Source organism: Pinus tabuliformis, chromosome X, assembly GCF_031772625.1.
Source record: "Pinus tabuliformis cultivar Carrire ecotype Pingquan chromosome X, CPIR1, whole genome shotgun sequence".
NCBI lineage: Eukaryota > Viridiplantae > Streptophyta > Pinopsida > Pinales > Pinaceae > Pinus > Pinus tabuliformis.
Window position 1 is genome coordinate 1,007,401,188 of NC_142308.1, and position 72,089 is coordinate 1,007,473,276.

Consider the following 72,089-nt stretch of genomic DNA (forward strand, 5'->3'; position numbering starts at 1 on the left):
AAACCCTTTATCTCTAGACAATACTAGAGAGCCTGGCCTATATCCGTAGGCATTATTTTTTCATCGTAAGTAGTATTATGATTTAGAAAGTGCCAAGGGGCACTCTGATTGCAATCAGCAAAATGTTAGGAGACAATGATTTGAAAAGTAACTAGGGTTATCTGAATGATTATGGGAAAAATCTTGAGTAACTGAATTGGGATAATAACAGAATCAGGGTGAAAATGTTGATGTTTAATATATCATGGGAACTCTGGCTTCTGATTAGTACCCTCAAAATCAAAATCTTCTAGAAAGTTTGGCTAACAATTTGTATCAACGTTTTATGGATACAGGGATCCCGATCTGGTTAAAAGAATTGGAGCTGCCATAACTCTGGAAGTTCGATCTACTGGCATTCAATACACATTTTCTCCATGTGTTGCTGTAAGACTCTGGCATGGAAGTGCTCGATGGAAGTTCATTCAAAAATGAGAGTCAAGTTTTCACTATTTAGAATGTCTTGTTTGATGCGAGCAGGTTTGCAGGATCTTTACAAAGGGGGTGTCGTATGTGGCTGGACAGTAAGTTTCAAACTTTTTGTTTTATCCCTACTTAGAACATAAATTTCTTTGATCAATCAATTGTACCACAGTTTTCTATATAATTGGACATTAAGCTGCAAACCTTTTGCTTTATCCATGCTTAGAATATGAATTTCTTTGATCAATCAATTGTACCACAGTTTCCTGAAATAGTTTTCTAACCATGTGATTTATTGATGTTTGTCAGGTCAAATATTGTAGCGTGTGCTAAGCACTTTGTGGGCGATGGTGGAACAACCCAGGGTGTCGATGAGAATAACACTGTCAGCAATTATAAACAATTAGTCAACATCCACATGACCCCCTATTTCAATGCCATTGCCAAAGGAGTCTCCACCGTTATGGTTTCTTACTCTAGTTGGAATGGACAGAAGATGCACGCTAACCGTTTTCTCATTTCTCATGTTCTAAAAAAGCAACTTAGCTAATAGAATTCCCAAATCTATTTTATATCGTATTGCATATTGTAGATTAGTAGATTGATCTAAAATTTAATTTTCATTACTGGTTAAAATCATGTACATACTTTTATGACAAATCAACTTTCCTCAGAAGCATCAGTTAGTTAAAAAACAAATGGAAGCCATTAGAATTCTCTGTTTTTCAAATATCGGACTAAATCAGATTTGGGCGTCTTAATGTATTTGAATTCTATTTCCTGTGCTTCAAAAGATTTGTAGGCTCCAGGCTGTGATATATATCTAGTGCTTTAAGCAAAGACCGGTTTTCAGTATACCTGGCCTCGTTTCTCTGGTTTGAAGCGATGCAATTGGGAGTGGAGTCCCATTAATATTCTATAATTGCACTTCAAATCTAAACTCCTAATGAATTCTGAGTGCAGGCATTGAGGGTGTCTTCAGTCTCATATATCACTGCGTGGTTCATTATATTATTTTCAAATGTTTGTTAGGATCCCCATTCAGCTTAATAACAACGAATGTAAACACATAATTTAGGAAATTTTAAGGTGTAAATTTCAGTCTTAAATTAATTTTGTATTTTCTAAAATGATTTGACTAGGATAAAAATATTTTACATTAAAAATTTCCAAATCTTTTTAAAAGCTATATAAAATCCTTAAGAATTCTAATTTTTTTAAAAACTACATGATCAAACATGTTATTATTAGTATTTTAAAAATTAATATTCATAAATTTGGAATTAACTTATATCTATGCTAATAGACTTGCCAGCTTGAAGCATTGGCTTCTTTGAAAGCTGAAATTCAAAGCCTTTCACACATTCATATGATTCCTTAACCAGAAAACCAAATCCAGGTATTTGGCAATGTATCTACCATATACTTTTCATTTCAATGGCTTGTTAACATACTTGCTATAGGGGTGCAGAGCGGGGTATAGAAAATATAATTGGATCCTGCTATAAGGGTGCAGGGTGGGTTATAGAAAATATGATTGGATCCTAATGTGGTTTTCCTATTTCATAACCATAGAAGGCAAAAACTATAAAGACACTTGTATCTGGTTGATGTATAGAAATTGCATCAGATACATGAATTGTCAGCACTGTGTGCATATATTTGCAGGGCAATGATAAAGGCACTCAGTACAGATCTGGCATATATTACTATTCAGCTGATCAAGAAAGAGCTGCACGGGAATCAATGGAAAGGCACCAAAGGCCACTGCATAAAGAGATCGTGAGAGAGATCCTGCCAGCGAAGAAGTTTTACAGAGCAGAAGAGTATCATCAACAATACCTGGAAAAGAGATCAGCTGGTGCCAAACAATCTGGGGCCAAAGGATGCAATGATCCAATTCGATGTTATGGTTGAATAGTGACTCGATCAAATTAACTGGACTTCTTTCAAAATTAAAGTATTTGTATCTTCTTGTTTAGTTCAGCTAGATATTACAACAGAGTGTTGTATAGGGGAATAGGGGAGTATTATGGCGGTGGAAATTTTGCGTCATGCCTCAACCATCCATCTTGGATAGTGTCATCCGATTTCAAGCTCTTAAAGATGATTTTGATTTCAAGCTAGTAAAGCTCAGGGCTCAAGTATAACTCTATACTTATCTTTATTTGTAATCCTGCTGTCAAAATAAGTTTAGCTTATCTAGTTAGCTATGTTGTTAAATGTCATTTGGATTTTAGTTGAAAGAAACAGAGGAAGAGATGAATTGTTTCTATTCTCTGCATATTTATTGATATAATTTGATTCTCTTCAAAAGAAACTTTATGAACAATGATAGTTAATAGTTCATAACTTTAGGACTATTATCTTCTCTCAGGAAATATGGTTTCTAAGAAAGAGTACAATGTACTTATATTCTACTCTTGTACAGAAGGAATTCCTATTAGACATTGGAAGACTGTTTGTGGGATATGGAGTTAGACTTACTTGTTTTACTGTATGTTTTTGAACTTGATTAAGTATGCCATTAGAAGACTATTTGTGGGATATGGAATTGGACTGTTTTCATTTTTTGGATGCAAGAATTGACAGTATTTTCTCTTAGCATCATGCCCTTGGGCAGGGACTTGTTACTCGCAACCCATCTTGTTAAAATATCAATCCACAGTCCAAGCGTATTTTACCAAAAAGGGTAAAACATAAACAAGACAAGAGACATGACTGCATGGTGAATAGAACAAGAAATAGGACTCAAGGTTTCTGGCGAATTATAAGCGTAAATCACCTAAGTGACGGCGTACATTACCACTATAAAATTGAGTTTTGGAGATACAAAACCTAGTTTACTAGAAATAGGAAACATAAACATAACTAGAAACAAAACAAAACTAGAACCGTGACTATAGAATTTTAACGGATAAGCAACTTGAACCCACCCATCTCCCTGAATATATCATGCACTTAAAGACTGGTGGTGTTGTAGAAGTGTAATCCCAACAGAGGAATGGAAATGATAATAGGAACAAGAACTGAATGGAAAAGAGGTATACTAGTCACGCCTCTACTGACATTGATCTGAACAATGTTGCATGTCATTAAATGGGCATGTAGCACAGGATAGAGAAGTCCATCGGTCAGGGGTAGACCTAATCTTCCATTCATTTCCCATCGTAGTTTTAACAAAAATTTACTTGGGAATATCGACATCCAACCTAAACCGTTCTATTGAATGACATGCAAGCTATTAGTTATTTCAAAAGTGAAAAACTCTACATAAGCCACCAATAAGGCATTGGTTCACTAGTGAGGTCAGCAGAGTTTAACCCAACCACCAGGCTTTACTATCACTGTTGTCCATGCCACCTAAATGGCATAACAGAAAAGCACCGGGCGATTTTGGTAGAAAAATTACCATCCAGACTTATCACCTAAACCAACGGAAGTCACTCATGGGCAAGTTTCTTGCATTAATTCTTATAATTAAACAATAAAAATAAAATGTAGTTACCTACCTCTTGAGTGGGTTTAGTATCCTCTGGAAACCTCTCCTCTGGCACAGAGCCTCGATCCTGCTTGTCTTAGCTCACATCCATTTCCTCGGCATCTGATTTCATTGCTCCGGAACTCTCGGAACCCTGTGGTACAAGCAAATCTGAGGCCTTTTTTGTGTCTCTGACATTTATAGGGACGACTGGATCATCACAATCCACCTGTGGCAGAGCATCTAGATGGTGACCTCCTACATTCTTGGGACATTTTATTTCCTCGTCTTAATCAACGCATTTTTGCTCTCTTTTCTGCTTAATTTCTTCACTGATTTCAGGGTCGGAAAGACACCTATCGCTTCTTTGGCACATAACACATACCTTCGGCTCCATCTTCCTCTGCGGAATCTTGTACATACAGCCTCTTGAGTGCCTCTTGCACTTGTCTAGAAGTATTTTAAAGTTGCAAAGAGTGATGGAGGCTTGGGGATGGGCCATCGCACAGGAGTGTGGGGAACCTTGTGCAGATCCCTTCGTAGAATGAAACCACCACGATTGGAGGCACCTAGAATCCAATTTCTTGTATTCAACCAAATGTATCAAATCAAACCTGCGACAACATGGCCGCGACCTTCCTCTTTCTTCCCTGGAAAAACCCTGCAACGTGAGGGAAATGAATAAATTTTGATCTTTGAGAAACATAATGGGATGATATGGCGACCTTCCTCCCTGGAACGCGAGGGAAATGAAAAATTTTGATATTTGAAAAACCCTGGAACGCGAGGGAAATGAACAAGTTTTGATATTTGAAAAGCATAAATGCCGTGAAACCTTGAACGGAACTTAAATGAAATGCTATTGTGTTTTTCAATTGGAATTAAATGAAATGTGTAAGTGTTTTTTTTTTGGCTTAATGGGGAGGTATTGCTTATGGTACTGAATGGAAAAATTATTTGAGGGGATTTTAGTTGAATTGGAATTAAATGAAATGTGTAAATGTTTTTTTTGGTTTAATGGGGAGGTATTGTTTAGGGTAAAGAATTTTATGTAGGAAAAATTATTTGAGGGGATTTTGGTTGATTTTTTAATGTAATCATGTTACATTAAAGGTGAATTATGGTGACATAAAAACAAGTTGTGTGTGGTCAAAAAGTGCAATGAAGTCGTAATATTATAAGATTAATGATTATTTCTAATAAAATGTTTGGTTTAGTAAGGTTAACTAATCTATGGAGATGCTCCAATATTAGATAAGAAATTGTAGATAGAACAGAAATCAAATGGAAATAAGGAATTTGTCTAGAGAAGATCAGATGGAAGAATCCGAGAGGAATTTCCATGGCGGTCTAACCCTAGGGTTTTTTCTGGTGCGAAGATGGGTTTTCACCTACACCCGGGAGCGATAACAGCGTGAGAGAATGGTCACAACGCTAGCAAACAAGGGTCAATACACCTGGTTTATATTTATCTGCGGCGGTTTGGCAACTTATGGTCTCGCGGGTTTTCTCGGTCAACTAGTAAGGGGATCAAACAGTGGAGGTGAACATTTTGTTCGGTTGGGCCAATGTCTCTCGGAGGGTGTTGTGCACAGCATCACATGGGGATAGTATAACAGAGTACATGTGAACATCATTTTATATCGATGAGGAACTTGTGGATTATTCTTCTCATTCTATGGAGGCTTCCCAAATTTGGGTTGAGGGGCCACATCAACACCAAACTGGGGTTTCACCGGCGATACACCATGAACTGGAAATCCAGGTCAACGCATTTACGTCAGAGATGGATGATGTGAAGGTTTCCCTAAATTCCCTAGGGTTTTCCCACCCGGGCTCGATGGTAAATCCAAACTTTCTTCAACTGCAGGAGGACCAGGCTCAACCGGTCCTGAATATCCCATCACCATCGGAGTTACAGTATTGGGAACTCGAACAACAAGGTCTCGCAACAAATGTACAGGGGGCGTCTTATGTGGTGGTTGAGGGCACGAGCGTTCATGGAACTAATACATATGGCGTCGTAAATACTGGGAATAATGTACCATGCTCATCAGGAGCAGACCCCCAAGGCTAGCAGCCTGCTCATGTGGCTCGCACTTCAGGACGTTTTGATGGCATCACTCGTCAGGAACCTTGTATTGAGGATACTAGAGCAGCGGATTCGAATGAGTAGGAGTCAGTAGAGGACGAACAACACCCAATAGACCACGCATAGAGAACGGGGGGGAAGAAAAAAACAAAATGCACCAAGGTGCATGAGAAGGGACGTCTATTGGTATTCGGAGAAGGTATTAGTATGGCCCAACAAGCTAGACAACTTCAAATTGTATGTCCCTTTCCGAAAGGGGCTTCCTCCTAACAGCCATCTAAGAACTCTAACCACAATTGGAGGGATCTTAAGGACAGAAGGGGATCTAAAAATTCAACTAGACAAGGAAGAGACAACCCACAACATCCTAATACATTGAACAATAAATCTTAATGCATTCAGAGCATATTATTTTGGATTAAATATTCCTCTACACATTTCACTATAGAAGTAGATATGTCCCTCTAAAGTTGATCTAGTGTCTACTAGTAGATCTGTGCTTAAGGTTGATTGCTACCTTGTTCCATGAATTAGGATAAACTTTGGGTCCTCTTTTAGTAGACACTCAAGCAACTTTGGAGGGACATATCTGCTTCTATAATGAAATGCATAGAGGAATCTTTAATCCAAAACAATATAATCCAAATGCATTAGAATTTATTTCTTAATGCATTTATCTATGTTCAATATCATCTTTCTATTCATCGTGGTACTCACAACTTTGAGCCCAAGAACTAGCATGAGGATAGGGGATATCGGTTGAGCCATATATAGGGGATATTGACCTACAATGTGGATAGCATAGGAGGAAGACATCTAGCGATTAGGTCAATTTTGAATAATGGTTTTGGCATATGACCATTATTAGCTTAGTGAGAATAAATTAGATGATGTGGGAAATGTGTGGGTTAACCCAATTCATTGTGTGCACTAATAAGTCTTGATTGTGGTTTGATGATTTGTCATCATGGTTAAGTAGAGATCTATGCTTAAACACAATTGTGGAGCTCAATGCTAGTGTATGAATTATGGTGCATGTACTAAAATAACTCTGGATAGAGAGATAGAAAGAGGGAGTGAGAGGGATAAAGATATGTATAGAGGGAGAGAGAGAGAGAGATAAAGATATAAAGAGAGAGTGGGCATGAAAGAGTAGTAGATAAAGAAAGAAGCAGAGGAAGAGATAGAGAGGGAGGAAGGGAGAAGGAGAGAGGGAGTGAGGGAGAGAGAGGGAGAGGGAGGTAGCGAGAGATCTAGAGAGTGGGAAAGCGTGGAGAGAGAGGGAGAGTGAGAAGGATACGGTTCTCAGATATATTTGAGGTCATTAGGTCATATCAGATATATCATATTCTTTGGGCCACTCACATAAGTGTATCTTCCATCTTTGTTTGGCCTCCAATACCTCCATTACACAACAATACCCTTTTCCAAAAGATTCGAGAGAGAATGACCATAGGTAGAAATATCACCAGTCATCCAACCCGTGAAAGGTATATTTTTAATAACATTAAAATTAAAATTAAAATTAAAAATTAAATGCTCGAATAAACTTTGAACCAAAGCCTTATTAATTCCAGCACAATACCCCTTTCCAACCCGAGAGAGAATAAGCCTGGGAAGAAATATCACCATAGTCATCCAACCTGTGAAGGATAGGTTTTTAATAACATTAAACTATAAAAAACTAAATTAATTGCTTGGATGAACTTTGAACGGAAGTGTTACTAATTGCAGCTAGTGAACGCTTAATATCTTTTCATCAGTGAAGATCACAAAGTCTTAAAGAAACCACGAAAACAAACTCAAAGGCTTCTATAGATCGCTTAATTGACTTTTTCTCAGTCTGGGACATTGAAGCTTCATTACTATTGTTCAAGTCGTTGGGATTCAACCATAGCTTTGAGCTAGCCTCCTTCTCCCCTATCTGTCGATCTTTATTTCGCTGGATTTGTCCACAATTTCACTGTCAAACCCTTAGCGTTAGGGTTTTTACTAAATATATTTTCTTTCAATCCTGAGCTTTACTAGGCTTGTTAAGCTGGAGTGGGTATGCAAAGACCAACAAATTATTAGATTTAGTCACAGGTCGTTGTTCCCGGACCCCGTCTTGTTCGAGGTATCCAGTGATGTTTTTTCCTATGGGAGGAAGAGGGCAGCCGCAACAGGGGGCTAGTAGCAATAATACTCATCGCAGTAATAGCAATCACAATGCGAAGGTGCATTAGTCCTGGGGATTTCATGGACCAGGCAATCGGTCCATCGGGCAGACATCCTCAAATATGGGGAGTGAGTGCATGGCCTAGATAGGGAAAAAATAGGACATTGCTACTAGTTAATGAGTTTCTTGTCACCCCTTTATGTCTTCATAGTCCTTGTCATGGAGCCACAGTAGCTCACAGGACCACTCACTTTTTATGTCCTCTGGTTATTCCTAATAACACTTGATTCTAGGTTTTCCTTGTTATCATCAATCTTTAGGAGTCTCATAGTTAAATTTGTATGGCATGGCCCCATCATGGCACACCATATGGTACCTCAACTCCTCCATGAGTTCATGTACGAGAATCCTTTTCTTGTGTCCAAAATAGGCACACATTGACATGATTGTTTTGATTGAGTTGTGATTGTACCTTGTACATAGAAGTGTGTGTGTTGTTTTGTATCCTTTTGGTTTGATGTGTGATGCAAGAACTTTTCTACTATATAATTTTTGACAAGTGAGTCCCTGATGCTACCATCCAACAGGACGAGTACGTCATCCACGAACAGCAGGTGTGTGAGGTAACACTCATCCGTGATCTTGAGCCCACTGAGAGATCCTTCCCTTTTTGCAAAAATGATTAAGCGACTCAGGCCTTCCATAACCATGAGGAATAATAGGGGAGATAGGGGGCAGCCTTGTCGGAGTCCCCTTTCGGAATGAAAAAAATGTGAGGCAGATCCATTTATAAGAATATTGTAGAGGGTGTGGTGATACATGCCATGATCCAGTTGATGAGAGGGAGAGGGAAGCCCAGATGTATGAGCAGCATTTTAATATATAGCCAGCTGACCCGATCGAAGGCTTTAGAGAGGTCAATCTTTAGGAGAATACATTTGAGGTGCTTGGACCAGATGGAATGAAGAGCTTCCTGGGCGGATCCAATGGCTTCATGGATCTGTCTATTCTCAAGGAAGGCAAATTGCTGGGGTGCAATGTGTTTAGACAGAATGGGTTTGAGCCGGTTTGCAATGATCTTGGATATAATCTTGTAAAGGACATTACACAAGGATATGGGGCGAAAGTCATCAAACGAGGATGGGGAGTCAGTTTTAGGGATAAGGGCAATGAACGTAGAGTTTATAGCATGATATAGACACCCAGATGTTCTGCTTTCCTCTACCACCCTGAGTAGGTCCTGTCCCAGCAAGTCAAAAAAGGCTAAATAGAATTCAATAGTCCAACCATCCGGCCCAAGGCTCTTGTCTTTTTTGAACCATTTTAAAGTGCTCTCCAGTTCCTCCATAGTGACAGGAGCCGTAAGATCAGCCGAGTCCTCCTCGTTTACAAATCTAGGGAAATGATTAGCCACATTAATGATCTCTGCCAAATTTGTGCCTGGTGTGCTTCTGTAAATGCTTCTGAAATGAGATGTTCCAAGCTGGGAGAGCTTGTTGAAGGAGTCTGCGAGGCCCCCTTCTGGTAGAGGGAGATTCCAAATAGTATTTGCCACTTTCCTTCCCTTTGCATAATTATGAAAGAACCTTGAGTTTTCATCCCCTGCTTTCAGCCAGATTGCTCTACTTCTCAATCTAAGAGATTCTTCCCTTAGTCTGAAAATATTTGTCTTCTGGTTTTCCAGCTCAATCAATCGGGCCTTGTCTGCTCTAGTGTTAAATCCCAAATTCCGTTCATCTAAGAGAGAGCTTAACTCTGCTTCAATATGTGTGAGCTGGGCAGTATCCTTGATGTTTTTCTCCTTGGCCCAGATAATGACTAGATGCTTCGAATCAGCTCTGTAAGGTTTTTACAAAACCCCTTCGCCAGTGATGCTTCTTTGTCGATAGAGTGTGCCTTCCAGAAATCTGTGACCAATTTCATGAAGTCTTGGTCCTGTAGCCACGAATGGTTGAATTTGAATGGGGCTTTAGGCTTTCGATGAGGGCCAAGAATCTCCAACAGTATTGGGGAGTGATCAGATATACCCCCCGATCCAACCCATTGTTTATAGTGATGTAAATGATGAAGCAGGGGGCCTTTCAGTAGAAATTTGTCCAGTCTGCGAGCCAAAGCTGCTGCGCCCACCCTTCTGTTCCTCCAAGTAGGCATGGGTTTCTGCATAGGGACATCAATAAAGTCTGTCTGTTCCAAGGTATTTTTCATGAACTCGGTGATGGCATCCACCTGAGCCAAAGAACCCCAGGGTTCGCTGAAGCCCAAGGAAAAATTTAGATCTCCCCCCAGGATGCTGTGGTCAGATGCCATTAAAGTAAGATTTAGGAGGTGCCTCCAAAACGACTCTCTCTGGTGGCAAGGGCCATATATATTCACAATTCAGAGGGCTTGACCGAGTTCCATAGAGAAAATATCCATTCCCAAGAATCCATTTCCACCCCAGGAGGCATCAACCCTGATGTTCCTAGGGTTATATTCGAGCGCCAGTCCCCCAGATCGCCCGATAGCATCAATTGCCAAAAACTTCCATTTTGGTGCCAGAGAATGTAAGGATTGAGAGATAGCCTCGGCCGAACCAAGAGTCTCTTGGAGGAGAATAATATCAGGCTGTTCAACCTCAAAGAGTCTCTGAAGGGCTAGTTTTTTGGGGGCACTAGCCAGACCCCGACAGTTGAAAGATAAGCTTTTCATGGGGGAACCCTTCGAGGGGTTAAGGGTGCTCTAAGGACCCCTTCAAGAGTGGATTGTCGACCAGATGCGACCTCCGCCCCAGCTCGCCTGATAGCTTTTGACAGATCAGATTTCCTACCTCTGGAGGACAGAGGTCCCATTCCCAGGGAAACAATACCCAAGCCGACCTGAGGTCCAGCGGCATCCGCATTGTGAGTGCGGGGACGCAGAGAATAAGGGTGGGAGGTGGACTGCTTGGGGGAAGACAGCGAGGAGGATGAGGATGAGGCTGGCAGAGTTGGAGGGGCAGTGGAGGCTATCATGGGGGGGGACGATATAGTGCAGTGAGCCATGGTGCACGATGCATTTGATATAACCAAAGAAGAGGAGATACCAAATGAAAAGGAGGAAGGGTTAAGAGCGGTACCCGAGACCTGAGCGGCTGCTGCTGCGGCCCGAGCCCTAGTCAATGGAGGCGAAGACGAACCGAGCCCCTTCGTCCCTGCTTTTATTGGGGTAGCATGTGCTGTTGCGATCCCCTGTGATGGGCGAGGAATGACAGGGGAAGCTCCTCTAGAAGGTATATGAACATATTCCTTTCAGATGTCGAAAATTCCATGAGCATGGGCACCTATTTAGAAACTGCCCTCTCAGCAAAATAGAGAACAAAAGTAAGGCGAACACAAAGAAAGATACTAAAGGCTTTCACAAAGTGGTTCATAAAGGAAAAGGGGGCAGGAGGGGGCTAAAGCAGCAGCAGATAGAAGGACCACAGACTAATCTAAATAGGTTCCAAGTTCTCGAAGAAGAAGAAGAGATAAGAAAGATAAATCAGGTAATGGAAAGAAGCCCAAGGGAAAAGGAGAAAGAGGAAGACACAGCTCAAACACAGGATAGTATCAAATAGAAAGAGACTATGATGAGCGATGCAGAACCAAAGATGGACCAAGAAATGACCCAGAGTGAGATGGAAATGGAAGATCATGAACTACAAGAGATTCTTGACAGGGAACACCTAGATCTGGAAGGATTCTTGAAACAGGGGACCATGAGTGGGGTAGACTTTTTACCGCCAGAAGATTTTAATAGGGTACAACAGCTGTTCCTATGGAAAACTCAGGCTATAGGGTTGGATAGACAAGGAAAAAGTGAAAGGCAGGGCAATGAAGGTGTGAAAACCATGAAAAACACACCAAGATTAGCTCCCAGAATTTCAGGAAAGAAAAGAGGCAGGAAAAAGCAGAACGAGTTATTAATGGAATGTGGAAAGCTAATGATAGATTCAGGTAAGATGAAAGGTCTAACCAGCTACTCCTTTACAAATCTTTAATAATGAAGTTTACATCTTGGATAGGTGCACTTTTCAATTTTCCAACTTCTCCTTAGCATCATTGCCATCCAATATCACGTTTAGCATATTCACCTTCACATTACACTGTTTCTTGTAGAAAAATAAGGACACTTGTAGCAGTTTGCAACCCGACTTCTAAGCTTGCCCAAATTCACACGAAACACATGATTTTCGTTAATTCTCTATACATACTTACTGTCTCGATACTCGACACTTAACATACATACGAGCTTGTAGATTGAAGCCCTAATTTCTCAATACCCGATATGTTGAAAGGCCAATGGTTGAGCTATCAAGCCACTGGGCCCTCAGGAAGAGGCTAGAGAGTGTCATTGATACTAATTAGTTGATATCTTAACATCCAAACGCCCAACATCCACGTTGTCACTATATGGTTACCACCTATACAACACCTCGGTGCCAAGTCAACCTTCCATTGCCATGTCAACATGCCATATCACTTGCCACATTGGTATGCCATGTCATCTAGACCCACATTGGTGCCACATCATAATGAGACGTTAGCATGTCAAATCAACTGCCACACAATTGACATGCGATATCCCCGGGTCCACATCCACTCATCACATCATTACTCTATCGTTATCAAGGTTTCTTGTTGGTGACTAGTGTCCTACTTACTGATGTCTACTACTCAATATTGTGACATTTTGATAGGTCGATAACGAACAACTAATACATTGCATTCGTGTTGGTTGACCTTGAGGTGTCCTTAATACAGTTAGCCTGACATTTGACCTCTTGATGGACTATAGTCCCCAACCATCAAGTGAGAGTCCTTGAACCCTCTATCTCCATGAGCTAATAGATAATGTAGGATAATATGTTAATATCGAGGACATCTAACCTAGACTAGGTTAGTTGGGGCTTTTTGCACAATTAGGTGATGAGGAGCACTATTTGCCAGCATTATAAACCATAGGTATATAAATGTTGTATGGGTGTTAATGTGAGGATTTGCCCAACAAGGATGACTTTTGTTGGGGCCTTGGACATCATCTAAGAAGAAACACCATTATCATCTTAAGGCCTATGAATGGTTTATAAAATGCAAATGTATGTTTATATAATTTATAGGATGCACAGGTTAGTTAATATTATATGGTTTGTATTAATAAAATAAATGGACAAATTAATAGAACTGCTGGCAAATCAACATTTAAAAAATTATTATGATGAAGACTTTTCAAACAATTTTATGGGAAAATTCAATTAATAGAACTGTTGGCAAATGAACCTTTAAAAAAATATTATGAAATAGACTTTTCAAACATTTCTGTGAGAAAATTTAAAATTTTGTGGGAAAATTTGGGCTTGGCGCCAATCGGCTGTTCGTTTCTCCTTGTCTCGAAGTCCCACCGCCTGAACATTCTCTTCCAACGATTGATTAAGGTGTGGCTGTCAGGGTTCACACCCAGTGGAAAGCTTATTTTCTGAACCAGCTGTCTTATATTATTATATGATATTTGGCAAGGTGGGCTCTATAATATCTGGTATTCAACGATTTGGAAAACTTTTGAGCAGACAGATCAGTGTGCTTTGAGGAGCAATAGCCAAGACAGGTTTACCAGCTCTGCATTTACTACTATTTTTTCTGTGAGGCCGATCTTCCATAGTTTTTGCCCAAAACAGGTATGTGTTTTAGCTTTCTCTTTGTTTTCTTAAAAAATAGCTCCTTGAAGATAGGGTGTAGAAACTGCAGGCAAAATTAGAGACAGGGACCATAGCAGCTTCCTCCCACTCCAGCGAGAATCATCACATCCCGTCGTATACCCTACCGGATTCCCAGTCGTTGCAGATTTCGTCATAACCTGTCATCTCAGGGTTAAAATTATATTAAAACACCCGGGACTATTGGACTTCAAAAAAATCATAAAAATTTTGTTCTTGGCACTTCTGCACTTGCTAAGACAGCGATGAAGGAGAAAATACTGGTTGTGGCTGAGCAGTATACGGATATCTACACCAAAACCCAAAACTGGTTGAATCTAGCCGATCTTGCATTGCAAGACCTTGATAGGGGTATACCGATTTTATCAATAGGATGCATATGTTTGTGTAGTTTTTTTATTGTCTTAATCATATGACGAAAACCAGAGTACAAGAATATGGGTTTCAATGCTTTGCAACCGTTGAGTTCTTGAGGCTCGGTTGCAACTTGGAGAACTAGGAATATTTTGAGAAGAGTATATATATTCTTTTCAATCCATGTCCTTGCCTTGCAGGACATTGAGGGGTATATAGATTCTTCTCAATGGAAAACAGTTGCCGTTTGTGTGGTTGTTTATGATCTTGCCATTTATTCACGTTTTTTTGTAATATGTAAAAAGTTGCAACCTCATTAAATGACATTTACACAGCTAGAATACACCAGTGCTACCTCTAGAGAGATAAAATCAGCTGCGTTCATCTGATTCCTCAGTGCTCAAGATACTGGCCCATTGTATAAACATAATCGAAGGGAATATCCTTCGCTTTGACAAGTGAAATAGCTAGTAAACTCAAGGCAGCAATATCAAGATGAGTCCATATGTGCTACATTATTAGATTAACTTGGTAAACTGATATCCTGTTGCCTGTTCAGATTGTTGGGGCTACCTTTAGATTCTTTCTTTTTGATTGTACAGACTTTAAACACATACCCAACCCATTTCCTTGTAAGCGTTACTAAGCATAGGATGATAATATGGGGCATTTTCTTGGATCGGATTCCAGCTTAGTTATTTCCTCTGCTTTTGGGCATATGTAAAGTTAAGTGCATTTTAATGGAATGTGATTGCTTGTTTCTGTGTTAAGATATCTGCAAATTTCCTTGCTGACACTTTCACATCAATGTAAGAGAAGTCCTTATAATCAAATGGGTATTTATCCCAGGAGTTTATTCTTGCACATTCTCACACTTTCAAGGCTTGCATATGTGCCATAAATCATAGACAAGTACCTAGACTTGGAAGAAAACTCAAAGTTAGAACCTCTTTTGACAGCGTATAGGTCCTCCTCATAAGACAGTTGTAGAGACTTCTCCCTTCAATGCGGTTGGGCTTTAAGACTACCGCTAAGACGCGCTAGGTCTCCTTACTTGAACAACACCTAAAACACATCCTTTAGGACTGTGTATTTAGTCTATTTCTTATTGTGGATTAGGGGTTCATTTAGGCTCCCTTTGACTGCCTCTTAGATGTGAATAGAAGACTGCAGCTAGGGCTCTTTTGGAGCTTCCTTTGACAGCGCATGGAAGCCTCCTTGCTGTGATGAAGAGCCTTCTTTTGGGACATCGAAGGAGCCTCTCTTCACTGTGATTTAATCCCTTTAGGATAGCATATAAGGCTTGCGGCTAGGGCATGTTGTACAGCAACTAGGGCTCCTCCAAGGCTGTCCTAAAGGGCTCTTTAGATGAATCCTACACCTCTTGACAAGACTGTCCTATTGTGCCACTGCTGCACTATGTCATGGCTGTCCCGTTGTGCCACTACTGCACTATGTCATGGTTGTCTCATTGTGCTTTGCCATACCATAACAACACCATGAATTTGCCACACTAAATACTAGTTGTCCCATGTTGTACCATTGTACCATTGCTGTCCCGTTGTGCACTATATGCCATTGACCATTGTTGTCTCATTTTTGTAACATATGCTGCACCATACTGCACCAAGTTGCCTTTGCTGTCCCATTGCTGTATCATTGCAGCACCATGTAGCATTGTTGTCCCACTGCTGCAACAAACTTCTTGCTATCCATACTGCTGCACCATTGTTGCAGCATACATTTTGTTGTCCATTCTGCTGCACCATTGCTGCATCATACATCTTGTTGTCCATACTGTTGCACCACTGTTGCACCATACATCTTGCTGTCATCGATAATACTACTATGGTCCCTAACCCCATTTCCCTGCTCATTAATCAGATGAGAGGTACTTCCAATGAGTCTCAGATTGCATGGGTAGGATGCCTCGATAGGGGAATTGATCATCTATCCTACAGGAGAACTAATCATCCTGGCTCACAGGAGAATGAATCATCCTATCCCAAAGTCACCTTGGGGTATTACAAGGGAAGGCTAAGCTATTCATCTTGTACACAGTGCACCATTAGGGGAGGGTGAGTTGCCCTATGGTCGTGTGTTGCTCCAGTAAGTACCCCAAACCCCTTAGATCTCCCAGAGCTCAATGCATGCAACATGCAGGACCCTTATACGAAGGTCTCTCAACGACTCCAGGTTGTTCGGGAAAGTCACAAATTTGACCTTTCCCCTGGGCTTTGACAAAATGTTTGCAACCTGTACATCAGTCTCAATGCGATGGAGCCTCCTCGCTCATCGACTTACCATATTCTAGATAAGTTAGTATTTGATGTCTATCTACTGGAGCAATCATCGAATACAGGATTTCTCAACAATCGAATCCCCCCTGGTTGTCACAGAGGATCACAGTGTTATTCATCATTTGTACAAACAACGCACTGAAGAGCTTCCACAACCAGGCAACGTCACACAAGATCATACTCGTAGCTATGTATTCGGTCTCGGCGGTGCTTATAGCAATCGACTTCTGCTTCTTGCTCATCCATGATATCGAAGCAGAATCCAAAGAGAACTAGCACTGAGAAGTTCTCTAGTGATCCTCCCCATAGCCTGCCCAGTCAACATTCGAATAATCATGCAGCTTCATATTTCAGGCAGTGAATCTCAATCCATGAGAGATTGTGCTCCGAAGATATCTCAAAAGGTTCTTGGCACCAATCTAGTGAGGCTCAACCAAATATGAGCTCACCATGCTAACTATAAAACATATATACGGACAAAAGTTCACCAAGAACATCAATGCAAATGAGTTTATGAAACTTAGAGGCATTTCCCAAATCTGGTCTAGCATCATCACAATATAACTTCTGAAAGTTAAGATCCTCGAGGTAGTCACGGTCTTGCAGTTTACCATTCCACATCCGGAATCCAACTCTCTCTTACTTTTGCAAGTGAGAGGGTCTGCACCTATCAGAAATAGGTCGTTCTTTGAAGGTGTCGGTATGAGAGGTCTATCATCCACAATCTTCAAACAATGGTTTGGATTGGCTTCACTCTTAGTGAATCTCAGCTTCATCTGACAATTATCAATCCTCTCATATCAAACCCGGGGTGATTTGCTTCAAGCCATAGAGGGCAGCGTATTTGATGCAGAGGCCCAGAGAGGCCAGCGTATTTGACGCAGAGGCCTAGAGAGCTAACGCAGGGCCTCCTGGGGTTGACACAGGCCTAGATAGGCTGACGCAGGGCCAACGCTGGGCAAGGAGAGGCTGACGCAATCCAGATTGGGCAGACGCTGGGGTTTTAGTGCAATTTTGTGCTAAGGAGTTGCCAGAATGATTATCTGAGGTTTCAGCCAGGAGATCTGTGAGAAACTGTGAGGTATTACTGCTAAGGAAATTCTCTGTTGGGTAGGCCAGTTTTGACACCCAGATTGTACTCTTATATTGCTTAGTAAAAAAATCCCTCAGATAGCTGCACCGGTTTTCCCGCATTGGGTTTTTCCGGGGACATTGGTCCAAAAATAACGGTGTCATATGGTGTGTTTGTTTCTGTTTCTTTTAGTAGCCTTTTAGTAGCCTTTTGTGTTGTAAAAAACACCTCTTATACTCCCTTTTTCTTCAACTAGCCTTTTGATAGTAATATATACGAAGGTCTCTCAACGACTCCAGGTTGTTCGGGAAAGTCACAGATTTGACCTTTCCCCTGGGCTTTGACAAAATGTTTGCAACCTGTACATCAGTCTCAATACGATGGAGCCTCCTCGCTCATCGACTTACCATATTCTATATAAGTTAGTATCTGATGTCTATCTACTGGAGCAATCATCGAATACAGGATTTCTCAACAATCGAATCCCCCCTGGTTGTCATAGAGGATCACAGTGGTATTCATCATGTGTACAAACAACACACTGAAGAGCTTCCACAACCAGGCAGCGTCACAAGATCATACTCGTAGCTATGTATTCGGTCTCGGCTGTGCTTAAAGCAATCGACTTCTGCTTCTTGCTCATCCATGATATCGAAGCAAAATCCAAGGAGAACTAGCACTGAGAAGTTCTTTGGTGATCCTCCCCATTGCCTGCCCAGTCAACATTCGAATAATCATGCAGCTTCATATTTCAGGCAGTGAATCTCAATCCATGAGAGATTGTGCTCCGAAGATATCTCAAAAGATTCTTGGCACCAATCTAGTGAGGCTCAACCAAATATGAGCTCACCATGCTAACTATAAAACATATATACGGACGAAAGTTCACAAAGAACATCAATGCAAATGAGTTTATGAAACTTAGAGGCATTTCCCAAATCTGGTCCGACATCACAATATAACTTCTGAAAGTTAATATCCTCGAGGTAGTCATGATCTTGCAGTTTACCATTCCACATTCAGAATCCAACTCTCTCTTACTTTTGCAAGTGAGAGGGTCTGCACCTATCAGAAATAGGTCGTTCTTAGAAGGTGTCGGTATGAGAGGTCTATCATCCACAATCTTCAAACAATGGTTTGAATTGGCTTCACTCTTAGTGAATCTCAGCTTCATCTGACAATTATCAATCCTCTCATATCAAACCCGCAGTGATTTGCTTCAAGCCATAGAGGGCAGCGTATTTGACGCAGAGGCCCAGAGAGGCCAGCGTATTTGACGCAGAGGCCTAGAGAGCTAATGCAGGGCCTCCTGGGGCTGACACAGGCCTAGATAGGCTGACGCAGGGCCAACGCTGGGCAAGGAGAGGCTGACGCAGTGCAGATTGGGCAGACGCTGGGGTTTCAGTGCAATTTTGTGCTGAGGAGCTGCCGGAATGATTATCTGAGGTTTCAGCCAGGAGATCTGTGAGAAACTGTGAGGTATTACTGCTAAGGAAATTCTCTGTTGGGTAGGCCAGTTTTGACACCCAGATTGTACTCTTATATTGCTTAGTAAAAAAAACCCTCAGATAGCTGCACTGGTTTTCCCGCATTGGGTTTTTTCGGGTACATTGGTCCAAAAATAACGGTGTCATATGGTGTGTTTGTTTCTGTTTCTTTTAGTAGCCTTTTAGTAGCCTTTTGTGTTGTAAAAAACACCTCTTATACTCCCTTTTTCTTCAACTAGCCTTTTGATAGTAATATAATATGTGGCAAACCTGGTGTCACAAGGCCCGAGCAACTCTCTAGATGCATTATTCTTGTACAAGCTCAATGTGAGTTGATGGTTAAATATGAAGTGAGAAATTTTTTCCCCCTCCGAACTGTCTCATTAATCCATGGAAACTTTGCCAAGTCATGTAACAATAAGTCAAGACAATGAGCAACACAAGGTGTCCAATATATTTTTCTGTATTTATCCATGATCATTTTTCCTGCTCCGACACAATTTGAAGCACTAGACCACATTTTCTTCTCCAACCTCAAGAATAGCTTCCTCTAAAATCTTGAAAATAAATTCAGAGGTCTTCTTATTCCCTGATGCATCAACTACTTTAAAAAAAAGTACCCCTTTAGGGCAATAAACCAACACATTAATAAGAGGTCTATGATTCATATCTGACCAACCATCTGATAAAAGTGTGCACCCTGTTTCCTTCCAAGAGTCTTTGATCTTCTGCAAATTGTTTGTAACCCTTTCTTTTGACCTCTTCAAAAGAGTGGTCCTTATAGTCTCAGAACTAGGAGGGACATATCCTTTACCAAAACTTGCCATCATCTTACACGCATTGATTAAGTAAGGGCTTCTTGCCACATTAAATGGAATTGCAGATTCAAAAAACATATCAGCTACAGCATCATCAACTTCTTGTTTCTACATGGGCTTTCAAAGAGAATTTAATGTAGCTGTCCCACTTGATTTACCGATCTTTGACTGAGATGAACTCCCAACACCAACCGTGAATTTTTTCCTTTTTTAGATGATTGCAATGTAGAATATTAATATATGTCCAAAGTTTTGAGTCGTTAGCTCAGATTCTATAACTATAAGTTATTATATGATGGACTAGAGGGTCGACGATACCTGTGTTACGTGTAACGTGTTCTAGTCGTGCACACTACAGTCAACGTTGAAGCTCGAACGAAGGTGCAACAAATCACGATTCACACTGCACAGCCTACGGCTATAGCTTATAGGCTCACATGGTAGTGGGCACGGGCTCAAGCAGCCGCGTAATCAGCGACTAGCAGTGACTGAACTTGCAAGGTGCCTGCATGCCGCTGCAGGACTACATCGATCTCCTCAAGGCTCACACTGCACAGCGCAATAAAATGCACAACAATATGCCAATACAAATGCACTCCTGCTATGCCAATACAAACACTCTGCTAACTCAATACTCTATTCACTCGACCGACTGGCACAGCTTGTGCCAAATCCTTAGAGCGCCATTGTTTATAAAGAAAAAATTGGCGGGAATCGTTGTAGAAAAGCAGTATGCGGCCCATGGTTTTTCACGTAAACAGGCAAATAAAACTGTAAAAAAAAAGTGGCAAACCCTAAGTCGAACCTAAAAAAAAATCGATCAAATTCGCGTTCAGGTTCGTGTTCGGATGAGGTTCAAATTTGATTAGGTTCGCCTTTTGGGTTCAAATTTCAGGTTCGGTGAACTTGAACGAATTTCAATTTTTTTTTTTGAGGTTCGCCGAATTTCAAACCTGAACCTTCAAATTCAGCGAACCTTGTGACATAGCCTGCTACATGAGGGGAATGGTCCCTTTGTAAGATTTTCCTTCGGTACATCTCAGACATGTACCTTCATGCTCCTTTTGTATTCAGGCATCCCAGTCACCATCTGACTCACATCGAGTAAGGCCCCACAATAAGTAGACCTTTGGTGCTATAGATGAGATGTGTCAACTAACATGGTCCCCGATGGACCATCCTGCAACTTGGTACAAATTGCCAATGCTGAACCCATGAGTAAAAGCATCTTTGAAAATTCTATTTTCAAACACGTACCTTCCCATCGATGAATGCCACCCTGAAACCTTTGACTTCCGTTGCCGAAATGGACACCAGGTTCTTCTTGCGATCAGGTACATAAAAGAGATTCTGTAAATGAATTGAGTTACCCTCATTCAATTGAGGGGTAACATTTCCTACACCCTTTTCGGGATAGGTGGCATCGACTCCAAATATAATCCCACGATTGTTTCTTACCAAATTCAAGAGAGCACCCTTCTATTCGATGAAGTGCCTTGAAGCACTATAATCAATAAGCTAGCTTCCCACAGAATCTGAAGGAGAGGGCCAATACAAGATAACGCTTCTTTATCTTATCAGAAACAACATTTGATTCTTCATACCTGGGGTTCCTTGCTTTCTTTGAAGAGTCAGTCGTTTCCTTGATGACCTTCATTATCTTTCATTCCTTCGATCATTGAAGATGTCCTTGGAATGATTGTTATCTTCATCAATAGATGTGTCCTTGCCATTTGTACATTCCTTCGCATAATGGCCGAACTTATTGTAATCTGCCTTTCCTTTCACCCTGAGATCCAGACTTCCCATTGAAGTGATATGTAGGTAGGCCATCAGAAGCTTCCGCTGCGCCATTTTGATGATATGCTCTGCTTCGACTTTACCCTTGGCGAATTTGAAGAGGGATGAGGAATCCATGGATCCTTTTGTCCTTTCCCAACTGCCTTCACTGATTGCTATTTCACTCATGACTGCGTATGGGATAAGGGATTTTCCTTTTATGACTGCATATAGGATAAGGGCTTTTCCTTTCATGATAGCAAGGGCATTCCATGTGTAGAGCACTTCTTCTAGGACGATGTTGAGGTGCCATCTCCATTAGGCAGCGTAGCGACTAGGTTTAGGGCATCTCTTCTCCTTAGACTTGCGGCCAGGGTTTCTGCCTTCATTTCCATGGCTGCATATTACTACTTCTTCATAGGGCAGCATTTAGGGCTTCTCCATAGGGCAACATTAGGGCTTCCTTCACCGTGCTAGATCTCCCTTTCCTCCCGCATCTAGGGCTTCTTCATTAGTGCAGTGTAGAGCCTAGGGCACTCCCTCTAGACTAGTGCTATAATTGGTCACTTTTGATGATGGTTATCCTCTTGAGCGTTCATTCTCCACACTAGCAAATGCATATATTGGATTAAGTATAGAGAAGGAGGATGATGGGTGAGACAACAATGGTAATACACAAATTCTAATGATTATGGCATCGAGGAGGACTACTGATAGTCATCGGCTATGAGAATCTTCCATCTATGGTTCTAGTGTCCATGCTATTTTGTATTTTCCATTGGCATTCCAATCTGTAGTAGCATTGAATCAATATCTATGTTGTATGTTTTCTACATTCTGATTTTTATGACTTAATGAGAAGACCACAGTTTGTGGTTCTAACTTCTTGTGTTTGCCATTTGATCATCATTGATGTAGTACTAGTAAGTACTAGTTGTATGATTGAATTTGTATCATGTAGATGTTCTAGTTTCTAAATTCTAAAATAATTGAAATCCTTATTGTCATGTTTTTAGAGTCGATGTGTCTTGTCTCACATATGAGAGATGAAACACTTGGTATTACCTTAGATTGGGTATTTATTTGGTATTTTCCACTGTAAATGGGTTGTTATTTGGTTGCTTGAAACTGTTCATGTACTGTAGGTGTAGAATTTCTTTGCTAACAAAATTCATAGTTGATTTGCCTCCCAAACAAATTATTGTTTGTGTGTGGATTTTTTGATTTGTTGATCTTATATGTCTTGCCATAATATTACAAGTGTCCACAATGAATGAAACTCTGTGATTTCTTGTTGGGGTTGCACATTCTCTAAGCATGCTCCTATTTGGATCGCAGGAAAATCAAGGTTATGGTCTTGAATACCAACATGATTGGACCAAGAACCAGTAATGTATGTCTAACAATAGACCTTAGGCATCACAAAGGACACACTTCGAGTCATATGATGGTCTGATAATTGATGTCAAAGAATTTTTAAACTCCAGTATCAGTTGTAGTTGCTTTAGTTTCTTAAATAGTTTCTTCTCCTGTGATTGGGTGCATAGTTATACTTATCTATTGATCTGATTTTGTCAAAAATTGGGTTCAAAAACTATCTTGAATTCATGTCTGGAGGGATATAAAGATAGTGGTCACTGCAAAAGGTAAGTTATTAATGGTAGTTGTTGCCCATATTTCAGAAATTTTGATATAAATCCTGAGAGAAGCTTTGTATCCTAAATTGAGTGGGGCTTTAGGATTGAGAGACTTGGGGTTCCTAAACAAAGCATTGGGAGAGAAATTATGTTGGGATTGACTTCGGGTTAGAGATGAACTCTAGAAACAAATATGGGATATGAAATATGGCCACTCTTCTCAATTGAAAAATTTGCAAGCAACCAAGCATCCTCTAAGATCTTCCATATGAAATTTGCCACAGGCCAACTAGACCTTAATTCAAAGTCATGTTTTTTGAGAGACCTGGAATGGTCACACTAGTGACTACATTATTCTCAAAAGATTCTTGGCAATAGATGCCACAATTGAGGGATTGTTAATCCTAGAGATTTAATAACATTTACTTCAAAGCATCAGGGTCTTACTGTAGAAGAATTTTAGAAACGGATTCAATCCCCTATGCTATGGAAGGAATGGAAAACAATTGAAGATTGGCAATCACATCCATCTTTCTCTCCCTGGCCTATTTTAGCTCATGAGCTTCAAAAATGAAAAATATCCAATATCACATATTTCATTAAAATTGGAAATATTTTATTACAAGGACATCACTAGAATTGAGTTTTTTGGTTATTTTGAAATTCTAGATCCACTGTTTAATTCCAAATTTAATGAAATATGTGTTCAATGCTCAAGATGAAGACAAACTCTGGTGAGGTTCTCAAACCAAAGGGATATTTACTCTCAAGGAATCCTACTCTCTTGTAGTTGGTCATCAAGACATCCACTAGGATCCAATTTGGAAGAAAATCTAGATGAATGGTGTTTTCCCATGGTCCTCAATTTCTTTGGCTAGTTGGATAACATAAGATCCTCACATGGGATCAAATCAGGAAAAATGGATTTTAGGGCCCCTGACTTTGTACTTTATGTTGGAATTATGAATATTCTATGGAGCATATATTGAATGTATGTCCTTCCATTGAACATATTTGGATGCATAGTTGACTGCCTTTTGGATCCTTGTACTGTAACCTCAACAGTTTTTTATACTTGTACTCCCTCATAGATCCAGCATATTCAATAGTCCAGTTCAAAATAGAGAGTGGATTATTTCCCGTAGTTTTGTCATGTCAATGCTTTGGAAAGAAAGGAAAAAGTTAAAAACCAAATATTTAAGCAAAAGAAAGAAAGGACAAAGTCATGTTCTACATCAAAGTGCAACATGGGGGTTACATTACTCCTACTCAAACTCACAATGAAATGCTGAGGTGCCAAGTGTATTACCATGAAATTCTATAGCTCCCTTACTTTCAGTGTCTGTGAAAATAGGATTAGTTTAATGAACTGTATTTCTGTGACCTCAAAAGTGTTTTCAGGATTTAAATTATCAGCAAGGAAAGTGTGATCTTCACCATACTTTTCATATGGTTGATTTTCTTCCCCTACCTTTGCATGTTGTATATGTACTTGTATGTTTCTTTGGTAGAGATTTCTCCTCCATGAGAAAGACCGCCCCAAGAATGCCTATATGCCCTATTAGACAGAGCAATATCTGCATGATAGAGATGAGATCTGTAATTTGTTGATCTTATATGTCTTGCCATAATATTACAAGTGTCCACAATGAATGAAAATCTGTGATTTCTTGTTGGGGTTGCACATTCTCTAAGCACGCTCCTATTTGGATCGCAGGAAAATCAAGGTTATGGTCTTGAATACCAACATGATTGGACCAAGAACCAGTAATGTATGTCTAACGATAGACCTTAGGCATCACAAAGGACACACCTCCAGTCATATGATGGTCTAATAATTGATGTCAAAGAATTTTTAAACTCGAGTATCAGTTGTAGTTGCTTTAGTTTTTTAAATAGTTTCTTCTCCTCTGATTGGGTGCATAGTTATACTTATCTATTGATCTGATTTTGTCAAAATTTGGGTTCAAAAACTATCTTGAATTCATGTCTGGAGGGATATAAAGATAGTGGTCACTGCAAAAGGTAAGTTATTAATGGTATTTGTTGCCCATATTTCAGAAATTTTGATATAAATCCTGAGAGAAGCTTTGTATCCTAAATTGAGTGGGGCTTTAGAGACTTGGGGATCCTAAACAAAGCATTGGAAGAGAAATTATGTTGGGATTGACTTCGGTTAGAGATGAACTCTAGAAACAAATATGGGATATGAAATATGGCCACTCTTCTCAATTGAAAAAGTTGCAAGCAACCAAGCATCCTCTAAGATCTTCCATATGAAATTTGCCACAGGCCAACTAGACCTTAATTCAAAGTCATGTTTTTTGAGAGACCTGGAATGGTCACACTAGTGACTACATTATTCTCAAAATATTCTTGGCAATAGATGCCACAATTGAGGGATTGTTAATCCTAGAGATTTAATAACATTTACTTCAAAGCATCAGGGTCTTACTGTAGAAGAATTTTAGAAACTGATTCAATCCCCTATGCTATGGAAGGAATGGAAAACAGTTGAAGATTGGCAATCACATCCATCTTTCTCTCCCTGGCCTATTTTAGCTCATGAGCTTCAAAAATGAAAAATATCCAATGCTCAGGATGAAGACAAACTCTGGTGAGGTTCTCAAACCAAAGGGATGTTTACTCTCAAGGAATCCTACTCTCTTATAGTTGGTCATCAAGACATCCACTAGGATCCCATTTGGAAGAAAATCTAGATGAATGGTGTTTTCCCATGGTCCTCAATTCCTTTGGCTAGTTGGAAGGCGTAAGATCCTCACATGGGATCAAATCAGGAAAAATGGATTTTAGGGCCCCTGACTTTGTACTTTATGTTGGAATTATGAATATTCTATGGAGCATATATTGAATGTATGTCCTTCCATTGAACATATTTGGATGCATAGTTGACTGCCTTTTGGATCCTTGTACTGTAACTTCAACAGTTTTTTATACTTGTACTCCCTCATAGATCCAGCATATTCAATAGTCCAATTCAAAATAGAGAGTGGATTATTTCCCGTAGTTTTGTCATGTCAATGCTTTGGAAAGAAAGGAAAAACCAAATATTTAAGCAAAAGAAAGAAAGGACAAAGTCATGGTCTACATCAAAGTGCAACATGGGGGTTACGTTATTCCTACTCAAACTCACAATGAAATGCTGAGGTGCCAGGTGTATTACCATGAAAGTCTACAGCTCCCTTACTTTCAGTGTCTGTGAAAATAGGATTAGTTTAATGAACTATATTTCTGTGACCTCAAAAGTGTTTTCAGGATTTAAATTATCAGCAAGGAAAGCGTGATCTTCACCATACTTTTCATATGGTTGATTTTCTTCCCCTACCTTTGCATGTTGTATATGTACTTGTATGTTTCTTTGGTAGAGATTTCTCCTCCATGAGAAAGACCGCCCCAAGAATGCCTATCTGCCCTCTTAGACAGAGCAATATCTGCATGATAGAGATGAGATCTGTAATTTTCCGATTTGACATTGAGCTCCATCAGAAGAGCCAAATTTTCAGCATGTGGCCAACTGGAAGAGGAGGAAATGACAGATTGTTGGCAGCCAATATTAGCAAGAGTGAACAGCTCATGCCTGTGAAGAAACTGGATGATTGGGGGAGGAAGAATGTGATTCCCAGCCAATCCAATGATTACTAAAATGGCTTACAACTTCCTGTAGGATGTCTTTCTGAGTAGTTAGTATTATATTGTCCATATTTCTAATATACCAGATTGTTTCGGAATTTTTTCTTTTGGAAGTTATCTTATGAAAGTACTTAGTATTATTATCTCCCCTAGAAACCCGCGTCATTTTTATTTTTTGTCTCCATTCCTCTGCCTGATAATTTAGAGAGCTCCAATATTGTATTTTTGCTTTGTTCAGATAGGAAATTAGGCCTTGTAGGGTCCATCAATTCTGAAATCTCTTTATCTATAATAAAAAACTCTCGAGAGAGTGTCTTCTTGCACTTGATGATGCATGTCTTAACCTTTGACTTTAGCCTATGCAATTTTTGAGTGACCTGATACATCATTTTATTTTTCATTATCCCTAAAGGCCTCATCCAAGATATCTTAATCAGGTCCACTAAATATTTATCTTGTAGCCATACTTGATTGAACTTGAATGGTAATTCCTTGGCTTCTTGTTCACCATTCCATTCCAAAAATATTGCATTATGATCGGAAACTAAAATTCCTTGGTGCAGAAGCAGATGCAGCTCAGTTGCTTGAAAGCACAAGTGGATGTAGAAGGATCGAGTTTTGTACATATCCTATGGGGAATGAGCCTGCCAAATCAAACAATAATCTAAGAGAAACGGTTCAGGAGGATGATGAAGTAAGAGATGGTGAAGGGGGTTTGGGAGGAGAAACAATGCAACTTGAAGATGAAGAACAAGCTCCAATGGAATGGGTGAGGACAGACTTAGCTGGTGAAAATCAAGGGGAAACATTAAACACCAGGACTGGTGCTGAACCAAAAAGATTACCTGATACATATAACAGTGGCCAGCATTTGGTGAGAACATCCCATCCTATTGGAAACTTGTTAAATGGGGAGAGGCAGAGTCAATCTCCTGTCAGTCAGCAGCATAGAGATGAGATAGATGCTAGAAACAAGAGAGATAAGCATTCGATAGTAACAATTGATCTATTAGCATCAGAGGTTGCTGGTAGTTGGGCATTCAGTACAGCTGGTTCAGTTCATGGCGACAATGAATCTCTTCGGAGTGATGACAGACAGCCAGGGACAGGAAGGATCAGTGATGAAGGAATTAATCAAGATTTTGATGCTAGTCAGATTGCAGCAGTAGGTGAGAATATTAGGTCCAGGCAAGATCTACTATTAAGTAGATTGAAGTGTCAACACACAGTGCCTGAAGATGCAGTGGCAGGAAGTCAAAATTCTCCACCTCCCAAGTTAGCTTCTCGGCAAAGCTATGAGCACCAAGCTTTGAATGAGATGCTTGATATTGTTGCCCCTGATTTCAGGCAGCTTCATGGACTTAGAAGAAATAACGATAATGCCCCTGACACTAAAGAAGATATTGAAGGGGAAGAAGATGATAAAAATCATGATGATGACGACACTGAGGAGGGTTCAGAAGAACCAGAATCTGAATAGGAAACTGTCTTTCTATTAACTCTGGATGTGTCTAAACACATGCCAAATGATTCTCCTGTCATGGCAGTGCAATTGTTCTTTGGTAAGCCATGCCATCACTTGGTGTTTTTATGACTGCCATACCTAATGGGTTGAAAGTTTGACTACTATAGTTTGGTTGAAGCAATGATCCATGGATGGTAATGCCCATTAGATGTATAAGTGTGCTAAGCTTTTGCTTGGAAGGTGCTTAGAAATCTTTTGGCTCTCTGAACATTGCGATCTCTTGTATGACTGTAGATGAGTTCCTATTTATTGACTGTTATTCTACATAAGCAGAGTACACTTTGGCACTTTGGTGCATAAGCACCTTGAATCTGCCTCTGTAATATTAATTATAAAATTCTAGCAGACAATAACAGTTGGAACTCCAACCTAGAAGGCCAATAGTTGGAACTGTCACAGATTGGTTTTGCACTCCTGTAACTATACTAAACCCAGAGAGATAGTGACTGGAGTCTGAAATTTTGACAGAATGGAAGCCAAAAGAAACATGATTCTGAGAACTTCATTTTTTTACGATTTAGAATTTAATTCTTGATTGCCTCCTGATCTTGCTTGAGTCATTAAATATGATATGTTTCCATTGCATAAGCAAGCCTACAATGTCTTCAGTGCACCTGACAGTGTTGTCATTTGGGTAAAGCACAAACCTTCTGTAGTACTATCTTGTGTGTGGAGGAAAAACTATTAAAATATTATGAGATTGCTCTAATGGATGTTGGGAATTAATTACAAGTGAACCCACTGGCTGATTATCTCTTTATTAATGGCATTGGAGTGCTAGTTTTTGTTTGAATATGTACACTGTTCCTTTCCTCAGGGACATTTAATTTGTTGTTGTTGTTGAATATAATTACATTTTATGTCAATGCTTGGGTAATGTAGAGGAAGAAGTAAAGTGAGTATGTTTTGTGTTAATGTTGGAGAGTATATTTCCTTTTATCTGAGTCTTAAGGAAGAGTGCTGGACTACAATGCATTCAAGAGTAGTTTTGATGGTTGGCAAACATGAGCTAGGGCAAGTGTTGTTTCGAAGGGGAATGCTGATTGAGAGCCTTGTTGTTTAATTGAATAGCTGCTCATTCAATTGTTAAAGGAACATTGAGGTGCCAGGAATGTTTTGGACGAAACCATCTTCATTAATAGTTGGAAACCGAAGAAATAGGAATCAGGTTGACTAGAAAATTACAGAATCTGCATTCTCTCAGACAGAAATGATTTTCTTAAGGAGTTCATTTTGCATATAAGATTGAGAACAAGAAAGTATGGGACCAACATAAACGTTAATACTAGTATATTGTCTATAAGTCCTCTTAATACTAGAAACTCTTGGATATTAGGTAGCCCATTGGTATTTCCTTGAGCATGTTATGATGTTTACCAAGCATTCGTAAATTCAACCCTAACCTAAGAAAGCTAAGTCCCTGCATTAAACTAATCTCTCAGAATAATAAGAACTCCACCGAACGTCTTTAAAGTCAAGCATATCAAAGAAACATTTGAGTCTTAAACCATCAAGTGCACTAAAAGCAGTGCAATGTGAATGTAGAATGTAAGGCATTTATGTAGAAGCAGTGGACCTCTTCTGCTGAAAAGAGATGCCAAGTCACTATATGGATTGAGATGATAACCTTAAACACATTTCATTCATCCACATCCAAAACTTAAATCTAGGATATGTGAACTGAGAATTCAGCATGTCAGGACTAAATTACTTCACACATCTGAAACATATGAAACATGACAAATAATTCTAGTGAAAGTGAAAAAAGGATATATTTGAGGAGGTTTTGCCAACTATTGGCAAAACCAATCTGTGAGGAGGTGCTCCAAATTTCTAGGAAAACATCATATATTTATGATGATATACCATTGCTTAGTAAATTGATGCAAACAAATAACAGTTTTTTTTTTGTTGTTCTGGGCAAACGAATATATGCATTTACTGAGAACCAATTACAACTAACAACCAAAGATACTACTTGAATCTGAAATCTTCCACCTTTGCTTGCTAAGCAACTATTTATCTGTTGATATTTCTTCATCCTTTTTCATTCTCACTCATCTTGTTCTTCATTTCTGTGCATGATCCTTCTTTTCTGCTCACTTTGTCATCTTAATTGCTCCATCTTAGTCATATTAAGCTTCTCTTCTCATTATTCGCCAAGTTTCCCCGTCCATATGGCCTATCTTGGGAATCTATTTCTTGAGTATTAATTCCTAGAGTCGACATATTGTTATCCTTTCTACTACTATTGTTTATAGGAACTTATTCTAGCGTAGGCACCTACACTTCATTTGGCAGCTCCCAAGGGGCATGTTCTTTCTTGGGAAAAATATGATTCTGATTTATGCCTATAGCCTTACCATACATTTTGATGTCATCCCAACCAAGTATACGTAGGAATTTCGCTATTAGATGTATGGTATTATGGCATCCCAAACATCTAAAAGGGATTCCCCAGTAATCCACTCGTTTTATGATAGATTGTGTACTCTGATAGATATCAAGGGTAGCCGAGAGACCTTTTATGGAATCTAGTTCAATGAAAAACCATGCTACTCATTTTTCTAGAAGGCCAGCACTCCCTTCATCGACATAATAGAATTTTCCTATCTTGTTGGAAATTTCCATGATTTCCTTCTTGGTCCATAGTTCTAAAGGAAGGCTAGGGAGTTTAACCCATATGTATTTTCGCTGGGGATCTTCTTTAATAGGATTAAATCCGACTGTCTAATTCTACAAGCATAAAAATCCCCTACCTTTCACACATGAGATTGATCCAATCCTATCTGCATCTTCCACTGTCATGAAGTGGAATCCAAACCAACTATTGAGGAGCATGCTTACCTTCGGTCTATTTCCAACAATACAGAACCAACATTTCTGCACCCATTCTTTCATTTGTCCACTAGACATCCTAATGTGTTCCCAGTGGCCCACCAATACCTTATGCTTCATCTTTACCACATTATCCCAATATATATCAATACCCATAATGAGTTTTTGTATCTGTTCCTGGTTCTTGATCAATTTCTTTTACGTTTGTGTATTTTTTTTTGGATCGGGTTCCATTTGAAGATTCCTTTCCAAGATATGTATCTGAGTCCTCATGTTGGGATGTTTTCAACAGGCCAATGGATGTGGGAACTTGATTTGGTCTTCCCAATCTCTCTGCAAATTCATTTTCTATGACTATCGATACTTCTATAATTTTCATGTCGTCATAAATCTATTCCATAGAAAAAGATTGACCAACCATGTCAATATTGACTATTAGAACTGCATTACTTTTTAAGAGGGGCTTCAATCGAACCAACACATTGTTTTTATTGATCGACTTCAATTTTAGGGTTTAGAAAGGAGGAGCGGCATCCAATCCTATAAGTCGAGGAGAAACGATAAGGTCTCAAAGGGCAGCTGGGCCAACAAACCATCACTCAACTCGTAGGCTAAAGCCTTGCTGAACTACCCATTGAACCTCATTGTCGTATATCATTGACGAGAGCTGAGAAGAGCCCATACACCGGTCACTGCCAAGCAGTCAAGAGCCCATCAGTCCCACAAGGTGCCTGTCAGCCGAGAGAACCTAAGTCACAGGAGGTGCCGATAGACACATGAAGGAGGTGCTGAGAGACAGGAAGGAGGCAGCCAACGTATTGGTCAGCACAATGCTACTACATATGGGTGAAAATAAAATCCAAATAAAATGTGAAAGTGTGACCGATTTTATTTGTACTATAGAACAAAGGCTAGTGGGTTAATCTCCTAAAAAAAGGTGTTAACATAGTCTGTCGAAAGGTACATTTTTCTTCAGGATAACCCCTAGATTGCTATCTTTTTATGAGGAAGAAAAAACATGGAAAATGTTTGGTTAGGTAGGAATAAAACTTGTCAATTTGGTCTAGCTTAAGTGATTAAAAGAGAAGGTTGTTAGGCTCTCCACCATTTCATGGATTGATATAGTGATGAGACAAAAGAAGCTCTCTCTTGAGACCTGACTAGGTGATTCATAACAGTTGTGGTGTCGGTGCCTTAACTTACCCAGGAAATGCCAAAACTCTATTGATGCACAAAATTTATTACTGAATCTACCTCAGAGTATGCCATAGTCACTGAATATGACATGCATGGTTTTACCAAGGAGGCCCTAAACTTTTGAACAATGAAACTTTACATTGGTATCTTGGCAGTAGCTGCATTGGTCTTATTAGCATTACACCACTTTTAATATGAGTCTTCACAATAGAGAATCACCATTACACTTTGTTGATTTGTGTTAAAAAGAAAAATAACACACAATACATTTCTTTTGGCATGCAATGTTGTTGTTGGTAGTTTTCTTGTATGTGTGCCACATGTAAAGCTAACATGCGTTAAATTTCTTTCACCTTGCAATATTTTTATTGGAAGTGTGCTTGTGTTTGGGCTAGAAACTATGCTAGATTTCTTTTTCTTTGCAATATTGTTGTTGTCAATTTGGTTGTTTATGATAAAAGGAAATCTAGCAAGTGTTAGATTTCCTTCACCTTGGCAATGTTATTGGAAATGTTGTGCTTTTGTTTGGGCTAGAAGTTGTGCTAGATTTCGTTTGCTATGCAATATTGTTGTTTTCAATTTGGTTTTTTATTATAGAAGGAAATCTAACACGTGTTAGATTTCCTTCACCTTGGTGACGTGCTTTTGTTTGTGCTAGAAGTAAATCAAGCGTATGCTAGATATCTTTCACATTGCAATGTTGTTTTTGGCAATGTGATTGTGTTTGTGCTAGAATAAACTTTAGAATGTGTAAGATTTCTTTTACTTTGAAATGCTTTTGTGAGTAATATGCTTCTATTTACGTTAGAAGGAAATTTAGCATGTGGTGGATTTCTTTCGCCTTGCAATATTCTTATTGACAATGTGCTTGTTTGTCCTAGAAGGAAATCTAGCACGTGCTAGATTTATTTGACCATGTAATGTTGCTTCTAGAAATATGCTTATGTTTGTAGTAGAAGGAATGATATTGATTGTTAGCTTTCATTTGAGGAAACAATGTTTCATTACATACAATATTACTACCATGCTATTTTAATTTTTGCATCTATGTTACTTTTTCGTAAGTTGTGTGTTTCTATGAAAATATAATGTCACACTTAACACGGTTCAACCTTTTAATTACAAGCTACGATTTAATTGTTGTTACAGAATTGATACAAGCTACAATGGAAAATATAATTTTGGCAAAAGGGGACTATGTTGATCTCTTTATTAATGATCAAGTCATTGGGCTAGGAAGGGTCGAATCTGCAGAGTCTGGAACTTATTATGTTGGAGAAAGGGTTAACGCTGGTTATGTTACAATTTTGATAATTGATGTAACTCAACCACATTTGATTGATGAGGATGTTAATGAAGGGGACATACATCCATGGAAGATCATGGATTTGAGACACAACATAGGTAAATCAAAATATTGAAGCATGTGTTATATATTATTGATAGCATAATAAATGTTTTTTTTTTAGTAAATAATAACCTTATTTACATTTGTTTATAGCTGCAAATGTTTCTTCCACATTTTCTATTGGAGCCAAGGTAGATCTTCCGCAACATGGAGTGAAGGTGGGCAAGGGCTCCATATTCAATACAGAGCTTGGGCATAAAGTGCATGGAAAGATGGTAAAGAAAGGATGCATAGTGGTTAAAATCGAGAAGGTGTTAAAACATAACGCTCCTCTACCACATCCAACAGGATTTGAGCATACACTTGGGGGTGCATTAGAATCTTATGAAATTTGGCCAGAATCAGATTTGGAGCCTCACTGTCATGATCATGCCAAAAATATTCCCCAAGATAGGGTTACATTCATATGTACAAAGGTTTCTCTTACACATGAATGCATGGGAACAAGCATGTGCATTGCCAAAGGAATGCTAGTTAATGTCGGCAAGGATGACATTGTTGAGGGTGAAACACTAGGTGAAATGGATTTTGGTGTTATTCTAGAAGAGATAGATGGAACTTGTGAGATATGTAGAATTGGGGATAAGTCTATACATTGTTTGGTTAGATGGCCAATAAATAAGTTGGTGGACAACAAAGGTGTGATATTAAGGGTTAAGGAAAAGTTCAAGGAGCCACCCAAGGAAATGGTGATATGGGATGTTATAGAGGACAGAAATCCCTTAAACAATTGGGATGGGTTCTTTTGTAATGAAAAAGATAGAAACTCAACTGATATGCATGTAACAAGGCCATATAAAAGGATTAAACGAGTTATGGCTACAATAAAAATTGCAAAATGTCAAACAAAAATAGATGAAGAGAAAGAAATTCGAGTTTTGGCAGCAGATGTATGTTGTAGAAAAGATTGTCTTCAACATGTGGATAGGAAGGCCATTGCAGGTGCTAGAAGGGATATGAGACAAATAAATAAAAATGGTATTAGAGAATCTGTCTTGAATTCACTCATGTCAAACACAGTCATGTCAAAGGGCCATGGCCATGGCCATGGCTTACCAACTATTGCTAGAAATGTAAAGGACATGAGATTTAATGGGAATATTATTTGTAAGAAAGCATGGTATAAGATACATAAAATTCCTCAAAGCACATTCTATAACTACCAGCATTATTTCCAACATGGACAGATCAAAGCTATTCATGGTAACACCAACACATGCAAAGCAAGAGCTCACACAGTGGCAGCCATAGAAATTTTGCACAAAATTGTAATGGACAATTCAGATTTTTCACCAAACCAAACACGTCAAGTTGAAGAAGATGGAACATCTGCTCCTTTAAGATTGCTTCCTTCGACTTACACACAAATTTCTTTGTTAAAAGAGATCAATGAGGATCTTCAAATGCTCAATTACCCATCAATATCACAGTCAACAATGAGCAAGATTTGGAATACTAAGTTTCGAGATGTGGCATTTTCAAAGAACACCAACTTCAGTAAATGCAATGAATGTATTGTGTTGAAAGCACAAATGAAGTCAGCAACTACAAAAGAGTTGGAAGAAAAGGCACGAGGTAGGTTGAAGAAACATAACAAGATTGTTATGTGTGGAAGATATTGCTACTATGCCCATAGAATTATGTCAGAGCGGTTTCCAAAGGAGTATTTGAGCATTATCCATGATAAAATGGACAAAACAAAGACTTCAATCCCAAGGCTACATGTCAAATCAAAATCTATTGTAGGAACAAATTTAGGTTTTTCATTGACAGGTATGCTTACACATGGGCATAAGGCAGGAGGTTTTGGTCATTTCTCCTTACCATTTGTCCATATGGGATCACAATTTACTATTACATCTCTTGCAAAGTGCTTAACGGACCTTGAAGACCCACAAATGAATATGTATGGTGATCTACTTTATGAAAGTGGAATTTCAAGAAACCCACTTACAAATGCATTACTTGACACCTCTATTTACTCAAAATGTCAAGGGTACAACGATGATTTTATATTTCATGGAAGTTCAAAAAGTCAAAATGTTGATTTTAAACCTCTTCCTCCACATTTGTTGCTATAGTTGGACAATGCAGCAAGTGATAATAAGAATCACTATCTTTTCATGTTTCTATCACTTTTAACTGCACTTGGTGTCCTCATCACTATTGAGGTTGGGTTCTTGCTTGTGGGGCACACCCATGAAGACATAGATGGAACCTATGGAAGAATGTCTTCCAACCTAAAAAGTAAATATATTTATTCTTTACCTGAAATGATGGATACATATCGTACAATTGAAGAAAATCGAGTGTTTCCACCTACACTTATTGACAAGGTCTATGACTTCAAAAGTTTCCTTAATGGATACATCAAGGAGGGAAAAAATGCACTAGTTGGACATCTTAATGTCCAATACTTCCAATTTCTTGTACTCAATGATGTTCCAGTACTAAGGTACAAAGAATCAATTAGAGATATTAAGTGGTCAGAACCAGTTGAGTTATGGAATATAGATGATGAAGGCCGACCTATAATTCCCATTGGGAAGCCATCTTTCTTAGCTTCCAAACAGAATGATGTCTATTTAAAAGAACTAAAGGAAGGGATAACATCATACATAAAAATGTGGAAAGACACTATTGGGAATGAGGATTCACCAATTGTTACGGAGCAATGGAAAAATAAAGTAGTGTATTGGGAAAAAGTTCTTGATACATTAGATGGAATCTATAATGATCATAGAATAATAGATGGAAGTGATTCATCTTCTGAGGATTTCTGGCCCAGGACAAGGCACATTGTTGATGTTGATCGTAATGCACTCCAAGTAATGTCAAGTATTATGGATGGAGATTTTGATAATGTGATAGATGAACCAATATATGTTGGACCCAAATGCAACAAGCCAAAACCAACTTTCAATCCGATGATTGATGTTGAGAAAGGAAAGATGTTGCTAGTTAGATCAGGAAATAAGGATGCAGGAGAGATGATTTGGATGGCAAAATCCATCTCAAATATATTTAGGGATAATGAAAGTGAGAATCTTCATGTAAAGGTTGATTGGTGGAAGCCTATGTCAGGGAAATACAATGGAAAAATTTTAGACCAATATTGGGTACCAAATCCTGATGACACAGAGCTTGGCTCTATTCCAATTAATACCATAGTGTGGGCATGGATGCCAAATAAAGAACATTGCAAGAAGATCAAGATAAATAAATATGGTGTAGAATCTATTCTTGATCTACTTGAGCGAATATCGTAAGAGTAGGTTTATATGATTCATGAATGTAATTTTTTTTTAAGGATCTATTAATATACATTCATACAAACTTTTCCATATTTGTTGTATATCAAATATTCTCTTCATATTCTTTTTGGAGGAGTTTTATATTATTTAATATTTCAATGTAATCATGTGTTATACAAATTACATGACAATGCCATAAAATATTTAAGTTTTCAAAACTTTATTTGACCAACATGACTTCTCACCATATCAAATTTGCATAATCAAATTCAATAATGCACTTAAAAACATCTTCTAAACTTGGTCTATTAAAAAAACAATGGAGTACCTAATTAGTATTCTATTTAATATAAACCATTTAAACACTTAATGAATAAATGCTAGACACTCGAAAAAATGTTTGAGGTGAGTTTTCCTTAATTTTCCTTATTATAATTGATATAAATCAAATTCACTATCTTGTTTCACTCTAATTTATAAAAAAAAAAAAAAAAAAATTCGAAGGATGCGAATTCCTGAACTCTGCAACCTAACCCTAACCTGTTGCGGCCGCACCTGACTGTTCACCCTGCAACTGCCGCCGCTCCCCTGCTGGTCGATAGCAATGGAAATGGCGGGCGGAGGGGAGAGCTCTGCTCCCCATCCAAATCACTCTGCGAATTCTGACAATACCGTTCTGCACCCTTCTGACGCTGGCCCTGATGCAGGACATGGCGACAATCAGAAAGCTGAGGCAAAGCTCCATACAGCCCCGACAGAAGATGATGATGCTGACAAAGAGAACCATGACAAAGTCAAGGCGACCCAGCCTAAAGCAACCTCAGCCACTTGCATCCCAAAAGCTACTGAACCCATCAAGGTGGACTTGCCTAGCCACCGTATCAATGGTGAAATCCAGTACATGCAAGATCATGCCCTAATAGGAAAATTTTTAGGCTTCTGGCCCACGGAGAAAGCATTACAAGGCTGGATAGCCTCAAAATGGAAGCCCAAGGGACAAATAACTCTACAATTAGGACCAAAGGGCTTCTTTACAGCTATATTCCACTGTGTGGAGGACAGAGTGAGGATATTCGAAGGAGGGCCGTATTTCTTCAACTCGTCACGCCTCTATCTCACTGAATGGAAGCCCAGATTCAACCCCGACAAAGAGGACTTCAGTTGGGCACCCGTCTGGATTAGGATGTACTCCCTCCCGGTAGAATACTGGAAAGAAGAAACTCTGGCGGACATAGGCAACAAACTGGTCACCTTCATTCGAGTTGCAGCAGAGACAAAAACTCGTAAGTACACCTCCTATGCTAGGATCTGCGTCCAGATGCATCTGACCAACGCCCTTGCGGATACGGTAAAGCTCTATCACGATGATTATGAATGGTCTCAAACTTTAGATTATGAACATATTCCCTTCCGCTACCGTAAGTGTCATGAGCATGGCCATTTATTTCGGGACTGTCCTTTAAATTCCCAGTCCAAAGTAGCTACTGCTGTCTCTGAAATAGACTCTGAAGGTTTCATCAAAGTCCCCAACCGCCGCAGGCATACCAAAAAGAGCCAGCCAGTTCTTGAAAACCCTTTCAAAGAGAACCTTCAGAACAAATTCTCTGTTCTCGCTACGCAGGAAAAAAATGATCATACCAGCTCTGAATCCCCTCACAAACCCTCTGAACCATCTTCCTCCCTCCCTCATTTGAATCCCCCGCAATCCTCCGCCCCGGACCCAATCAATCTCACTCCCATCCCCTCCTTGGAGAAAGGTAAATCCATATCTCGTTTCAGTCCCCTATCGTTCTCTAAAGAACAACCCTCAGTGGTTCTTGAACAGCTGAATGCAGATATGGAAACCGACGCTACTCTAGCTATCAGGCCTCAGCACGAAGCAGATGAAGAAGTTCCAGGTGAAATTACTGTTATGGAAGAAGACCAAACGGAGGTCATCATCGATGGATTAGATATCTTTACACTTGAGGTGGCATGCAAACAAAAAGAATTCAACTCCATTCAACCTTGGCAAATCGACAAGCTGGAAGGAGTCCTAGCCAAGGCACAGCATAATAAAAGCCTGGGCATCCAAGGAGGCAGTCCATGGGATGGAAAAAAGTTACTCAAGGATCTCAAGAAAAGGGGACGAAAGACAGACCTCCAGCGCACCATAGCATTGGGAGAAATACTTATGGAATCAGGACAATTCCCTAAGTTGACAAAGTTCTACAAACCCAAATCACAGTTTACATGAAGTTAATATCCTGGAATGTGAGAGGACTCAACAGCCCCTCAAAACACAGAAAGATCAAACATCTGATTCAGCAAGAAAAACCCACCATAGTTTTTTTGCAAGAAACCAAAAGCACCACTAATGCTATTGAACGAATCCAGGGCAAAGTTTGGGCAGGAAGCAGGGCTATCTCTGTTGATGCCTCAGGAGCCTCAGGTGGGTTAGCTATCCTATGGAACCGACAGATCATCACATTATATGACTTCCACGCCACACTCCATCTCCTTCAAGATTCATTCCACCTAGTTGGCACGAACATACATGGTCACCTCACAAATGTTTATTTTCCTCAATCTGTTCAGCAAAAAATAGAACTTCTAGAAACGCTTGCTCTTCTTAATGAAAACAGACAATTCCCACTTTGGATCAGGGGAGGCGACTTCAACATAATAACTTCCATGGCAGAGAAACAGGGAGGCCGAATTGGGCTTGACAGTGATAGTGAAAGCCTCAAAGATTTCATTCGAAACAATCACCTTATGGACATCCCTACCTCGAATGGGATCTTCACATGGACCAACAAACGAAGAGGTATTCAACATATAGCCTCCCGCCTTGACAGATTCTTTCTTTATGACAATGCTATCCATTTAGGAAGGGATTTCAACGCATCCATCCTTCCTCATAGTGGATCCGATCACTGGCCAATTTTGTTACAATGGTCCAGACCAGGAAATCAATGTAACCGACCCTTCAGATTTGAAGCGTTCTGGCTCACAAATGCCACTTTCAGAAAAGTAGTCAGAGATGCTTGGACAGCCTACACTCCGCCACAGGGTGCCAAAATGTATCAATTTCAACAAAAGCTAAAAAATTTGAAGTATGTCCTCAAAATCTGGAATCGCACAAGTTTTGGCAACATTCAAGAGAAGCGTTCTCAATTAGAGCAGCAAATGAGCAAACTCCAACAAAATCTCATTCATCATGGCAGAACAGAAGAACAAGCAATACAGGAACAGGAACTTTGGAACCAAATAGAAGAACGCAGGAAGCAAGAAGAAATACTCTGGCGGCAAAAATCGAGAATCAACTGGCTCAAAGAAGGCGAGAAAAACACAAAATTCTTTCACAAGACCACTATCCAAAGGCGAATCCATAATAATATAGCGTTCATCAACAACCAACAAGGCGAAATAATTGAAGAGCATGAGAACATGGAAAAGGAATTTACAGGGTATTTTAAGGAAATCTTAACGGAGCCCGTTGAGAACAGGGAAGCAGCAATCCGAGCCATCACGCAGCACATTCCCAGCATTATAACCGAGGATCACAACAACAGACTTCTCCAGCCCATGACCCTGCAAGAAATTGAAGAAGCCATGGCTCAACTCAAAGACGGAAAAGCGCCAGGTCCCGATGGCTTCACTGCCAATTTTTTCCACGAATTTTGGGACCTCATCAAGTATGAAGTATGGAACCTGGTTGAAGAATCCCGAAGTATGCATTGGATCCTCCCGTCCCTCAATACCACCTTCCTAGCTCTAGTTCCCAAAGGTGAGGAACCCAATAGGCCGGAAAACTTCAGACCTATCGCGCTCTGCAATGTCATATACAAGCTAATCTCAAAAGTTATAGCAAACAGGCTCAAACCTCTCCTTCCCCTGCTCATATCTCCGGAACAAATAGGATATGTGGAAGGTCGGCAGATTATGGATGGGATCATACTATCAAATGAGGTCATACACTCTTTAAAGCTCCTCAAAAAATCAGGTATGATTCTAAGACTTGACCTCTCCAAAGCTTTTGATAAGCTTAGCTGGAATTTTATTCAAAAAATGCTTCTAGCCTTTGGATTTAATGCTACATGGACCAGGTGGATCATGAGTCTCATCACCTCTCCTAGCTTTTCAGTTCTCCTGAATGGATCTCCCTCTTCTCCCTTTAAGCCCTCCCGTGGCATAAGACAAGGGGATCCTCTCTCACCCTTTATCTTTATTTTAATGGCTGAGGGTCTCAGCAGACTACTCAAAGCAGCTATAGCCTCTCACAAGCTCAAAGGTATTTCAATTCATGGTCTCAATCCGCTGTCCCATCAACAATTTGTGGACGACACTATGTTATTTGGCCATCCATCCTCAAAAGAAGCCTCCATTTTTAAATCACTCCTATCTCTTTACTCAGAAGCTTCAGGTACCTCCATCAATGCCTCCAAGTCTCAGCTTTTCTTTTTCAATACCCCCTCTCCACACAAAGGAATATAGCCAGAATCTTGGGATTCTCCATCTCCCATCTGCCTTCTAAATATCTTGGAGCGCCACTCTCAGCGTCGGCTATTTAAAATACCTCCTGGCAATCTCTCCTTGACAAGCTGGAGTCAAAACTCTCTTTGTGGACATTCCGTGCTCTCAACATGGCAGGTAGATTGGTCTTGATCAAGTCTGTCCTTCAAGCTATGTCGTTGTACCTCTTCTCCACTTTGGCAGCTCCAAAATGGGTCCTCAAAGCCATTCGCAACTTACAACGCAACTTTCTCTGGGGCTCCACGGGCAGAAATCGAAAATGGGCCCTTGTGAATTGGAAAGAGGTGTGTAAACTCAAATCAGAGGGCGGACTAGGGCTTCGAGATCCACTTCAAAGCAACAACACTATGGGTGCTCGAATGTGGTGGAACTGGCTCTCCAAGCCTCACGCACCTTGGGACCGCTTATGGCAAGCAAAGTATGCTATGGGAAGTCAGTGGCAAGATCTAATCAGAATCAAATCCAGCGCCCAAGGCTCTCCAATCTGGAATGCTACTAAGATACACAGTCGAGTCATACAGGAACATAGTTTTTGGGAAATACACTCTGGCACGTCAGCTAAGTTCTGGGAGGATTCATGGCAGCAACTCCCCAAGCTTGCAAATCTATTCTAGATGCCACTCTGGCAATCGTATATGCAACAAGAAAACCTCATTCATGTGCACCAATTCTGGCATCCAGCGCAAAACCAAGGCTATCAAACATGGAGACTTGCAAACATTTGGCAAAGGGACTGGGAAGGCGAACCATACTCAGACTTGGATCAGGAACTCACACAACGCAGAATACGACACTCCCATCAGCAGGACAAGCTTAGATGGGGTCATAAGCACAAAGGCACATTCACCACAAAAGAGGCACATCAGCTGCGCTACTCAAACAACCAAGATAATCAAGACCAAATCTAGGTGCGTGTGTGGCTTTCAGGGCTTTGGCCCAAAATTTAACCTTCCTATGGTTACTCAGCAAAAAGCGTATACTTACTTGGGATAATTTGATAAAGCGAGGTTTCATTGGGCCCTCTAGATGCCCAAACTGCAATCTTCAAGCAGAGACAATCAGCCATCTCATGGAGTCCTGTCCACTTGCAAAGCATCTCTGGGAAAGGGTGGAATCCTGCAACAAAAGAGCAGTACCAAGAGGAGAGGATATAACAGATAATCTCAGGAAATGTAGCAAGAACCCGTTCCAAAGCCAATTCCTCAATACATTATGGGATCTCATTCCTGGTTTTCTGTACTGGCTCCTCTGGAAGGAGCGTAACTCTCGTATCTTCAACAACTCTTCCCAGAAAATAGATGCTCTATGGCTCATCTATAAAAGAAATATCCAGGAAACCTTAGCCATCAAATCCTGGTATGACACTGATATGCCAGAAGGGCAGCAGGAAAGGGACATATTAAAAGCTTGGAATCTTGACCCTTCAGCCTTTTCAAAGGTCATCACGAGCCCCCCTAGAAACCCCACCTCACCGTCCTCATGGTCCCTACCTGCTCTTAACTCCTTCAAGCTCAACTTTGACGGAGCAGCAAAGGGTAATCCTGGTCAAGCTGGCTATGGAGGAATCATCCGAAGTCATACAGGTGCACCCATGCACATCTATTATGGCTCTCTTGGCAAAGATACTAATAATGTAGCGGAAATGGAAGGACTTTGGCAGGGGATCTGTATCGCTGAGAAACTTCACTTCTTTCCACTAGAGGTTGAAGGAGACTCGCTGATCTTTATCAATGCAGCCAAGAAAATCCAAGCAGGAACAACTGCGGACAAAGTTGCAACCAGCTGGAGACTTCTGAGCAGGTTGGAAGCCTTGGCAGCTAAGCTTACAAATCCACATAGCCTATCCTTTCGGCATGTGCGAAGAACAGCTAATCAAGTCACCGATAGACTAGCCAACCAAGGAGTTTCTCACTTCTTCTCAGGATCCTTGGACATAGTCGAAGATGAACAACTCAAAAAAGACTGCATCACCTTAGTGCAAAAGGATCTCTCCCCCCCGGATGCAGGTGGTTGTTAGCAATACAGGGCCCATGGCTTGTCAGCAGGGCAGGTGTCCGCCTGGACAAGCCACGTACACCCAAAGGACAAGCCTTAAACACATAGGCATGCAGCATTCAAGGAGGGTAGTTAATTCTGGTTGCAGAGCCGTCCCCTCGGCATTCACTGCGAGCATTGAAATGCTAACCATGGCTCTTCATAGCCGGAAGCTCTTGGACATTCTCCTGCATTTCTCGCCTGCACCGATTCTGATCTTGAAGGAAGTGGTGGAGGCTCAATGCTTCGGCTCTCTGCCAGACTCTAAGAGCGATTGCGACGGTTCAGGTGCCATAGACCGGGGCAATTGGAAAGCTTCCCGGCAGTTCAGTCGTGAACCTGGTCGTTTGGAGGTGCTGCATACCTTCCATCCGCAGTCTTGCTGGGGAATTGGGAGTCTGGTTCTGGGGGATACTCTGTGTGTACACGCCCGCCATCCGCACACCTTCAGAATGCAGCGTGAACGGCTTCGGGGTACCAGTCGGCGGGGCAGTTTCAGTGGAAGAGCCCCTTCTCCCTCCTCCTCCATTGAAGATTCCTCTGAGCATAGAAGACCAAGAGGAAGGCCTCTGGGCAGAGGAAGAGTTGCAGAACCTCCGGAGCAAATGGAGTGCGGGCATACTGAGCATCCAATGGTTAGATATCGCCTTCCCTGCACTCTGTCCAATTCTACCTTCTTCGTCACTGTTTCAGTTGAGCATTGCCGAAATCCGTGGGGAGATGATGATGCTCCTCGTGCTGACCCTCCGCGGATTCCTGGGGTTGTCCCGACTGTGGACATGGAATTTTCGGTCGTTGATATGCTGAGGCCTGTTCATGATCCTGGAGCTGGTCCAAGCGAGCCTGAGCAGCGCAATGTTGGTAAGGGTAAGGCTATTCTCCAGCCTCCCTGCTGCAAGATGGAGGATGAGCCACAGACTACGGATGAAGACTAGTTCGCGCTCTAGGTTTCTCTGCATCAATTTTCTCTCTGTCAGCTCTCCTTGCGACCACATATGTATCTGCACTCAATCTTTTTGTACTTCTGTTCATCTCTGTTATGGTGTCGGTTATCTGTTACTTCTGTTATGGTGTCTATGTGTCTATCGTGTCTATGGTGTCTACGTGTCTATGTTGTCTCAGTCCATGTGTCGGCTACATAAGCGTCACTCTGGTTCCAGCTTTTATAATCTTGATATGAACATTCTCATGTTTACAGTCGGTCCCAGGACCAGGTTTACAGGGCCGCGGCCCTGGTGTAATACTGATAATGTAATTTGGCTCTCGCTGTAATATATTTTAGCTCAGTCTTATTTAGAAAAAAAAAAATTATAAAAAAAATATTTTGATCATTGAACAACACAACTAGAATTATAAAATATTTCCTCTTATAGATTTTGAAGTGGTGCCAACATTGTACTAGTATAATTAATATGTACTTAACGTAGGAAAAATAGTTAGTGTCAATTTAAAATGGTCAATAGTAGTAAGAAAAACAATATTAGTATATTCTTAAATAACTTTATAGGTAAGTTTTTTTTTGTTGCAAAATCTATTATTCACGAGTCAAATTTAATACATAAATATAAATGTTAATGATAATAGAAATAATGTAAGGAATCTAAGTTTTAGATTAATGTTAATATGTTCTTTTCAATATAATATCCTTAAATACTACAGGAATATAAACTAAACATTTGTAATAAATATCTTAGTCAATTTTCTCTCTTTCTTGTTGTATTTGAATATAATTAAATTAGACTACTTTGTTACTATTCTAATTCATGATTGATTTTGATCATTATGGTCAATAATAGTAAGAACAACAATATTAGTATATCGTTAAATAACTTCATAGGTAAGTTTTTTTTTTGCAAAATCTATTATTCAAGAGTCAAATTTAATACATAAATATAAATGTTAATGATAATAGAAATAATGTAACTAATCTAAGTTTTAGATGAATGTTAATATGTTCTTTTCAATATAATATCCTTAAACACTACAAGAATAAAAACTAAACATTTGTAATAAATATCTTAGTCAATTTTCTCTCTTTCTTGTTGTATTTGAAAATAATCAAATTGTACTACTTTGTTACTATTCTAATTCATGCTTGATTTTGATCATTAAAATGATTAATAATTGAGACGAGAGACTCATTTTACAACCCAATATGTGGGGGGGGGGGGGGGAATAAAAATTATGTTCTAAATAGAAAAATAAAAGAAATGAATATTTTGTAAAGTATTTAGAAGTATATAAAATGTGTGAATTAGATGTTTAAATCTTATACTTTTCAAAAAAATTCAGCTAGAGATACAGAGGAACTATTGGAAGATTTATGTTAACTAATTTATGTCAATATCAACTTCATATATATCTATATATAAGAAAAAAGTTTTTTATGGTTAAAATTCTTATTTGGTCATATATATACTCTATTTAGCATTCAAAAATACAGATTCAAAAATGAAAAATAACACATTGTATCTTTCATTCAAAATATTTGCACGTGAAGAAATTTGATCCCTACATCTCCACTTAAAATGGATCTATGATGGTATATATTGGACACATTACTATGATCATTTTTCATTAAATAACTTTATACTTAATATATAGCTTGCATATTAATCTATTATTAATTAAGCCAGCCTCAAGTTTTAAACATAGAAGTACAAATAATAAATAAAAATAAATTATGCTACTACTCCCATTCAACATTTAATTTGATCTTAAAAAAATATTTTCTCCTCAACTCTAAAATGGTGCAACTTCCTACAATAGTATGTAATGTTGATGGTGATAATGATGATTATCATCCACTAAGACCAAATATGGTATTTAAGAAGGTAAAAAGATATTACTAAATGTTATTTCGAATTTTATTGTTATGCTAAAAATACATTAAAAAGAGTGTTTCAAGATCATCATAATTTTGTTTAGTTAAACAATCAAGGAAGTTGGTAGCGTCACAAATATTTTGAAATTTAATTCCAATATGAGTATAAACTAGATGATCTATGAGAGTTTTTTTAATCTTCAACCATATTACTAGTGTTGCAAAGGTGATAGACTTTTAAATTGTGCTAACACTCCTTTAGTAATAATCATAACTTAACGCATACATGATATGTACTATATCAGATTATAATTAAATGGATTAATAATAGTAACGTACGCCATTATTTTCATAAAATAACCTTAACAAACTTATCTTTTAATATAAACCATAAAAAATATTAAAATAGTTAATGTATGGAATCCAAATTAAGATGTGAAAGATTTGCTTTTGCAAGTTTATATAAATTTGTTTTATAAATTTTATCATGATAATTTTACACAAAAAATGGTGAATATCTACATTAAATTAGTGAACTAAGTGACTTTCTAATTCCTCATTTTGAAAAAACTTAATTTAGTTAAAGTTCTAAATAATGGTATATATTGGACATATATGGTAAGCCTCAATCAACTTTTTTATTAACATAAATGTACAAATAATAAATAAAAATAAATTATGCTACTACTCACACTCAACATTTAATTCGATACTATTTTTTTTTCTCCTCAACTCTAAAATGGTGCAAACTTCCTACACTAGTATGTAATTATGATCGTGATAATGATGATTATCATCCACCAAGACCAAAATTGGGTAAAAAGATATAATTTACTAAAAGTTATTTCGAATTTTATTGTTAATATGCTCAAAAAGTATTAAAAGAAGTGTTTCAAGACCATCATAATTTTGTTTAGTTAAACAATCAAAAAGGTTGGTGGCGTCACAAATAATTTGAAATTTAATTCCAATATGAGTATAAATTGGATGATCTATGAGAGTTTTTTAATCTTCAACCATAATATTATTAGTGTTGCAAAGGCGATAGACTTTTAAATTTTGCCAACACTTTCTTAGTAATAATTGTAGCTTAACACATACATGAGATTTACTATATCCGATTATAATTAAATGGGTTAATTATAGTGAAATACACATCATTATTTTCATAAAATAACCTTAAAAAACTTATCTTTTAATATAAACCATAAAAACTATTAAAATAGATAATGTAAGGAATCCAAGATTAAGATGTGAAAGATTTGCTTTAGCAAGTTTATATAATTTTTTTTATAAAGCTTATCATGATAATTTTTACACAAAAAATGGTGAATATCTACATTAAAATTAGTGAACTAAGTGACTTTCTAATTCCTCATTTTGAAAAAACTTAATCTAGTTAAACTTCTAAATTCTAGATCCATTGAAAACTTCCAAATTTAATGAAATATGTGTTATAATAATAATAATATTAATTTAAAAATGAGTGATAATTCTATTAGTAATAATAATAAATATAATAATATTAATAACAAGATTATTAATAATCAGAATGTAGATAAAAATAATAATAATAATAATAATAAGGTTGTCAATATCTTTAAATCCTGATTCCATTTATAGTCTTCTTTAGAAGGGATTAAACTTTTCCATTGTGCCTAGAAAAATCCCTGTGGAAGACATTATGTGTGATGTGGAGTTTGGAATTAGGGGCTTGCCTAATAACATCAAGCACACTATTAGGCAAGACTATGTTGTCGTCTTGAGGAAGGTGAAGCCCCCTAATAACAATCTTATTAAGGATGAATTTGATGCCTTTAGATTCTTGAACTAGAACAAGGACATAGTCGTTCTAAAAGTTGATAAAGGTGAGGCTTCTGTTATCCTTGACAAAGAGGATTATCGTAGGAATATCTTGGATCATCTTTGTAATATTGGAAGCTATAAAAAGCTTAGTAAGAATCCCCTGAAAAGGATATCTAGGGTCGTTGCTCTAGCTATTTAGTATAGCAACACTGTGCATTCGTTTGGTCACAAACTTATTGAGAGTAGCCCCATCACTCCTAAGATTTATGGGCTTCCAAAGATCCACAAGGACGAGCCCCCCTGGGACCTATTGTCAACACCATAGGAGGAACCACCTACCTCCTAGCAAAATATCTTTCCTTGAAGCTTGAACCCCTTCTTGGGCTTATAATCTTTCGTAAAAGACTCTTCTTCATTCGTCAATGAGTTAAAGGGCATAAAGTGTGATCCTAGGGAAACTCTTATTAGTTTCGATGTGGTTTCTCTTTACACTTGCATTTCTATAAAGGAGACCATTGAGGTCATCAATCATGTCACTGACCCTAATACCGCTCATTTAGTAGAGATTTGTCTTACTTCTACTTTATTCTACTTTAAATGGGAATTCTCTGAGCAGACATGCGAGGTGGCCATGGGCTCCCCCTTGTTCCCTGTTGTTGCTAATATTTTTATTGAAGACTTTGAATCTAAGGCTTTGGCATTAGCTCGTCTCCCGCTTAAGCTATGGAAAATATTTGTGGATGATATTGGTGTCATCTTCCCTCATGGCCATGATGAGTTAGATCTATTTTTTCAACATCTCAACAATCAATATTCCTCCATAAAATTTACTATGGAGTAGGAAGTTGATGGGTGGTTACCTTTCCTTAATGTTCTCATTTCGAAGAAGGATGATGGTTCTTTCTGCCACCAATTATTTCAGAAGAAAACTCGTACTGAGCCATTTCTTCATGCAAACTCTCATTATTTTCATGCTAAAAAATGGTGTGTTCTCAACACGCTTGCTACTCATGCGCTGATAATATCTCATGAAGAGAACCTTGATTAAGAGAAAGCCCATCTTCTTAACGTTTTTGTTAATAATGGTTATAGTAGGCACCAAGGTCTGAAAGCCTTCCTCAAAGCTGGAAAAGGTCCCAAGGTTAATAAAGACCCCATAGATCGAGCCTCAGGGGTGCATCTCCCTTTCATTTAGGGGAACACTAACAAGATTGCGAGAATCCTCAGGAAGCATAAAGTTCCCTCTACCTTCAAACCCCTCAACACCATTCGTAGCTCCCTTAGATATATTAAACAATCGGTTGACCCCAAGGACATGAAAGGTGTTTATGTTATTCCTTGTTCTTGTGGTACCCACTATGTTGGTGAAACTGGGTGCTCTATAGTGAGAGGATTCATGAGCACGTAGCTGACATCAAGCATGGGAGGACCCGGACTTTAGCCTTGGCTGAGCACGCGGAGAAGATTAAGCATCATATATGTATTGAAGAGGCTAAGGTTATTGCTAAGATTGTTCACTTTGATCATTGGAAGTTTAGGGAGGCCATAGAAATCGAAAGGAGTCCGAGCAATCTTAATAGGGACGACAGTTGGAAGATTAGCAGCTTTTGGATCCCTACCCTTTCCTCTTAGCCCCTCCTGCGTCCCCCCTCCTCCTATTTTACCCCATTTCATCCTTTTGTTTCCTTTCTTCCTCTTTCCCTTGTCTTCTTGATTGTGTGGATTTCCCTTTCTATTGTTTTGTTGTTTTTTGGTTTCTTGTGACCCTTTTTTTCATATTAATTTACTTATTTTCATTTATAAGTGGATAATAAAAAAAGCATCCCTTATTATTTATTGAATGTTTGAATTTAAGTTCTAAACTTTTAGTATATTTTTATTTAGTAATTTGATATATAAATGAATAAGTTTAAAATTATAATCATGTATCTTAGATAGCATATCAACTAATTAATTGATTGTCATTTAGGTTTAAACCTTATTGTTCCCTTAATATATTTTTCTTTCCATTAATAATTTGACTAAAAGAGTTAACCAATTTGTTTAATAATTAATAATATTTTATTTATAAATTTATTCTAGTTAATTCCATAATACCTCATAAGTTGGAATTATTACGAGTTAATAGATTTTTAATAAAAACTATTGATATTTGGTTATATAAAAATAAGCTGAGTAATAAGATTAACTGATTAGAGTAAACATATTATAGTATATTATTATGAGTTATTTAATTATTTTTATTAGTAAAGATAATGAGGGTAATCAAAATATTTTTAAATTGGATTTATTTAGGTTCATATGAATTAAAAATTATTATATCTAACAAATTAATAAATATTATGATTATAGTTCCTAGGTTAAAAGATATTTTTAAATTAGATTTATTTAGGTTGATATGAATTAAAAATGATTATATCTAACAAATTAATTAATGAATTAACTAACTCTTGGACCAATCAAATATAGTTGTTGCCCTGTCCCTGTGGTCAATTATAGATGTTTCTTTCTAATCGTTTGAATGATCTCTCTCTATTTAACCTATGCATCGATCTGGCTCTTCATCTTGTCGTGATTATAGATGTTTCTTTCTAACTGTTTGATTGATCTCTCTCTATTTAACCTATGCCTCGCTGGTTCTTCATCTTGTCCTGACGATGAACCACACTTCTTGGTTCGAAACCCATCAACAAATGAATTTTGATGTGATTATGGCCGAAAACCTCTCAAAAATTTTGTTATTATTAATATAAAATCTTGCACTAATTTACAAAAAAAAAAAGACAAAGACTTGATCACAAAAATAAAACAACTAATAAAATATTATATTGTTGAATGTCATTACGAAAAATTAAGAAATATGATTTACAAATATTGTTTATATTAACAAATTTACACTTTAAATATATTATTTTAATATATATTTATGTGTTTTATTTTATATATATATATATATATATATATATATATATTATTAAATTTATTAAAATATATTTTTAATATGATAATAACTCATTTTAAATTGAAAATATGGAGAAAAGCACTAAAAGTCATAAAAATGGAAATAATAGAAAAAATTCAAAAATTCAGATAAAAAGGAAATAAAACTAAAAACTAAAAAAGAATAACTATTAGAAATAGAAGTTACTAAAGAATTCATAATAAGATCTCAACCAATCATTTTACAAATAAACAAATTTAAATAATAATAATAAATAACAAAAATTAAATTATGGATAAAGAACATATATTTTTAGTAAAAGGAAAACTAATAAGTATTCAAAAATAAAACTAAATAAGTAATACCATAGCTAAACATGTATAATAATAACATCATTACCTGCATTCCTTTACCTAGATATGTCAAAATCACCGACCATCTTTCTCTTAATATTATTAACTTTTTATTGTCATCACTTGGTATCTCTCTCTCGATATTATTAACACTTTATTGTCAATGAATTTTTATAACAATGAAGATTTTCATTACTCTTGACAATGATATTTAATCCTACTGAAATGTGCATATGTCTCATCAAGATTTTCCCCGTCCTGCTATAGGAGATTGCCAGCAAATTTACGGCGCCGAGCATGGCTGATTTCCTGACATTCAAATTATGAAAACGACATCGTTGAATGAGGCTAAAATATTGACATTTACCTACAATTCTTCGCCTACAGTCCTCCAGAACTAGATTCAAATGCGCATATGTGTCATTGACTGTAAAAGCATCATGTACGAATGTTAATTGACATCTCTCTCCCACATTGGAGATGACTACTATTGTTGCGGCACGAGGCGCCTGGCTGAATGCCATGAATAAGTGAGTTCATTAGAGATTTGAGTGTAAATCCGTAAATTCCAAATTGGAATAACCAAATTTACAACGTAATCTCTGGTGTCTGATCACTTCTTCTTTTTCTTTAGAATCTCCTTCAGAAACTTGTGGCTTCAATTTCTTAAATTCCCTTTGCAGTTCTTCTACCTTGTTCCTTTTCGCTGAAAATGTTTGCTCATTTTGTTCACTATTTTCTGATGATTAAATGCCAACATTATTTCTTCCCATTTCAGTGGATGATTCATTTCCCAGATCCAGTGGTTCCTCTCTTTCTAAATCTTCTCTATGTTGTTCTAGAATATTTTCTTCGGTGTTATAGTTTTGCCCATTATTTTTTAGTTCTATTTTATCATTAGCAATGTTGCATTTATCCTTTGTTGTTCTTCCTGCATTTTATGTTGCTCTACCTGCATCCTAGTAGGAGTTCACTATCAATTTTATATTTTTCTCTTTTGATTTGCGTGCTTTTCATATTTTCTAACAAGGATGATTGAATAACTTGCACATCTTGAATCGTAGAGTTTGGTATTTTGATATGTTATTTCACATTTTCATCAGGTTTACTTATCTCCTCTCTAACCATGGACATTTCTTTGTTTGTTGCGTATAGGAGCACTTCTCTTTTCCTTTCTTCTAGTTTTAAGAGGAGGAGGAATGGATGGGAAGTACAACTAGTCGCTTGTCCAAGTCTGGCACGAGGGGACTCCTATATCCCTGATCCCTTTTTGTTCCTCCATAGCTGAGGGATTCCACCCAGATGAAAATGTTTCTTAATTAACACTCTAATGAAACTAATTCCATGAAGTAATGGAAAGGGATATTATAAGACGTCGTCTTACTTTCTCTATCGATAGGAGATTGCATAGTCTTCTTTCGCAATGCTTCAAGCCCATGTTATTCATTCTTTTTTTTTAATCTAGGATAATCGGTAACTGGTGAGAGTTATCCTGAATAGGCCCAGGATAAAATCCAACTGGCTACCACTATAAACCTAGGCTAGGTGCAACAGTCTACAAGCCACACACAATAGCAGTTAACTTATGCCTCAACAAGAGCCGAGACGTCCGCTCGGGGGTCACCTACTATCCTAGCCAAGACACAACAGGCCATATACTCAATGAGATTTGAACCTCCATCTCGTGGGTTTCACCCAGCGAAACTTACCGTTAAACCCCATATCACTATATCTGTGTTATTCTTTCTTAGTGAGTATTGAAGGAAGATTTAGTGGGTCATATAATCTAGAATAGTTCCCCTTTAAGATTATATGGGGGTTTCCTATTATGTAAGGGGTAAATCATTTTCTTGATTTTGTATATTCTACTTAACCCTTCATATCCACCATTACCACAATATTACTCTTGTGAATATCCACCATTACCACGACATTACTCTTGTGAATAGTTATTTAGAGATTAACTAGTATATTAGAGAGCTTTAACACTTATCCATATTATATTTAACCTTAGGAACCCATAAACAATAAAATTGCTATGCAGTTCTTAGGTGGAATATTAACCTTATCTATAATGATTCTAATTATTGACATTTAGGCTTGCAAGATGTTCGATTATATATAAATACTTAAAAAGTATAGTCACATTCTCAACAATATATTCAAAATCCCTTACGGGAACATCAACAATAATGAACTGATATTTCTATTGAACTAGTATTGGATCCCATATATCTTTCGTGAAACATCATTTGTAATGAATTACACCACTCCTAAAATACATGAATGAATTATTAGATCAACCCACAAGTATTCAAGTGATACAGGTTAATGAGAGATGTTCCAGCCATTCGTAGTTTACCACTAAGAAAAATCTCTTAACCCAGAAACCCCTAAGGATTTGTTGTGATTTTATAAAAGTTTCTTTCTCATGCCTGCATATTATTAGTACTACAACTTTCTATTTTAGGTGATTCATGGTGGAATCCAAAGATACAGCCTTAGCCTAGCACATCTACTTATGGTCTTGTAGCTTGAGACTCCCTTCGTTTTTCCTAAGATTCTTCTGCACTCAATCTTGATCCATAGCAGTGTCAGTTTTGACCCATAGCAGTGCCAAAGCTTGCAGAAAACCTCCCCATAATAGTTATTTATTTCATTCCTAGCAGTGTAATAGCTTGCAGAAAACCTCCGCATAATAGCTATTTATTTCATTGGAATTGTTCCACCATCAGGTTGTATCCCCTCTATGTTAGGTGGCCCTTATAATTTGTAGTATGTCCCCCATTCAAAGTTCACTTTAGAGAATCAAAGTTCTTGGAGTTGCCATTTTCCTTTCACAAATTTTCATCAGTCAGGAAGAATCACCTTCTTTAAAAACACAATCCATATTAATGTTACTCATCAACTTGAATCTATTTATTTATTATTACTTAACTCAAACTATCTACAGTACGTATTACAATGTTTTCCACCAATATAGGTTCCTTAAGTTAAGTAATTGTGCATACTATTTTTGAAAATTAAAACTTCACAGCTTTCCATTTAAAGTTCGGTAAGGAAGTCCATGGTGACAGTTTCAAATTTTCATTTAGGTATGGGTAATGGTTGCAAAAATTTGTGGGATGTCGATGTTCAACTTTAACTAATTGGAACTACATGCATCGAGATATATATTATGTTATCTCATTTTTCAACTTTGTCTAGCAATGCTCCCTTGTCACTATTGTGAGCATTTTTTAGTGGCCTGAGTTTCTAGAGTATAGGCTCTTATGAAACTCATCCAATAAAATTGTATTTTAATATGCTAAATATGGTACCAATTTTTGTTTTGTATGTTATCAATTTGGTGTTGTTATATTCCTATCGTTTAATCAACATTCATGCTTTGTTGTTTGTACATTTTTCCTAATTCCTATTTGGTTTGATCATTTCCATATGTTTTCTTAATTTTCCCTAGAAGATCTCTTTCATACTAACTTTTAGTTGTCACATGAAATAGGTTTATTTTTCTACTAAGAGTGTCTACATCTTTATTTTCCTTCCATTTTATATGCTTGATTTCAAAATATTACTTGCTAATAAAGGCTAGCCACCTATCATTTCTAGCAATTAGGTTATTTTTGTCAAACATATACGTTAGGATAAGATTGTTATTCATTTACAGAAATTGTCTCTGAATAAGGTAGTGTGACCACTTTTTGAGGGTGTGGATAATTTCTACCAACTTTAGATAATGGGTGGCATATTTTTTCTCATGTTCCTTTAATTTCCTAGACTTGTAGAGAATTACATGTCCTTCCTCTAACAAAACATCCCCAACCCGTCCCTAGATGCATCAATGAAGACCATGAAATATTGATATGGGTGTGTAATTTTTAAGACAGGGCAGTGGTAAGTAAGTTTATAAGTGTGTTGAAAATCTCCTGACATTTAGGGGTCTAGTTCAAACTGCAACCATTTTTCTGCAGTAAAGTTATAGGAGATGTGATTTTGTTAGAATCCTTATATAAATATCATGTAGTATTTTGTTATCTCCATGAAGGACCTAATGTCTGGTATGTCTTTAGGAGTTGGCTATTCTACGATGGCATTCACTTTCTAAGAATTCCTGTTATTCTCTCTTCTAAAATAATGTACCCTAGATATTTTATTTTCTACTACAATAACTCACACTTACTGGATTTTTCATATAATTGATACTCCCTTAAGGTGTAAAAAAATATCCCTAATTGATTCTCTTGTTCATTTTTTTCCTTTGAGTAAATGAAGATGTCATTTAGAAAAACGAGGACGAAATTATCAAAGTATTTGTTGAAATTTTTATTCATCAAGCACATGAAGGTGGTTGGTGCATTTGTCAACCTGAATGGGATGATTAAGAAATTTTAGTGTCCATATTGATATCAGAATGTAATTTTATGAATATCTTCCTGTTTAATCTAGATTTGGTGGTAACGTGGTTTCAAGTTTACCTTAGAGAAAACCCTTGCACCCTAGACTTGGTCAAATAAGTTGTCAATCCTTTGTAACATGTATCTATTTTTGATATCAATTTTGTTTAGTTGTCTTTAATCAATGTATAATCTTAACACTTTATCATCTTTCCTTACAAATAATGCTAGCACTCGCCATGGTAATACATTGGGTCTTATATAATTCTTTTCCAACAAATCCTTGTTCTAATTTCAATAATGTAAGTTCTGGTATACCCATTCTATGGGAGGCCTTGGAGACATGTTGCAACCCTATTATCATATCTAGCGTGAAATGGATATCTCATTTAGATGGTAGTCCTAGAACACGGGGCTTCATTGGGGGAGAAAACCATACCACATGCATTCATATTGGAGGATATATATGAAGGAAAATGACATAATATTTTGAGCATATAATAGGGTGTAAAGGGTTCTTATTTCTTGTGTATAAAAACTAGAGCTCAATGTTAATGAAAACATATAAACGGGTATAAAAAATGTTAATGAAAAAATGGATACCTACGATATCTAGTGAAAGTAGAGGTTTTGTAATTGGGAAGTTGTATTGGGTTCATATTGGTAGGGGGTTAAATAAAGTGATTTTTAGGGGTACTTTCTAATATGTATTAAAACTACGGGCATTTTAGTATGTCACGAATGCATGTGCTGTGTCATAAGTTCATTGGGTGAAGCCCCCATGTCCTGGAACTTCTTGTCGAAACACATATCTAAACTTCTTGAGGATGGAAATGTCCATAAGTTTGTGTTTTTCATTTCCTATTGTTGTATCAATAAACTAAAAAACATAAATTTTACAACCCTTCTTCATTTTTATAGCAGAAATATATCCTAAAATTATGGGTCTGTTTATTCCCTTCATTATTCATATATTCCCCTAATCATATATGTAGTCAAAGGTCTTAGCTAAGTAGTTTAGAATCACCTTATGTTTCTCCAACCAATCAATGCCGATCAACACATCATATGATCCGAAGGTCAGGACATTCAAATTTAAAACAATTTATGATCGATCCAATTCTATGACACACTCTGGGATGAATTTTGTGACATTCATTTTTATCCTAGTGGCCAGATGCATCATCCATGTTTGTCTATGCTTTTTTATTTTCTTAATTGAAAATTTTCTATTACCTTAGATGACACGTAACCCTGACTGGAACTTAGGTCTATAAGGACTATGACAAGATTAGTATTTATATTATTTCTTATTTTGACCAATGAGGGTTGATGTTCTTCTTGATGGTCATATAGGGATGAGTTGATCCTTAGAATCGCTCAGGCTACATCATTAACCATGGATGCTTCTCAGATATGTTGTATGGATAATCTATCATCCCTTTTCTATGTGGCTAGTTTATGGGCAAATGGGTTCTCCACACTCCCAACATTTTAGGTGTTCCCTACTAAAATTTCCCTTCCTAATTTCTAAAGCCTTCTGATTGTGTGGACTCTAGAACCTATTTAGAAGGGGTACTTTAATTTCTAATATAACTATTCCCTTGAAAAAGTTTTGTCCAAGTGTGAAATTGTGACAGTTTGAAGCCCTTTCCTCTGAAATTTGATCTCTTGTTTTTATTAGCAAGCCATGGTTTATATTGTTTTTCCTTCTGACTAAATTATCAATGGAAATTTTTTCCTTTCTTAAAACTTTATCCATTGGTTCTAGGTTGTTTAATTCAATTTGGTTTTAGTATGATGAGAGTAAGTATCTCAAGCAGCTCTGTAATTTTTCCTTTTCTCCTAGAATATAGGGTACATACCTCAATAACCTTAAAAATATGGTGGTGAATTAATTTATATTCATACATTCCAATTTTAAATCATGAAACTCCTTGCCTATTTCATCAAAATAACTTTCAAGTAAGAAATATTTCATAAAAACTTCCTTAAACAATATCCATGTCATCTCCTTTTCCTTGATTATGTTAGCAATTTTGGTAATTTTCCACCAAATAGTGCCTTCATTGTTTTAAGTGATAAGTAGTCAGCCTAGTTTTTAGGTTGCTAGGACACTAATAAACTTCAAAATATTTGCTCATATTCATCAAACACACTTCTTCTTTTTCTTTAGAATCTACTTCAGAAACTTATGGCTTTGGTTTCTTAAATTACCTTGCAGTTCTTCTACCTTATTCCTTTTCGCTAAAACTGTTTTCTCATTTTTTTCACTATTGTTTGATGATTTAGTGCTAACATTAGTTCTGCCCATTTAATTTGACGATTCGTTTTCCAAATCAAGTGGTTCCTCTCTTTTTAAATATTCTCTCTGTTTTTCTAGAATCTTTTCATTAGTATTTTAGTTCTTCCCATTATTTTTTAGTTCTATTTTATCATTAAGTATTTTTAGAAATGTTGCATATATCCTTTATTTTTCATTCTACAGTTTTTGTTGCTCTAGCGGCATCATTAGTATGAGTTCATTATTATTTATGTACTTTTCTATATTGATTTACATGATTTTCATATTTCTAACAAAGATGACTGGATATCTTGGATATCTTGATTCCTAGAGTTCAATATTTTGACATATATCCTCTTCCCTTAATTGTGTTTCTCCCTGATATTCACTCCCTTCATGGCTTCCCTATGGAATCTCTCCTCCTCCATCAACCATTTATCATGTAAGAGTGGTAATCGAACTTATAATTTATTATAATTTTGTTTGCTTGCTAATATTATTGTAAGTCACAGTGTTGTAAACCTTAACTTTGATACCATTTTGTAACACCTCTATAAACACTCTTCTTTTCTTTAATTCAAGTTATAACCTGTTTATGATTGTCCCTTTTGAATTTTTTAATCACTCGGGTTGACTCTCATTTCCCCAAGAGGGTGAACAGGCCATGCAATCAGTTGAGTTAATTCGACTCATCGATCCATGCTAGGGAAGGTTGTATGTTGACCCCACTCTCACATGGTTTGTCTTTGCCCTCATTTTTTTCCAACATTTTTTATGTTGTGCTAGGGCTATGTGTTTGTTGGACAGCGTATGGCATGATGCTTGGGTTAATTTTCTCCTCACCTTGTGCTAAGATCACCTACCCAATTGTTTATGCATATTGTTGGATTGCAAACTGATGGTGATCTCATACCCTGTCCTAAACATGGCCTTTTCCAAATTCTCTTATTTTTTTTGTCTTGAGATATGATACTTATAGTTTATAAGCATAGACTTGTGATCAGTTATTATCTACATACTTTTCTCAGATGCATTTGCTCATATTACAAGTCATTACCTTAACTAGTTATTCAAACAAATGATGTTTATTTCTCAACAACCCGTCAATTTCATAAATCAATTCGAATTTGATTACAGAAATACAATTTTTTTTCATGAATTTATGGAGTAGGAGGTGCACTAGGCCTTTGTCATAGTTTTGTACCTAGGGTTTTGAGAGGAAAAAAGAATTCCAGCCCTTTGTCACACTTTTGTCACTTAAACAAGGTCAAGATGGATCACGTTCCCTTTCTCGCACTTTTTTTTCAAATTTGAGTGAGAATGATATTTGGGAGAACAAGAAAGAGCATAATTCATTTCTAATACTTTCTCATACTTTCTAGTTTTTCACATTATTAGGTAAAGACCTTGTTACAGAATTTAAGTTAATGTTTCGAAAATAAAATATTTAAAAATAACACATCATTTGTTGGAAATTTAAAACATAATTATTGGAAACTGATATTCATAATGAATATATTATGGCTATGTATAGTAGACAATATTCTAGTAATATGTTAATAATCGTCTCTTAGGTTTAGGTAAGAAAATTAGGCAATCCAAAATACATAGAGTGTGGGTCACATCAACATTGTTGGAATCGAAGAATATTTTACATGTGGGTATATTTCTCATTTTCATGATTGATATTTGGAAATGTCAACGAGTGGAAAAAGGGGAATTGTTATTGCTCCATTATTAATTCATTCATTATAAGGAATAAACTCCATAAGCATTGTTTGGAGTAACAAATTCATTCATTAGAAAGAATAAACTCTATAATCATGGTTTGCAGTAACAAAATTTCGATGGTGATCAAATAGAATGTTGTTGATGATGATGATGGTTAATGTCTGTTGAGACCAGCCATTAGTCTATCGGACCTAAAGAAACAAATTATTTATTTTGATTTAAGGTTTTATTCCTATGCTCAAAAAGCTTGGAGAGAAGCCTCCCGAGCTCACTATAATTTTGACATTGTAAAAGGCTAGGAAGGTTAGTATTGTAACAAAGATTGTGAAACTGAGATCTAATGTGGTTGTACACAGGGTTACTCTTACGTAGTCCTTTTAAAGAAATGCATACTATATAACTACAATAAATATTAGGATGAGGTAATCTATAGAAGTATATCTAATATTTAAAAAATTAATGTAAAATTTGTACTCATAAATAAAATTATAGATTCATATTCATATTGTAAATTAAAATTTATAAAATATTTTTACAACATTTTTTATAAATATCTCAAATATAGTAATTTTAATATATGGTAAATATTGAAAATATAATAATTTTTATATTTGATAATATTATAATGAATATCAATCACTTTTTTTCTGAGAAAAATATTATATTTTTATATTTCAATGAAAATTAAAATGACATTTTAAAGTTCGTGTGTCTATTCAAAATAAATTCTAATTTCATTTCCAAGTTATATACCTCATATATATTTAAACTAATTTTATGCAAATTACGTTTGATAACCAAAAAAAATGAATTTGCTTAACAATGCCAAAAAATAAAATGAATACCAATACTTATAAATAATGCTTTTTAGTTGTATAATTTATCATTAACAAATATGATATTATGAGAGAGGCTCCTTCTGATTTTAGATAAAATATTCTAACCAAATAAAAATTAGAATAGGTTGTTCTATTTCAAGCACAAGAAAGTGTCAAAGTGTGAAATAATATTAAGGTAGTTATTGCAATGCAAGAGAGAAAATATATTAAAATTCCTAAGAAAATTGGCTAAATAATCAAACAAAAAATTCAAATTACTCATAACACTCTAATGTGGTACTATTTCTAAGAATGGCTAAAAAAAATCTCTCTATGACAGAAAAAATGAAACTAAATTGGGCTTTCCTCGTGCATGCACTCAGTTAATTGTTTACAATTCATTGAGTACCAAGTAAGTCAGAAATAAATATGGTTATGATAAATTAGAAAAATATCTAAAAATACGATTAAATAAGAGAGGACACAAAAATTATTTATGACACATGTATTAACCCTCACATGCAATAAAATCCCTTTAAAACACCAAAAGTAAGATTTGAAGTCAACAAATAAGGTTGGTAGGAGAGAGACTAAGTTGGTTATATAGGTTATATTTAGAAATAAGAGAGGAAATTCGTAATGAAACTTACATAAGAAAATTAAAAATAATGTAGACAAAATAACCATACAATTGTGACCTTATAATGAAATGGAATTCTCCGCTCCAATTGTTTCCTTTGTTTATGTATTTTTTATGTATCTATTCTTTCATTTCGCAACCATCCTTGGTGACACCATTTCTAAAAGTAGAAAATGCTAAAAATAGGTAATTATTTCCCAAATGGTAAGGAAGGTATAGTATTGAAGAAAAAGTGTTCATATTTAGCCCTAATAATGTATGGAATGACGAAATATGGTGGCCTAAGTTAGGTCCTGATGATGTCTTAATGAACTCTTATTTGCAATGTACTTCAATACCGACCCTTTAGCACAACTGAAGAGTATGCTAGTAAATGAGTCTCGACAATTTTTAACCATGTTAGTTACTCATATAAAAAAATTATGTTCTTAATTAATGAGTCCCGATAATTTCTAACCATGTTAAGTACTCATGGAATAACTTACCAAAGACCAAATATGAGAGATAAAATAGGTAAAGAGTGAAAACATAGTGTGAAGGAAACCCCCCAAAAAATGAAGATGCATACTATGTCCATTGTTTAGTTTCTATAAAAAGGATGGTTTTGTTGATTAGTATCATGAATATGTCTTATACCATCATTTGGGTTTATAATTGGTTGAGCCTTATATTTGTTAGAAATAGTAGTGATAACTCATGGAGTACCAAACAACAAAAAATTAGTTCTTTGTGACTTGTTCGATTCTCCGAGTAGATTACTAGCTTCCTGTAAAATATGACGTGCCCTCCAGAGCTTGTGATATATATCTAAAATGGTTTATTTACGTACTTCTAAATAAGATCCTAAATTTTAATAGAAATATTATTTGAAGAGAATGCAAAATCATCTTGAATATCTCCTTCAAGAAAATGTTTTATAGAAGTTGTTGTAGAGGGAATAATGCAAATTACTAAAGAATTGATGCATTCATATGATTAATGAAACATGTGTATAAAATCCATTTATTAGATGTTAAAGGAATAAAAGTGAAACCATGACGCATATATTGATGCTTTGGCGGATTATATTCAGAGTTCTTCTTGACATTTTATTGGATCCTCTACATTATTCTCTTGAAATAGTTTTCCTATAAGATCAATTGTCTTAAACATACAATAACTCTTCAAATGAAATCCCTTATTGAAATAGTTTCACTTTGTTGTCTTCTTCTTAAATATTCCTCCCTTGTGGACTATAATATCCATAATAATTTTAATTCTTTCTATATCTATATCATCAATATCCCTTGTTTTCTTATTCTCTTTATTTTTATTATCCCTCATTAAGAGCACATGGATTTTGGAAGGATTAAGAAATCCAATTTGTATACATGTAGTATTATCATGTATTATGAACTAAATAAAAACGTCTAGATATGGAATCTTCCAATTTTTAATTTCATAGAGTTTAGTGGTATCAGAAAAAAGAGACAGAGACATAATATTTAGGCCCTAGTTTTTAAAATATAGGGAGGATAGATTGTACCTCCATCCCATCTATTCCAGAAGATTTTAATAGTGCCATCAGAGCCTTGAATGTTGGAAATAAATAATGTGATTTCTCAAAATTGTTTGGATCTATATAAATGAACTCATTCTCTAGGTGAGTCCCTTTCAATTTATCTTTCTTTCCAAACAATCCATTTGATTTGGTCCAAACTGCATGAAGAGTTTTACAACCCTGTACATAAAATAACAAATCAAGAGTGATAGACAATCCCATAGGGTCCATCCATTATTCTGAAGTACTTTTATTTCTCTATGTATAATTTAAGCTCAATTCATGTCCCCACTGTGATCCTATAAAGTACACATCTATGCAACAATAGTTGGATATTTAGCTTTCTAGTCAAATTAATTGAAAGGAGTGAAGATCACATTAAGTTGGTCCATTATCTTTGGGTTTCTCTAATATCGTCAAAAATAAAATAAAATATCATTATTATTCACAAAATCACTTATGCTCTAATTCCATGTTAGATTTTAAGCACAAGGATAGGGTCTAAGTGTGACAATACTAGACTAGTTACCACAAAACTATAAACAAAAGAAAACACAAATGCTGATAAATTTCACTAACCAAAGAGACAATTCAAACCAATCATAAAACTATAATATGATACATGAATACAATAAATACCCTCTCTAGGAGAAAGAAACAATTTAAACTAGGATGGTGTTCGACTATGGATGCACTTAGTTTACTAGCTTGCATTTGTGTAATAGCTAATAAGTCAAAAATGGAGCAAGAGAACTAAAAAATCAAATAAAATATTTCATGATAGAGTTAAATAAAATAAATTGAAGCTAAATAATTATAGAAACTAATTTAATAACCCTCACATGCCATAAATACTCATGCAAACTCCAACAAATAAGATTAAAAATGAACGGATAAATACTCATGCAAAGTCTAAAAATAAGACAGAAATGAAGAAATAAGAAAATTCATAATAATAATGAAGAAATATCTATTTCATAATCAAGTTAATTCTCACCTAATGGAACATGTCATACAAGCGTTCACCCCACTAAATATAAATTTATTAAAACTAAAAAATCCTAAAATTAAGTGATGATACCAAATGGTAAAGAAAATCGAATAGAAAATGAAAAGTGATTATATGTGACTCTAGTAACATATGAAACAAGGTTAAGTAATCGACAAAAAAAAAGTCGGTATGAAATCCTGAGTACAACACACCACAACATAAACGTTTTTAATAAATCTACACGGTTAATAAATCTATAATTTAATAAATTAATTTTCAGATAAAAAAACGTAAGTATGAACTCTTGACTACAACACACCAAAACATAAACCTTTTTAATAAATCTACACTGTTAATAAATCTATAATTTAATAAATTTATTTTCAGATTAAAAAACATAAATATGATTTTGTTGATAAATAAATATAAATATTAATAACATAACCATAAATATAAATCGTATAGTAAAATATAAATTTACATGTTATTTAGCACAATATTTTAATGAACCAACTTATTTTGAAGTTAGTAGGTCAATATCATAATAACATATTCTTTTACTTCATGTCATAATCTTTTTTTAAATATTGTTTTGTATGTTTTATTACTCATGAATTTAATACCGAATGCGAAATATTATAATGTAATATCGATTTTTCATGTTAGTTGAAAAAGTTTGGAATTAAAAATTTCTATATTTTTTTGAAACAAAATTTAGTTTCAAAATTTAATATAGGAAAATTTTAAAAATTAAGATCAAGTTATATTGATAGGAAAATAAATGGCTAATAAATAAACAATTGTAAATTGCTCTAAGATATCCGATTCAGATTTTGTTGAAAATAATGGAGAATATCCTAGAATAGGTAGAGTTGGTTCACGTAGCCTCAGGATAGGAATTAGTTTCTATTTCTTAGGATGTTTTTCTAACTTCCCTAAAACCATGTATTCTATTTAATGTGTAAATGTTGATGAACAATGTAAAGCATTCTGCAGAGCCAGACTCTCATGGTTCAGACTCTCTTTCGTAGAGCTGACCAGTGGGTTTTATTTTCTTAATACAAACATTTCCATTTTTATCATGGTATCAGAGCGTCAGGGCTGAGGAACTTGTACGTTGGCTGGTGGGTGGTTCTTTGAACCAAAATCATTGCAGGTTTTGAGTGGATAGCCGTGACAATAGCACTATTACACTTCCCAAAATTTTTATTTTTCGATCGTCGTAGTTTTCCAGTGTACAGCTGCGACTAGTCTTAGAAAATTGGTGTATTTCTGCAACGGTCTCTGATATTGGGCATATATCTGCGACGATCATGTAAATCAAAGAAATTGCAAAGGGAGCCAAGAACAAGGTTGTAGCTATCAGAGAAGCTGAATGGAGAAGCCAAGAACAAGGTTGTATCTAACAACAAGAGGTTGTCTGGAGGCTGAGAAGAAAGCCATAAAGATATGCGCGTGTGTTGCGAGATCAAACAACAGTGATCTGTCTCTGTCACAGTTTTGGGGTAAATTTAACATCTTTTACCTGTCGATTATTTTTTTCTAAATCGCCAAGGTGAATAACAACATATTTGAAGCATGCATGAACGAGCATAAAAAGCTCGATGGTTCCAATTATGCAAATTGCAAGTTTAAGATGCAGACTGTGCTAGAAGCACAGAGTGCTTGGTAGATTATCAATGGGGATGAGCCGAGGCCCGCGACTGGATCAACATCGGTCCTAGATTGGGGGAAATGAGAAAGCAGAGCAAGGGAAATGTTAAAGATGTCAGTGAAAGACTGCATTATACCACATATCAGAGAAGGTAAGTCAGCTAACGAGATCTAGGGAATTCTGAAGGAATTGCACGAGATCATAAATTCAAACCATCTTTTGTTCCTCAAGAGTAAGATCTTGTCCATGTAGATGGAGGAGAATGAAACAATTGCTTCATTTGTAGCAAGGATCAAGGATCTAAAAACGAAATTATCAGATATTGGTCACACAATGGATGATACAGATCTTGTGACCATTACAATGAATGGTGTCACTAACGATTATCAGATGTTCATCACTAGGATTAATTCCAGAGAAAAGATCCCACATTTTGAAGAGTTGACAGGTATACTGATGCAGGAAGAAGGGAGGATATTGACTCTGAAGCCCCAGAGTGTCGATCTTGCATTGGTGGCAAGGAAAAACTTCTATAAAGGGAAAGGAGGTCCACAATAGCAAAACGGAGCAAGTTCACAGAAGCGGCCAAATTTGACCCAAGGTATGCATCCGAATAAAAACTACTTTGAAACTAATGTTTTTATTACATAAAATTGGGTCATATTGCCAAGGAGTGTAGGAAAAAGAAGTATCATGAAGAACAACAGAAGCCAAAGAGACATGCACATCATCTCGCGAATGGTGATCAGGTGCAGAATTTGATGTTGTTCATGGTAGATCGTGATGAAAATGTTGATGCAGACATCTGGTATGTAGACTCAGGAGCGTCAATAGACATGACAGGGAACAAGCACTGGTTGGAGGTTTTTAAAGAGATCAATGAAGGTGCACAAATTTAGCTAGGAGATGAAAGAAGTCATCAAATCAAAGGATGTGGGAAAGTTTCATTCATTCTACTTGATGGTAATATTAAACAAATGTACAATGTAATGTATGTGCCTGGCATAAGAAAGAACTTGATTTTAGTATCAATGATTATAGATCAAGATTTGAAAGTTGAATTTTTAAAATCTAACTATTACATTAAGGATCTGCTAGATGGAATGAAGATAATTGCTACAGGGATTCGAACAGGAGGACTGAACAAGTTGGATGTGAGACCTGCACTAGTTCGAGCATTAACAACGGTGAGCTTGTCTACAAAAGAGCTTTGGCACAAGAGATTCAACCACATCAATTACAATGATTTGTTGTTACTATAGAGGAAAGAAATGGTAAGAGATCTTCCTATGCTAAAGCAAGTACATAATGATTGCGATGCTTATACTTTAGGAAAAAAGCATAGAGAAGAATTCCCTGTTAGAGTAGAAAAGAAACAGAGGGATATATTGGAGTTAGTGCACACAAACCTTTCTGGTCCCATGCAGACAAAATCATTAGGAGGTGCAATGTATTTCCTATTGTTTATTGATGACTGTACGAAGTTTTCTTGGGTGTATTTATTAAGTAAGAAGACTCATACATTCGAATACTTTAAGCAATTTAAAAATATGATTGAAAGACGAATAAGGAAACAGATAAAAATTCTCCGCTCTGATCAAGGGCGAGAATACAGGAAAGATAAGCTCATCAGATATTGTGAAGACCATGGAATTTTGTAGCAGTTTGCAGTACCCCATACTCCACAACAGAATGGAGTAACATAAAGGAAGAAAAGAACTCTGGTGGAATGTGCAAGAAGTATGCTGGAAGGTAAGAATCTTTCAAATGGTTTTTGGGCTGAAGCAGTGAGTATTACGGTTTATTTAAAAAATAGGACTCCTACAAGAAGTCTTGAGTTTAAAAATCCTTTTGAAGCTTTGTATGGATATAAACCTACAGTAAAACACTCAAGAATATTTGTATGTAAAGCATTTTCTCATATACCCAAGGAAGATAGAAAGAAATTAGACTCAAAATCCATCAGATGCACTTTTATAGGGTATTGTTCGTCATATAAAGCATACAGATTATTTAATCCCTCTACTCACAAGATCTTTGTTAGTAGAGATGTTAAATTCCATGAGCGGGATAGTGAAGAAATTGATGAGCACTATGATGGGTGGGACATCCCATACTTTGAAGAAGAAGGAGCAGAGAATAGTCAGGGTCAATAGGAAACAAAGGCGGAGGATGAACAGCAACAACAACTGTAACAACAACATCAACAAAAACATCAGCAGGAAGAAATAAGGTTTGAAACCACCACCCCACAACTCAGGAGATCACGTAGGATAGCTCAAATGCCTGCAAGATATAGGGAAAATGCATTTATAACTAGTATGATGGATGTTGTTGAACCATCTAGTTATAAAGAAGCAAATGAAAGTAATGAATGGAAAATAGCCATGGAACAGGAATATGATTCAATAATCAGAAACAGCACTTGGGAATTGGTAGAACTCCCTACAGGAAAACAGGTTATATGTTGCAAATGGTTATATAAACCAAAAATAAATGCAGATGGAACTATAGAAAAACTAGAATCTAGGTTGGTTGCAAAGGGGTATACAAAAAAAGAAGGGATAGATTATGAAGAAACCTTCGCCCCTTTAGCTAAATTGAACACCATCGTAATGTTAATTACCTTAGCTACCAAAAAAAATTGGATGATGCACCAACTAGCTGTAAACTCTGCATTCCTAAATGGGGAGCTGAAAGAAGAGGTTTAATTAGAGCAACCGGAAGGGTTTGTCCAGAAGGGAAAAGAATATTTAGTTTATAGTTTGAAGAAAGCACTCTATGGACTAAAACAAGCTCCCAGGTCATGGTATGAGAAAATTGATTTATTTTCTTCTACAAGATGGCTACAATAGAAGTAAGAACGACCCTAATATCTACACCATGAAAGATGAACAAGGGTGCGTAGTGCTGATTTCATTATATGTAGATTATTTGATAATTACAGGTGACGCTTATATCTAATTGATGAAACCAACCAGCAGATGTCATAGATGTTTGAGATGAAGCATCTCGGTGAACTCAAATACTGTTTAGGTCTCGAGATCTGGAGAGATTCAGGTCAAACATTTTTGTCTCGAGAAAAGTATGTCAAAGGCCTGTTAGAGATGTTTAGAATGGATTAGTGCAAGTCTGCACTGGTACCGTTGTAGCAGAACATCAAATTGCAGTGTGAGGATGGCTCAAAAGCGGTGGATGAAACACTTTATAGATGGCTGGTTGGGAGTCTGATCCACCTAACCACCACTAGACCTGATTTGGCTTATGCAGTTAGTGTGTTAAGCAAATTTATGTCTAAGTCACTTGAAAGCCATTGGAATGTAGCAAAGAATTTTTTGAGGTATCTACAAGGTACTGTAGATTATGGAATTATTTACACTGACTCTTCTGATCTTAGATTGGCAGGATTTGCAGATTCAGATTGGGCAGGAAAATGTAGATGATGGCAGATCTATAACAGGTTATGCATTCAGTCTTGGATCCGGGGTGATCACTTGGAGTAGCAAGAAGCACCACACAGTCTCCTTGTACTCAGCAGAAGCAGAGTATCAAGCCATGTGTGCAGCAACGTGTGACGTGGCTTGGTTGTGGAGACTTCTCCAGAATGTTGGGGAAGAATAGACAGTCGCAAAAACAATCAGATGTGACAATCAGAGTTCAATCAAGCTGGCCAATAATCTGGTGTTTCACAAAAACATGAAACATATTGATACTCAATTCCATTTTGTAAGGGAGAAAGAGCAATCTAAAGAAATACATCTCGAATATTGTAATACATGTGATAATGTTGCAGACATTTTCACTAAGCCCCTTGGAGAAGTAAAATTTAAAATGTTTAGGGAGATGTTAGGCATATATGTGAACCCATTCTCCATTAAGGGGGAGTGTTGAAGAAAATGGAGAATATCCTAGAATAGGTAGAGTTGGTTCACGTAGCCTCAAGATATGAATTAGTTTCTATTTCTTAGGATGTTGTTCTAACTTCTCTAAAACCATGTATTCTATTTAATGTGTAAATGTTGATGAAAAATGTAGAGTGTTCTACAGAGCCAGACTCTCTTTCGTAGAGCTGACCAGTGGGTTTTATTTTCTTAATACAAACATTGCCATTTTTATCAAATTTAATATGGAATATCTAATTTTAAGATTTTATTTTCGAAAAATATTTAAAGAAATTTTGTTTTCCTGAATTATAATTATATACACCATTTTTTTCTTATATCTTTCTACAAAGTTACAATTTACAAAGTTACAAGAAAAAACATTAAATGTTAAATTTTGTTTTCACAAAATATAAGTGTATACACTTTCTTTCATTTACAAGGTTACAAGAAAAAACATTGAATATTTTTTCACAGATCATATGTGAAAATGGGTTTAGGGATTTATAGAGGAAGGACATATTATGCCATTTTTATGATGTAAAAAGATCGAAGGTGAATATAAAATTTTCTAAAATGTTTTAGGATATTTTTTTTAATTCTTTAAATATTTGTAAATAATTATATTATTAAAATAAAAATATTTGATATTTTTTTTCTCTGTTTAAATTAGTAATTATAAAAAAAAGTTATTTAAAAAAATAAATAAATTAAAATTTAGGGGCGATAAGTGTGAGGGTAGCGTTATTATTCTTTAGAGGAATTTTGGAGTTATTTTATTAATAGTGTTTCGACAATGTTTTCATAATTATAATAGAGTCTTATGCCCTCTTTCAGGATATTTTTCAATTAATTTCATTTGATATCCAAAAATTGTTGAAGGTAGGGGTATGAAAGGTCATAACTTTGTCATCTTCATTTTGGCTCTTCCTTTACTCGACCTTAGACTTAATACCATGTTTAAAAGGCATAAAGCTCATTCGAGTTCTATGATGGAATTTAATGTAGTTCATGTTATTAGAATTGATAATCTAGAGGTGGACTTACCAAGAAGTAGTGTGACATCACATGAAATTTGAATCATTGTTATTAATGACTTGGGGACTCATCACTTGATTCTGTGATATGTGGGTAAGTGAAAATATACATCTCTATTGACTAGGGGTAGTGGGTGTTATGTTCATTCTCCCTCGATTACTTGAAATGCTAGGAGTTATGAATTTCATTATGAAACATATCAAAAGGTTCTATCATTTCATGATTGAAGATGGGACCTGACACATTACTATGGGAAGGATTTTATGGAAGGATGAGATGGATTTGACATATAGGATGGGTCACATGCTACAAGCAATGGATTTAAACCTAATAGAAGTAGTATATAAGTGTTTGGTTGAGATAGTTTAGCTTCCTAATATTATATGAATTGATATGGTAGTTGTAGATCGTTGATATCCTTCTTTGTGTGGAGAAAATGGTTTGTAGGTTCAACATTTTTTGGTGTGCTAGTCTGAGGTCATTCTTTGGATTCCCTTGTGGTCTCCTTTTGATGATATCGGTTGTTGGATTCTTCTACATGTGTGGCTTGATAGTGTTGTTTGGGTCACTTTTGTTTGCATGCATGACTTACATCTTGTACCAATTCAATGATTCTTAACATTTCTCGACATTGATTTTGAGCTCTAGTGGCTTGGTCTATGGTAGATCCCTAGGTGTGCCTTATTTTGTGGGTACCATGCCACAAGGGCTTCACTCAATGAACTTTTGATATATCACATGTGTTCATGACATACTAAACAATACCCTTAATTTGGCTACATAATGGAAAATACCTCTAAAAATCACATTATTTGACATCGTACCAATAAGAACCCAATACACCTTCACAATTTAAAAAACCCATTCTTTCACTTGACATTATAGGTTTCTATTTTTCATTAACATTGAGCTCTATTTTTTATACTCGCCAATACAAAAACCCTTTGCCCCATATTATATGCTCAGTATATTACGCCATTTTTTCCTGAATATATATCCCCAAATATAAATGAAAGTGGAATGGTATTGCTCCCCCAGTGAAGCCCTAATGTACTTGGGTGGGTAGCTTTCATAGTCATTATGATCAAAATGAACAACTCTTCCCTTTTGGCATAAGAAATTGAGGACATTGATGGGGCTATCATATAATTGCAGATTCGATATAATAAATTAGTGTCTGAAATTATTTCTACCATGGACATCTTCCTTGAAAAAAGAATACTAGAATAGAGGGTTGGAGACAGTGCCAACAATGAGAAATTGTAGCAAGTCAATGCTAAGGGTATCCTAATCCTCCATTTCTATATCTCATTCGGTTATTGTTTATGACTTTCTCATCACTCATTTGAATATAGTTGGTTCAATTATGGATCATATGTACTCGCGGGGTGAAGAACATCATCCAAATCATGTCTAGGTCTG

General features: G+C 36.9%; 1 protein-coding gene across 1 annotated transcript; it reads left to right on the top strand.

Annotated features, from left to right (window-relative positions):
* The first annotated feature begins 13,540 nt into the window (after positions 1-13,540).
* On the top strand, positions 13,541-28,481 carry LOC149143162 (uncharacterized). Its single transcript, XM_089451711.1, has 2 exons — positions 13,541-13,864; positions 27,565-28,481. The coding sequence occupies exon 2, from the start codon at positions 27,633-27,635 to the stop codon at positions 28,479-28,481; it is 849 nt and encodes a 282-aa protein (XP_089307837.1). The 5' UTR covers positions 13,541-13,864; positions 27,565-27,632.
* The last annotated feature ends 43,608 nt before the right edge of the window (positions 28,482-72,089 follow it).

Coding starts and splice junctions, on each gene's coding strand:
- LOC149143162 (XM_089451711.1), top strand. CDS start 27,633: ATGGGGAATGAGCCTGCCAAATCAAACAATAATCTAAGAGAAACGGTT.